This window comes from Cupressus sempervirens, chromosome 1, assembly GCF_028749045.1.
Source record: "Cupressus sempervirens isolate cs-2001-9-10 chromosome 1, ASM2874904v1, whole genome shotgun sequence".
NCBI classification, from domain to species: Eukaryota; Viridiplantae; Streptophyta; class Pinopsida; order Cupressales; family Cupressaceae; genus Cupressus; species Cupressus sempervirens.
In genome coordinates this window covers 90752782-90824870 of record NC_143118.1, presented here as the reverse complement: position 1 = coordinate 90824870, position 72089 = coordinate 90752782, and positions in this window count along the sequence as shown.

The following is a 72089-nucleotide window of genomic DNA, read 5'->3' as shown; positions in this document are numbered from 1 at the left end:
TGATAATTTAAAGGAATTGAAGAACACTAATGATTTTTATGTTTACTATGAGTTTTCATCAGCTTTTTATACTTTTACAAATTGAAATTAATGTTGAAGAAATTTTGTAAGACTTTAAAGGAAAATTTGGATTCATTCTTCACCATTCAAGCTAATAGATCAAACAAAGATCTTGGACTAAGATTTCAAGGTTTTATGGATTTGCTAGAGAGATTGATAAAGAGGTATTTATCTATTTCAAAGAGTAATTAACCTTTCATTTGAATTCATTTGAGAAGTATTTCAATCATGAATTATTTATATCTATGTGATTTTAAAGATAGGCTAAGGTATCGATTTTAGAAATACCTCTTTATATCTATTGGAGATGACCCATCATGTGTGTTCTCACAAACCCCTATGAGAGTGTTACATGTGGAGGATATTATAACCTACATTCACGATAAGTTAGAATATATTAGAGATGGAGATATAGGTTTAGACCTAGATAAGTTTTACAATGATGATAAGACATTTAAATTATTTTTTGAACACTTAGCAAACATGAACATAATACAATACATTGACTATGAGGAATTTGATGAGAAAAAGTGGATAATAACTATTTTGAGAAAAATTCATGATGATATGTTTGGTTAGGATACCAAATCACCTTGAAATTTAAGGAATCGATACATATTTTTATTGAACTGAAATTATAAATAAGAAAGTTGAGAAAAAATAGGGACTAAATGGGATAGAAGAGAGATGGAATTGTCTTATATTAGGAAAATTAATGTAAGATGTTTAGCAAAGATTTTGGGATATAAAATATATTGTAGTTCAAGACACATATCAATGATAGTAGGAGTCATATAAAATACATATAAGATAGTTATAGACAAAGGAAAATTTTGATGTGTGTAAGATCATAAGGTAACAACTACTTGAAAATGTGAGGATAATCAAAGATGAAAAGATCCAACCATTTAGATTTGGATAACTAATTATATATATATATATATATATATATATATATATATATATATATATATATATATATATATATATATATATATATATATATATATATATATATATATATATATATATATATATATATATATATATATATACTTTCATATCTTACATAAATTCCCTAATATGTCAAATTCATCTTGAATGTTTGATAAATGCACTATGGAACTTATCACTGATTAGTACAACATGTAGAATAAGGCTATGATTATAGAAGGTAACTTTGGAATGATTAAAGGTTTTCATATTAATATGAAATAAAGACATAGAATTCCAAGGGAAATTATAGAGAAGTATGTAGAGAACATTTTCTTTATTGTGGAAATAGATTGATTATACCTACATGAAAGTAGCTGACCCATGGAATATCTTCATACATCCTATGGGTTATGAAGTGACACAAAATATGCTAGAAGGGTATTCAAAGGTGATGCTAGAGTCACCTAGGGACACTACTTGTGAGAGATGAGGTACCTACCAAGAGAAGTATAATATGGTGAGAAAACAATTATATAGTTGTACTAGGAAAAGGAAAGTGGAAAACATGGTAGAAAAGATAGCCATAGAAGGAGATGCAAGAAAAGAAGAGTGGAAAGAAGTTAAGAAAATGGCATAGTATAACTATTCCATGGAAGATTGAGTTGCTCCATTTCTGGGTGTGAAAATGGGAACATAGCAATGGAATCTCTAAGCTTATTACCTTAGAGATCCAAAACCACCAATCCTCTAATGCCACTCAAACTTGTAGGCAAGGTCCTATCAATAAATTTGACCTTTGCTAAGGTTTTCTGAGATTTTTAAAATCTTTTTGAGCTATGATTATTCAATTTTATTGTCAACAAAAACATTTTCATTATAATTTTAAAATAAATCTACTCAAATATGTAGGGATTCCTTTATGGTTTCAGATTCTCTCATTTATTTACTTTGAGCTATGATTGTTCAATTCTATTATTAACAAAAACATTTTAATCATAATGCTTGAGGAAATCTACTCAAATCTATAGTTCTTTCTTAGTTTTAGATTCTCTTTTTTTAAAACTTTGAACTATGATTGTTCAACGCTACCATCAACCCAATAAAAACATTTTCATTATAATGTTCAAGCAAATCAACTCAAATCTATAGAGGTTCCTTCCTAGTTTTACATTCTCTATCATATTTACTTTGATCTATGATTGTTCAATGAGCTGTTGTCAACAAAAATAATTTCATCATAATGTTCAAGGAAATCTATTTAGATAGCCTGCTAGAAATAAATCATACAGGTAATCCTTGCTCATGTCCATTTCAGTAAAGTGCTGCATTAGAGTCAAAATATTGGTCACCTCTATAAAACTTGAATAGATTGCACCACATGCATGCTATTTTTTGGTTTCCCTTAACCCTAAGCAAATATCAACAAATAGAAGCATAAATTTAATTCAAAATGAAATCAGAAAAAAGAAGCATAAAATTAGTTCAAAATGAAATCTTGTCTAAGGACATTCAAAACCCAAACTACCCTTTTTTGCTAAAAAGATATTTAAATGTAGTCATTGAGAGTATTAATTTATCCAAGAGAATCAACTTTCTAAGAAGCTAAAATAACTCAAATAGTTAAATAAATACCACTTGAAGCTTAGCAACTTAAAATCATTTATACAGAAGTAGGGAACCAAAAGAGAGCCCGTGCAAGGTTAATCAACAAGATTCTTGAGATAGGTATAAAGCATCAAGCAAAGTCACATTTGTCAACATCAAGAAAAATCGTTCCTTAGTTCCACATTATTTAGAGTTGGTATAATTAATTTTTTTTACTTGTCAGATAATTAATTTTAGCATGAATTCATCTTATTCACCCCTAATCCTTAGATTTGAGAATAGAGAAAAACTTGAGCAGCTCTAGAATATACTCTTATCTCCTTGTTTTGTAATTGATAAAGTATTCCAAGTGTCTTTAATTGGCAGGCATTTTAATGGGTTTAATTCTTCCCCAGTGCATTTAAAAATACCATTCCCAATCCTTGAGATGCACTCCTAAGAAATTGTATGGTAATTCTATGTACTAACATGCATATCAAATAAATATTGGACATGACATTTGGTTGAACTGTAAGGAAATTGGATAGATATTTCATGTGTAGAATAAATAACCGAGTCTACAAGACTATTGGGAGCCCTACCTCTCTTGCTCTCAATTTCAAATTGAAATAGCTATTTAAGTGAGCTCTGTGTATCAAATAATATTTGTATTCCTGCAAGAGATAATTTTAGACAAGGGTTTTGTGGATGATATTATTAGTGAAGTTTTCATCTAAACTCTTGAAAATTGCCACATTTCCATCACCCAAGACATCTAAACCAAAAAAATGCTCAATTTATTTAGTAAACTTTCCATTATCATCTACAGGAGACAGTACTAGAAACTTATATTTCATGCGAGTCAAAAAATCTTCTTGGCTATGGCCTAGAGCAGTATGAACCAACCCTATTCTAGATTTCGTCATTATGTAATCTCCACCCACAACAACATGGCATTCCCTATTTTCTAAGGGATAGATATAACTAAAATTTTCAAGATTTGAACTACAAAATGTTTCCAACACATCAAGTTGAACCCCCCTCTTCAATTGTAGAGTACTGACTAAATCTATTCCAACAACAATATGTTGGCTGCTTTCAAAAAAAGGTTTTTAACATCTTTTGTAGTAGTATCTATAGATGATTTTGTTTTTACCTAGATCACTACATAAAGAAGCTAACCATTGAATAAAATAATAACATTTCTAGGAATTTTCCATGGGGTTATAGTCCAGATAGCCAAACCCAAACTGGGTAGAAGTCCTTTAAGCAAATCAGCAGCTGTGTCTACTACATTAACCACCTTGAAAATAGCATAAAAAATGCTTGATATGTGTCCCTTTGGATACTCCAAATCAACCTTAACCAAATCCATGCCAGATGAGGGACTCCAATGAATCAGTTTCCAGCCTCTATAAATGTGGTTATGAAAAAACATTTGCCCAAACACTTCAATCTGTGCAGCTTCATACTCTGGAGCAAGTGTCAGATATGGATTGTCCCACCCTCCCCATATTCTATATCTCCTAAATGATTTTCTTTTAGCATATAACTTGTTGTGCATAGTTGCCAAATTTTCTTATTGTATCAGGCATATTAATGAAGAATAATATTAGTTATTGTCAATGTTTAAGATAGTTTGATTAGTCATGACCATGTAGGGTCATGACTCTACGTGGCCTTTGGTCATGTAGAGTCATGCTCCTATGGGGCCATATATTTTGGAAGAATACAAATATTTTATGCACATCAGTAGACAAAGAAATATCTATCAGCAGTGATCCTGAAAATAATAACAACTTTTTATTTTTATTTTAACTTCTCTAATGAAAACAATAATAGTTCACATGCCTTGCCTATGATTTGCCATTTTGCATGCATCCTGCACTCTCTCATCTTGATGATGGATTATAGAGAGTGATTTGAGATGATGATGCTAAAAAACACACACAATCAAATCCAAAATGAACTTGCATTAAAAATGGATTGTGGAATTCTGATATTGTTAATTTTGCATGCATGTCTACCAGGACAATCACAACTTAAACATATATATAATCTCATCAAATCTATTTTGATGCATTTTTGGCAATCATGGCATGCCATGACCATACTTTGTTCATGAATTCTATCAAAAAATTCACATGCCTTATCTTCCATTTTTCAAACATGTCCACCATGGCAATTGTGACTACAACATCTGACAAACATTCTTTATTCTTTAATGCATATCCATAGCTTATTCCAAAGCTCTTGTTTTGGCACAGGCATCAATAATGCTGGCAAAGGTCGTGTGATTTTGCTTTATACCTACCAATTGCATTTTCTTGAATATAAACACACATGTTATATATGCGTTTAAACATATATAAATACACAATTTTCTTAGCAAATTGAGTAGCTTTCTTTCTTAGTTTCAATGGTGTGAGCTCTTTCTTTGCCTCTTGGTCTATGGATTGCAGAACTTTGAGCTCAATGGGCAACCCATGGCAATCCCAACTAGGCACATCGTGCACCTTATACCCTTCAAGCAACATATATCTGTTGATAAAATCTTTTAGTATCTTGTTTAAGGCATGCCCAATGTGAAAATCTCCATTTGTATAAGGGGGACCATCATGAAGAGTAAAAATATTCCCCGCATTCTTGTTTGCAACCCTATTTAATATCTGTTTCTTATCCCATAACTTCTATATTTCTAGTTCACGTGCTATTGAATTGGCTCAAAGGATGAAGCTTGTCTGAGGTAAGTCAACCGTATGCTTGTTCCTTCATACTTTTGTATAGCTTCTATGTTGATTTATGCTGACTAGAAATGACTCAGCATATGACCATCCATTAATTTGACAACACTTGATATTGAACTCATTTTTTTACATCTCTACAATGCTAAAGAGAATAATAAATTGTTGTTCCTTCTTTTCTTCCATTTGCTACTGTTAATCACTAGTGCAAGTTAATCTCATATATATATATATATATATATGTATGTATGTATGTATGTATGTATGTATGTATGTATGTATGTATAGAGATTTATATATGTATATATAAATGTGTATATATATATATATATATATATATATTTACAATTGTATTTATGTAGATATATATGTTTAAATGTATATTTCCATAAATGTATATATGTATGTATGTCTATATATATATATATATAAACTATCTCCCATAAGTATATATACTTGTATATGTATACATATGTCGATTTGAATCATTCATACACTCTCCTCTATATATGTATATTTCTATTTGTGACCAAAGCTAGAAGTGTAAGGTGCTAAATAGTTTTACAGATTCCTATTTTGAGAAACTTTTCAGATTTTTTTTTAAGGGGTAAGACCTATTAACCCCTTACCCCACTTCTTTTCATTTCCATGGAATATTGTTTTTTTATTGTAGGTTATTCAAGGATTGCAACATTTACCTCCAGTGTCCACCATTTCTTTAACTAGATCGAAGATCTCCTCAAAATTTTGTTGCTCCAATTTCCTCCAACATTAATATTTGTAACCCTCTCAACAACTATTATTTGTAATCCCCAATATATTGGGAAGGGAATCTGGCTGAGACGGATTTTGATCCAACCTTGCATTTTTTTTTGGAGGTTCTTCTATTAGAAATCCTCCCCTTGTAAAAGGAGGTATGCCTTCTTAAAGACCCTTATAAAGGGCATTGTAATGTATATAGGACTTTGGTCTCAGGCTATACCGGGGGTTTTCTTTGCCCTATTCTTTTTCCCTTGGTGCCTATAGTTGAACAAGGAAATTTTTTTGTAAAATCTTCCAATAATATAATATAAAGTCTTGATTAGTATTGCATATTAATGAATTTTATATCATATTAATGAATGTTATGTGATTGTATTAATTGAATGTTATAGTTCATAAATGGATGAATTTAGATTGATGTTAGGGTGAGGGGGGTGAGGCCAGATGAGCTTCCACCTTCATGTGGTTGGCCTTGTTAAGTAGAGAATATTAAAGTATTCTCGAAATGAAGTGAAGCTCAAACTAACATACCTTATTTCTTTTATTATTAATGGTTTTTTAGTTGTTCTTTTAATTTTCTATGAAATAGAAATTATCATCTTCATCTTCAATTGGCTCTCAGGGTGAAGCTTGTTTGAGGTAAGTCAACCATATGCTAAAATTGACAAATCTTTTTGATCCAATAAGTTATTGTTTCCTACTTGGGTTCTATCTACAATTTGCTAAATCTTTAGGCTCTCATGCCTATGTATAGAGGACATTGTGAAAAAGGATGGTTTGGATAAGTACTAATTTTATATTCATAATGGATGATTGAAAGGTTTATGAAAGTGGAATGATGCTTTTCTCTTTGGTTTGGAGCATGATAAATAATTGATGTCATTCAATTCACATTGTAGGGAATATGGTAGTGGAAAGGAAGATAGTCCTTTGTGTGATGTCCCTGGATTTGAAAATGCATGCATGAAGCTTTTATGATATGTCATTATTTTTAGGTGATTATAGTTTTTCAACTTAGATAATAAATGATGCTTTTTCAATAATGAATTGATTTACATCTTTTGAATTACTTTATTGTAGGGTCATGATATTCTTATGGCTACCATGCTAAATGGTGTTGCTATAATGGATGGTGCATTGCTTTTGATTGCAAGTAATGCGAGCTATCCTCAGCCTCAAACTTTAGAGCACCTTGCCGTTGTAGAAATAATGCGTCTTCAACATATTATTATTCTATAGAACAAAATTGACCTGATCTAGGAGAGTGTAGAAAAAAACTAGCATGAGGAAATTCAAAAATTTATTTAGGTAAGTTGAAATTCATTCTATGCATTTTAAATATATTTAATCTCAATGCTAAATGCATTGATGATTGTTATCAATTCTCATATTGACATTTGTTTTTCCTTGTGACTCTAAGGTGTTGTAAATGTTTTGGTTCTATTAGGGTACCATTATTTTTTGCAGAAAATAGATGCATTGCTATAGTTCAAGAGATTGGCTAACTACCATGGATGTTATCTAGTTCTCAACCTATGGAGCAACCCATTTCACATTCTTGATAGCATCCAAAATAACTTGCCTAAATCCCTCAATAGAGGCAAACCACTACTTTGTTACCCTAAATATTGTAGGCTTTTTTGTCCTCCAATCATAAGGATATTTATGTTTGTACGCTTCTTCCATGATAAGACATGAGTGTTCATCTAAGCTCTTGAAGATTGCCACATTTTCATCACCCAAGACATCCAAACCAGAAAAATCCCCATTTTCTTCAGTGAACTTGCCATTATCATCTACAGGAAATGATACTGGAAGCTTATATTTCATGCCAGTCAAAAAATCTTCTTGGCAATGGCCTAGGGCAGTATGAACCAGCCCTATTCTAGATTCTGTCATTATGTAATCTCCACCCATAACAATAGGACATTCCCTATTTTCTAAGGGATGGATATAACTACAATTTTCAAGATCCGAACCAAAAAATGTTCCCAAAACATCAAGCTCAAGTACCCCCTACTTTAATTGTAGAGTACTAACTAAATCTGCTACAACAACAATATGTTGGCTACTTTTAAAAATAGGCTTTTTAACACCTTCTGTAGTAGTATCTACATATGATTTGTTCTTACCTAGACCATTGCCTAAAGAAGTTGACCATTGACTGCAATAGTAGTATTTGTGTAATATACCCAACCAAATAGAGTTTAATAATCTATTGATTATTACACCATCCAAAATTGATAATGATCCAAGTCTATTTCCAATTTAGGAATGATCTCATTAATATTTTTGGTTAGTGATACCAATATCTCATATTTACAAAGAGTTAATCATTATCCAAAGAGCTCATCTCTATCGACTAAAAACTTAGTGGCAAGATAATAGCTCTAAACCTTTGACAACAACATTTGATAAGACTATGGAAAGATACAAAGTCTCAAAAATGACAACATTGACATTACAAGAACATTCAAATAATGATAATAAACACCTTAGAACCAATGTCATTATACATTACATGATAATATCATTACCAAACACTTGCTATGGATGTATATAGGTATCTTTGAGATTAAGGTTGTCCAAATCAATAATAATCATAAGAATTATGTTATTGTATTACTCCCTCAGCCAATTCTCATTATCAGTTTGTCTTAAAACATAATAAATGACAAGCCACTGATAACTAAGGGTGATGACTTTTCATTGTGTCCCTTTATCATTTACAAATATCCAAGTCAATTAGTTATGAGAATTGATTTTATAAAAAAAATTCTCTTGTGGATTCCACTAGCTAAGCATTTATGTTGCTATTGCAACCTTATTTATTAAAGTGCAAGCATTAATACAACAGATCAGAGATGGCACCATATTCAGAGCATATTCATTTTTGCATATTTGAGATGACTCCAATTCAGCAGATTACATAATTCATATTAAAGAATATCAGAGATGACTTTGTCATTCAATTATCCTAACACAACAACATATATTACATTTCCTATTAAAGATGGTTTGTAGGGTACCTGCATATTCCATAATTTCTAAGTCAAAGATAGTCACATATAATTATTCAAACTGCTAGGGTCTATTGTAGTCACAGCCTTGTTAGATTCATTATATTCCATTGTGGCATTGAAATTATAGCTATAAATATATATATGCTATTCCCATCTCCATTACATAATTCATTGTCATTGCATTGCTCATTATACACTTTTTGCATTAATTGTATATTACACCCACACTTGCATATTAATTCATTAGTTCATTTTATCCGTATTAGCATTTGGAATTACCAGTCATATGTACCTTCATTGTTCAACATTCATAAATCAATAGAATTAGCTATAATATTGCAATAGCTCATGTAGTGTCCAAGAAGCATAAAAAGGGGACATTACAACTTGTAGGAATTGTCCATAGGGTTGTAGTCTAGATAGCCAAACCAAATTGGGTAGAAGTCCTTTGAGAATATTAGGAGCTATGTCTGCTATGTTAACCACTTTGAAAATAACATAAACACTTCTTGATATTTGTCCCTCTGGATACTCCAACTCAGCCTTAACCAAAGCCATGCTAGATGAGGGACTCCAATGAACCAATTTTTGGCCTCTATAAATGTGGCCCTCAATTTTTTTTTTCCCAAATACTTCAATTTATGCAGCTTCATATACACTTTGGAACAAGCATCAAATAGGGGGACCAAACACATGGTGCACCTTATACCCTTCAAGCAACTTATATTTGTTGATAAAATCTTTTAGTATCTTGTTTAGCACATGCCCAATATGAAAATTTCCATTGGAATAATGGGGACCATCATGAAGAGTAAAATATCCCCCATGTTCTTGTTTGCAACCCTATTTAATATCTATTTTTCATCCCACAACTTCTATATTTCTAGTTCATGTGCTATTGAATTGGCTCTGAGGGTGAAGCTTGTCTAAGGTAAGTCAAATGTATGCTTGTACTCATTTTCATCTTCAATTTTGCCTTGAGATTTTTTATGTGCTGCTACCATGATGAAAACCTTCTCTCCAAATGAAAGAGTTGAGAAAAACCTATCAGAAACTAAAACAAAAAATGGGTATTATTTTTTGCAGCAAATAGATGCATTGCTAAATCACTTGAAATTGGGGATGGATGTAGAGCTGTGTTTAAGAAAAACCCACAAAGAAGAAAGTGCAAGGCCAGAAGAAGCAACCAACAACCTATTTCCTCCTAGGGCTATACATGTAATAGTTAAAGAGGATGCAATGGTACTCCTAATTGGACATTGAAGAATTGCCTAGTCCATAGCCCTTAAATAAACAATGTTGACCAAGTTGAGATTAGAAACCTTATTCAACACACTTTCACTTATTTTTTTCGCTTCAACTTCTACATCAACACTCACATAGGGGATATGAGCCCACAAAAAAGATGAGAAGTGTTGGTCTATGGTGCAAGTTAATCAGTGATGAAGCAGACAATGAAGAAGTGCCATCTCCACAACCCTTACAACCACAATGTTGACCTTGTGGAGATTAGAAACCTTATATCAATTGGTGGCTTTGACCCCAAAAATTTTGGTTGCATCTGCATCAATCACATAGTTGATGGTGCCCTATGCATAAATGTCCATTTGTTCCATGCTGTATCAAGCAATTGTTTCTTATCTAAGCCATTTAATTTGCAACCTTTTAAATGTTTGCAAAGGTAAAGTTGGAGTATGAGAATTCTTCTTCTCAAAGGTGTCCTTCGATTGTAAAGCATCCATTCTATTATCTATTGAACGAGATATGTCTTATTTATTGAACAGATAATGGAATGGATGCTTTACAATCATAGGACACCTTTGAAAAGAATTTTTTTCTGTTCCAACTTTATCTTTGTAGAGATTTAAAAGGTTGCAAATTAAATGGCTTGGATAAGAAGCAATTGATTGATACAACATAAATTTTTTTTTTGAACAAACATTGGTGGAAATTTTGACCAATGCTTGTTAGTTTTCTACCAAGCATTGGACGAAATTTCCACCAACTAATTTTTTTTTTGACCAACCATTGGTGGAAATTTCCACCAATGCCAAAAATTTTCAACAAAACATTCGTGAAAATTTTGACCAATGCCGATTAGTTTTCTACCAAGCATTGGTCAAAATTTCAACCAATCAATTTTTTTTTGATGAATGGATTGGTCAAAATTTTGACCAATTCTACCAAGCATTGGTCGAAATTTCCACCAATCAAAATTTTTTTGACGAATGGATTGGTCAAAATTTCAACCAACATTGACAAATTAGGACCACCAAATTTTATTTTTTTTGAAGAATGTATTGGTCAAAATTTTGACCAACCTATAGTTTGGTCAAAATTTTGACGAGAAAAACTTTGACAAACATCTTGGTCAAAATTTTGACCAACTTGGGTAGAAATTTTGACCAAAATTGGTCAAAAATTGCGTTCAAATTTACTAGTGTGTGATAACTGGGATGCAACCCTCAAGATAATACTAGATATCCATAAATCTTTTGTTGACAAACACATAATAAGTGTCAAAATAGGGAGAAATAAGAAAGGGTGGGCATAGTAGCATGGGGAGAAATATTTTTGAGGAGAATAAGAAAAAAGGAGGAGATATATCATTGGGGAGATATATTTTTGGGGGAGAAATAAAGAAAAGAGAGAATAAAAAGGTGAGATATCAGCTAAGGAAGAGCAAGTATACCAGAGAGTATCAATAAAATAGGGCATTGAAGTCAAAGTATATCAGTAGAGACACATTTACTTAGAAGGAGCACAAAATATTGGTTACAAAATAGACATATCAACTCAGGGGGAGCTATCAACTTTTGAGGTATACAAGTTATTGTAATTTTTTTTGAAATTTTGAAGTTTTGTGTATAAGCCAAGTCATGGATATGTTATGCTCGAGAGATCAAGGAAATTAATGTATATTCAAGCGTTTTTGACACTCATGTCAAAGGGGGATATTTTTGATATCAAATTGGTTTTGACAAGTGAGTGTCAACACATTTAAGTAATTTACTTAGTTCATGTTGAACTAGTAATACATGATGAGCACAACATGTAAATATTAGACCATGCCAAGCTATATTGAGTGCTAAGCCACTCATGTGCTGAGTCACTCAAGTGCCAAGAAAATAGACCATGCTAAGTGATTCAAGAGCTAAGTAAATAGTGGATGCCAAGTAATGCAGGTATTGAGTCATAGTAGAGAGATTAGTGCATTTCGAGTGTCAGAGACTTCAAATGTCAAGTGACACAGTTTTGACATATTTGTTTGTAATGACACAAACACCTTTGTAAACCATTTTTGAGTCGATTTAAAGGTAAATTATGATATTTTGGATATAAGGACAAATCTCTAATTAGATTCCCTATGAAATTACATGTAGCCAATAAGAAAAAGGGAAGGATTGAGTGGCAAAATGGATATATCTAAGCCATAGATTCATACCTAACCCTAAGCCACCAAAGTCTTCTTAAGGAGGACAAAAACCCTAAACTATCTATTGATGTATGAGAGTTGAAGGAGTGAAGAGGATAGTTTGCATGTGCAGATAGAGAATTCAAGGTGACTTAGAAGTTATGAAGAAAGTGAATTGCAGAATCAGTTAGAGTAGAATAAATGATAGAGAAAAGGATACAACATTGAGACATCTAATCAATAAAGGATCAAGAAGACATTGTAAAGAGGTGATCTATTATCACAAAAGCTAGTGGCAACTATAGGATCTATGCTGAGACATTTTAATAGGTGATTTCAGCCTAATCTCTTAACAGAGTAGTCTTAACAGGCTATATGAAATCCTTTAATAGGGTGCTTACTTAGTTGCAAGTTGAAGTCCTCTATCAAGGCACACTTCTAACAGGCTGTTGAAATACTCTAACAAGGTGAGACTAATAGTATTTGTAAGCCTTTAATAGGGAATACCTTTCATAGGGTAGATCATGTTTCATGGTTAAAACATTGTACCCTTCATTGGATACACTTTTATTGCTGTAGTAGTGAAGATTTATGGGTGTCATCCCCACCCCAATTTTACCTTCTCACTTGGAGGGTTTCTGGGTAATCATATCTAGTGTAATGTGTTTGAATGCTTACATGTTTATGTAATTTAGATGTATATGCTTTATATGTTATTTCAATTTAGTCATTGAATGCATGAGATGGATTTTTGGTGAAAGTTTTATGGGTCCAAGTTTAAACTACTGATTCATCCCCCCTCTCAAAAGTTTACCTTTCCTATTGTAATTCCAACACAAAGAACATTCTGATCAAGGAGGATCAAGTATTCAAGCTAGAAAAAAGATCTAAAATTAGAAAATATAGTTGCATCAACAATCAGGTCATATCATTGTTACTCTTTAATAATTGTAGCAGTGAATCAAATCTCCTAATAGAGTTAGCTTAACAACTATTTTCTAGATCCTCTAACAAGGTGGCATTTCTAGATTGAAGTGTCTAAAGATATCTAACAAGGCCACTCCTAATAGGGTGAACTAAATCCTTTAACAGGGTCACACCTTACAGTATGTTTTGTAACTTTTAACAAGGTTGGCTCCTAACAAGGCTCACTTTTGAAGAGTGAAAAACAATAACTAGTTGTAATTGGTGATTTTTCCCAAATTAGGTTTCCATGTTAAATCTTGGTGTCACTTATGTTTATGCTATTTTTAAAATAATTTTTCAACTAAGTTAATTAAGGTTAATCACAATAAACATCTTAAGAAGTAATAATTTTAGTGTTTTTCAAGTAACAATAATTCTTAGTGTTAACCACATGTTCATGCGTTAACTGAGTTACAACAACATTTCAGTTTCAGTAGAGTTTGGTTTTGAATTGTATTAACATCATAAGGGATCTTGGATTTATTTTTGCTATAACTGATTCACCTCTCCCCTCTTAGTTAATCCTCTTATATTTCCAACAATATGCATAGGAGGAAAAATAAATACTGAAAAGGGGGAAATAGAACCTATCCTCTATTACCCTTAAGATTTGTAACAAGGGCTTAACCGCCTCTTATGTACTATAATTTGAGTGGTTGTATTGAGCATTAATAGATCAGTCTTTTGGTGCTATGACAACCCTACTCTAAGAAGTGGTATCATAGCTTGGTCATAGGTTTGAATCCTCTGACCCTCGGGTAACGCTAAGGGGGAGGTTGTTGAAATTTTTTTCAGTGCTCCCCTTGGGATTTGTGAAAAGGGCTTAACTGCCTCCTGTATACTATAAGTTGAGTGGTTGTATCAAGCATTGAAAGATCAATCTTTTGGTACAATGAAAACCCCACTCTAACATTCTCAACCCAAATTCCCAAAATAAATGATCCAAATTGATTAACCACAAGGAAGTGATCAATGCACAAATGGATCAAGCAATGGAGAATAGGAAGAAAGGAGGAAATCCTATAATCTTGGTTATGGAAAAGGTAGTACTTGAAATGTGAAATGAATAAAAGAAAAATACTAACCTTAAAGTAGGGTGAATTTGGAAAATGTTGTTTTTTGATGTCTATGTATAGTTTCTCAGAATTCTACAACCTATTCCAGACAACAAATTTTGAGATGGAAAAAAGTTAATTCTTTTTTTTTTTTTTTTGTTGTTGTTGTTGTTGAAGGTAGGTCAACCTTGATCCAGATAGAGGGGCACAATCTTACCTAAGGGCACAATTGTGCCCCAAAAAATTGACCTTGACTTGCACAACTCTGACAAAAATCCTATTTATTGATCTCATAAGTACGACAAAAAGGGTATCCAAATCTACACTTTAATTTATCATTCCACACATGAATTTGCAAGAAAAAGGGTTTTGTTGTTTGGATGAGGGGTTTTCCTTGGTCAAACCCTAGTTTGGAATCAACGTTGAATATAATTGAAATTGCAATATAAATAAATAAAGTAAATGAAACAATTCATCTTACTTCTTTTGAAATCCTTGTGGAGGATTTAAATCCTTGAATCCACAAATATAGATACTCCAAATGAATATAGAAATGTATGTAGGATGTCTCAAATCAATGACATTAGATCTTCAACACCAATCTTGAATGGATATTTTCATAGAAAAAGGCTTGGATGAATGTGGATGGAGAAATCTTCAACAAGAGGGCTCCATAGAGATTGAATCCTTCAATAACTAACAATGGACCTCCTTAATGAATTGGATGCCTAAACACTTGAATTATTGAATGCTTGATAGATAGTAGATCTCCACTTCATAGTAGGTGGATAAATCATAGATCATCTAGTTCATAGTAAGTAGATCATATATAGTGGATGATCAAAATGAGGGAAGAAGGCTTCCTTATACAGAGATCTAGGGCACAAACTTCTAGAGAAGGACAACATGGGAACATAAAATCCCAATTAACCTTAACCCCTAGAAATGGACCTAGATTAAATGTAATTTAAGAGTGTAGTGTACCATTACAAAACCCAAAATAGTTGACCTAGAAGCAGGAAAATGAAACTTTCTGAAGCCAATATCTTGAAGCTTCCAAAAATTGAAAAATGGACCTGGGGTCAAGGATGAGGTTGACCTTTCCCTAGGTTAGGGTCAAGGTCATCCTTGAACTAGGTTAGGGTCGAGGTTGACCTTGACCTAAATGGTCATCCTTGCCCTAGAAAGTCAAAGTCCTTAGTTTCATAGATAAAGTTGTCAAAAATAGGCTGGAAATAGAGAAAGAAGAAGAATAAGGGAAAACAACCAGATCCATGTGAAGACCTATGATCCTAGACCATTTACTCAGAGGGCTAAACACTCTTAACATGGAAGTGCTTTCACTTTAAGACAATACAAATACAAAGTCAAAAATTTCTTCAACAAATTTGGTTATTAACTTTTTCCATACCTTGATCTTGTGAGTGGTCATGTGGCTCTTTAGATGTATAATTTTGTATTGATTCCTTTAAAAGTGGTGTGAACAAGAGAGTTATAGGAGACCGAAGAATGCACTGATATTTTCAATTGTCTTGACTAATCTTTGATTCCTCCTCTTCAAGTTCTTTTTCTTGTAGAAATACCATTCTATCAATTTCATCTTTTTCATACACTTGCTCTACTTTTTTTGGCTCTTATATAAGAGATTTCTTTTGGATGTGGATAGTACAATAGAAAGATTTCTAAAATCTCACTTGTTTTTCCCAATCCCCTGTGACCTCTCTAATTGGATTCTCTCTAAATGGAGGTATACAGATAAAGATATCTACATTCTTGTAGGAGTCTAATCCCTCAAAATATCTAGATATTTATGATATAAATTGTAGTATTTATCTTCAATAAATCTGCCAACCTCTATCCTAGGGGTAGTACCTCTAAATTTTACAAATCAACTACATAAGGCACTCTTATTTCTCCAGTAGAGTCACCAAAAATTAGTTAGTAAATAATGTTGTCTACTTTGAAAATCCTTCACAATAACTCTTACATGTCCAACTTGGAAGACAAAATCTGAAACCAATAGTTGAATCACTTGCAATTATTTTGTCAAGTGCTCTCTAAATTTTGAAATAAAGATACAACTCCCTTCTTTTGATTTATAGTAAATGTTTTTCTGATTTTTCCTTTAACCAAATTGAAAAGAAGGAACACTAACATCCATTCATCAACATGAAATGAATAAGAACTTTGATTTAAAAAAACTTTAGAAGAAAATAAAATATATGACACAAGCTATCTAATCAATCTTCCCATTTATAGAGAAACAAAGAGGAAATTTTAATATTTGTTCTTTGCATGTATGAATGCATAAAAGCAACTGATTTTATAACACACAAAAACCCTTGATAAATGAAACCAAGACAACATTTGAAATTGGATTAGAATAACCAATAGATCACTCCCAACAAGAGAACTATAAATTCAAACCAACTGATCTAAAAATGCATTTCCCTTCATTTCAAATATACATACAAAATGACCAACTGATTATTTTCTCTATGTACCATAAACAAGTTTACAAAAATGAAATAAGATAATCTCGCTCTACTTCTCTATTACAACTTGAACCCTATAAATGTCTTCCCTTCCTCAAAAAATGCACAAACATGTGAAAAAGGAGAAGAAGAACCCTTTTACAATAGCATTTTCCCCTTTTCAAGAATTCCTGCCCAAGCCTTTCACAACTAATCATAACTTCCTTTCACCTCATTTTCCAATAATTTCTCTCCCTTAAATTACCCCACTAATGTAAATTACAATAATAATAATTAATTCTTTAAAATAATTAATTATTTTAACATTCTTTTTCAAATTTAATTCACTCCATCAATTTACTCAATTTAATGTTTTTCTTTCACCCTCATATTACAATAATAATAATTAATTCTTTCTAGAATTGATTATGTGAAAAATTAATTTTATCTTAAATTGATTTGATATTTAATTATTTTGCATTTTAATGTGGCAATATTTAATTCTTTAAAGAATTAAATATTATACAATGTAAAGTAATTTATAAATAATTTTTGAAAGTTTCATTTTAATTTTTTTTATATGGTTTGAGTGAGAGAGGAATGCTTAGGGTTTCAAAACCCTAGGTAACATTAGTTATGATTACTAATTTTTTATATGTTAAATTAACAACTCCTTTATACACTTGTCTAGATTATGTAATCGATGTAAAGAATAACATTCATCTTTTGGTATCTTGATGTGAATGCACCATAATAGTCTATTTTTTTCATATGTTAGGGTCTACTATCTATTCTTTGTGATCATTTAATTTTGTGTTCAAAGATCCCTTTCAGATTGCTATCTCTTAGGAATTCCATTTGATGTTCGTATGTATATCTCTCAGGCTTCTGTCATTGATCTTAGTCAATTTCATGTTCTGTCCTTTCATACTATTAGGTGAAAAGTACACCAAAATAAAAAATACCTACATTATACAAGGGAGCTTCCCCTCTTAAACACAGAGGAAGATTACAATATGATAGTGATCAGTTGCAATCTCTCCAATGGTTGGAACATTTTTCATTGCCCTCAGAGCAAGCAATGTTAGTTTTATTGAAGCACTTGCAGTGAAAATTTTATTTATCAACAAGGTTACATAGTTAGATATTGTTATAGGATTCTATTAGAATGATATATTTAAACTAAAGTTAGACTTAATATAAAAATTAACTTACAATTAGAGTTAATGTTTTATTTATATGGTCAATATGCATTATATTAGTAGTAGAATATGATTTATAATTATATATAGTCAATTTGCAATCCTAACTATTGGTGTAAATAAGTATTTACTATTTTCACTTTAATTAAGTTAACTTAGGATAATGCATATTCATATTAGTTGTCATGTAGACACCTAGGAATTTTCATATTCATATGAGTTGTCATGTTTACAACATAGTAGCTTTCAATCCAATTAACCACATGTTGTCTACTATATCTCTTTACAAGATATACACCTTTGTATTCTTATGCTCTCATTGTTTCACGTACATTCATGCACAATGGAGGATAATCCACTCTTGGTGGACATGTTCTTAGTTTTTGCTTATCTCTTTGTATGACTCCTAGACATAGAAGTTTCATTTATAGACAAGACACTTCTATGATGTATTTATTTGAATCCATTATCATTTGATCATTATTGAGATTCTCATTTGACCATCTCTTGTCGCTCTTGTGCTATCTCTTGTGCTTCTAGATCTTGGCGATGCATTATTTCCTTAGGCATATTCTTACATGGTATCAGAGCCACTGGAGTGTACAATTTCTAGCCATTGTAGAGCTTCATTGTCTCATATCTTAGAGGGCCAAAATTTAGATCTAAGATATCCACAATTATTGGGAGCATTTTGAGCAAAATATGACCTCACCATTGCATCTAGGTGGCCATTCTAGTGAATTTTGAATATAAATTTTCCTATGTTGGGAAAAAGTCAAATCTAAGGATTTTTTTTTTGTAAATTAGACTTAGAAGCTTGATTTTCTAATTTGGGGGAACACAATATCATTTTTAGCAATTAGCTTGTAAGCCACACATTTTGCGGCAAAGTTATTGGCAAACATTCATCTATCATCTATGGGGCTCTCTCCATGCAGGCATAACCACTACTCATAGTGACTTAAGCTTGGTCAACACACATTGGGAACCCAAAAAACACCCAACCACAATGATAATAGGGACTCACATCTCCTTCATGGGTGGCGAGTTCTTTTTTTTTGGTCACTCACTAAACCAGACTTGGCCATACTGTCAATCCTAGTTGAAGTCCATGTAGGGTGACATTGAGCCAAGTATAGCTCATTCATTACAAACTCAAACATGGGGGCCATTCAACCAAAATTATTTGATCCACAAGATCCAGGCTATGCCCACTCTATAAGGTATTTGGATTCATTATGAATGTTGCCAAGCTGCACATCTGATCTAGTAACACTAAAAGAGAGGAGAGAGTGTCATTGTTTGATTTGCATCAAGACCCAGTCCGAGCACATTGCATTTGAACTCCTCAAACATATCTGGCATAACCTCAACAAAATAGATCATACTCAATAACCTCAAGAAATTGATCTTGATCATAGTTTGGTAATTTCTACATGTTTGAGTGATTGCATTTGTGAATATCCCACACAACTCTCTGAATTTTTGATCACCACCATTTATCCAACATTTTCAATTGGATTAAACCAAACACACACCTCTATTGTAGAGACACAAGCCTGAGCTCTCAATCATGCTCATCATGGTAGCATTGGTTTAGATTGACATCAGATTGGGACAACAAATGATCTGGCCATTGATCTAAAAACCTAGATATAGACATTTATAGCACTTTGACCTATCATTGACATCATAGTGCTCAAACAAAAATCCCTAATCCAAGGAGACAAACCATTAATTCATGACAAATGGCTAATAATCCTCAATCCTTATCCATCTCATTTTGAAAAATCTCCCACAACATAGACACAGAACACATTACTCATTGATTGGTTATTCAAACATTGAGGTGATAGGTTTTGCATCTAGCAAACACCACACATTTGGTAAAATTAATAAGATTTTTTTACATTTTTGGAGTCAACCATGTTAATTTGTTTCTTGTATAGGTGTTATCAAGCTTCTATTTAATTTTTTCTCTAATGCAACCCAAACTATCCAATTTAGGCTCAAGTTGTGTTGACATCATTGGCTCTTTGAAATTATGAACCCCTCTCCATATTAAGTTTCAGTTTGACACCTTGACTTTGTAGGAGCACAAATCTCTCCTCTAGATTCCAAATAGAGCTTTAAAAAAAAAAGTCTGGCCTACATTTTCTAAATGTTCCATTGTTGCAATTAGTTTTTGGTTTTGGTGGACAAATTTTGTACAATTGATAGATCTTGGTGATTGTACATGTCCAATCTCGCATTTTGCAACTTCTAAAGCTTTGTTTTAGTTCATACAAAGACATTTTCAAGTGCCATTTTTTTTGAAAGTGCATGATGTTTAGTCTATTTTGTTGATCTGATATTAGTTTGGAGCCATTGTAAGTGGATATTGTACTTTCAGCTTTTTGTTATTTTTGGCCTATTTTAGCACTTGTAATTGTTTAGATCCTTGATAGATCTAGTGTCTTATTTAGTTATAGCATCTCATTTTCTATTGTAACCATCAAAATCATAAGTCCACTTTGATCCATTTTGGTAAGTGGCTATTGTACACACACTAAATATAAAGTGCCAAATCATCATTTTTTGGGGGGATTCTTTGATTGAGTGAACATAGGGGGTGTGTCTTGTGTTCTTTTATCTCTTTTGATATTGTGTGCTTTCTTTTGCATTATGGGTTTTGCAAATTTAACATCTCATAATTGTGTTACTTGGAAAGGCAAAATGATAGAAAAATTGATGGAATTAGGTTTACTTATTTGTGTTAATGACACTACAATAAAACTTGCTAATGATGCTAATAGTAAAACATAAAATGATTGTCTTGAAAAGTGAGATAGGGCTCTGGGAACCTTGTTTCAACATGTCTTAGATCCTGTCAAATATCACATCAAAAACAATAAGAATGCAAAAGAAGCTTGGGATAAATTAGAACCCAAGATGGGCAAGTAGAAAAATAAAAGGGCCTACATCATTGAGAATAGCCTTGTCCAATTAGATCCTAGAAACTTTGACACCATACAAGGGTATATTTCTCAAGTAGAAGTCTATAGGGAACAAATTAATGTTTGTGGTGAACCCAGTAAGGATGTGAAGTTAACCACATACATCATGACTCATCTTCCTCCTAAGTATGTTGCCTTCATTTCAAGTTATAATACACATAAGTTGACAATGGGTGATGCCTTCACTAAGCCTTCATTTGATTCATTTACAAGAATGTCAGTCTTAGAACAAGAAAAGCTGGTGTGTATGGGATTTCTCCAGTCTTCTAAGTCCAAGGCCTTGGTATCTAATAAATGAAATCAAGGAAATCAAGTATACCAAAGGGGTAAGAATTCCAACAAGAACCAAAAGCAATTGAAGGCTAAGCCACAAGATGAAACACACCAATATTCTTCCACACAACAAGCTTCCTCACAAAAAGGCAAGTCTTCTTCCAAAAATGATAAGAAGGAGAACAACTTCAACACAAAGAAAAATAAAAATTGTGCATATTGCAAGAAGAATAGACATGAAGGACATTATTTCTATAAGAAAGAAATTGATGAACTCAAGAATATTTTCAATAAGAATAAAATAAATCTACCTTTAAGAATGACTACTATATCCTATATCCTCTTCTTCATTTTTAGATTTAGATAATGAAAAGGATCACAAGGGAAAAAGGTCAAGCATTAGTTTCTACTACAACTCATAATTCAGGGAGATGGCTTCTAGATTCAGGGGCTTCTCATCATATGGCATCTTCCTAGTCTATGTTTTCATCATTTGATCCTTGTCATACTCCACCTATTTTGATGGGAAATCATACTTACATGAGTGTGATTGGGGAAGGAACTATTGATAAGGGGGAGGGGGATACTTCAAAGATGTGTTGTGTATACCTTACCTAAGTCACAACCTTCTTTCCATCTATCAACTCACTCATGGGGATACAAGGACTATAGAATACACACCCGATTTAGTATTTATCAGAGACTTGAAGACTAGAGAGGTCATTGCGATAGGGGTGGTTGATCATGGATCTCTTCTATACTACTTCTAAGATTTTTCTCATGATAGCAATATTGATTCTTCAACAAATTTTGATCACATTTCCAATGATGATTCAAACATTGAGGAGGACTTTGGCTACATGAACTTGGGTATTCTCACATGTGATCAAGTTCTTGAGCAATCCATTGCTTCTACTCCTACTAATATTGCATCTATTATAGTTCTTGATGATATTTTAATTCACACAACCATAGATTCAGATGATTTAGTGCAAGAAAATATTCCTTGTCTTGTAGAATTAGTTCCATGAGATGATTGCTTGATAGACATTTCCAGTTTCTTTGTAGAGCCCTATATTTCAGATTTGGGAGACACCATTGATGACATTTATCTTCTCTTTGGTGAAGATGATCCTTCTTCAATTATTGCAAGGGAGCATGCTGACCCTCATCTTCATTCTCTACTTGATCAATCTTTCAAGGTTGACATGATTGTAGATCCTTTGATACAATAGTTGGAGGAGGTCACTTTATCTTCATAAGAGACATTTGAGTCTTTGACACATGCTCTGCATTCATCCTTAGTTGATCCTGGTTTGTCTTTTTTAGAAGGTTGACATAGTACACATGGTTTGGAGGCACCTTTTAGTATTGACACGGGGACACTTGAGTAGGTTTCAAAAATTCCATACACTTTGAGGTTCATTCCTACAAATGGGGGAGGCTTAATTAATGCACCTTTGGTTTTGTTTCTTCCTAAGGGGAGGAATGTTTTTCTACAATCATGGTGCAGTTTCTATATTGAGCTAAGAGCATCTACTATAGGTGTACATTATACATTGGGGGGGGGGGGTGTTCTTTTCCTCACATGAGGTCTTGTTCTCTCTCATTTTATCTTATTGTACTTATCTCTCTTTTTGGAGGGGGGTTTTTCCCATGTGGTTTTCCCTCTTTCTCCACTTTAAGACAGATTGCACTGGATATCTTTTTTGTACTTGTAGTTTGTACATGGGTACCTAACATGCCCTAGTAGTTGGGACCCATCTTGTATTATTATCTAGATTTTGTGAGCATAAGTGCATTCGACTAAGTTGCACTTAAGGGTGGGGGGGGGGGGGGGGGGGGGGGGTGGTGGTGGTGTTGGTGTAAATAAGTATTTACTATTTACACTTTACTTAATTTTACTTAGGATAATGTATATTCATATTAGTTGTCATGTTGAAAATAAATTAGTTTACAATCTAATTGAGCACATGTTGTGTACTATATCTCTTTATGAGATATACCTTTGTATTCTTATCCTCTCATTGTTGCACATATATTCATGCACAATGGAGGATAATCTACTCTTGGTGGACATGTACTTAGTTGTTTCTTATCTCTTTGTAGGACTCCTAGACATATCATTTTCCTTTATATACAAGGCACTTATATGACGTATTTATTTAAAATCCATTATCATTTGATCATTATTGAGATTCTCATTTGATCATCTCTTGTCTCTCTTGTGCTATGTCTTGTGCTTCTAGATCTTAGTGTTGCATTATTTCCTTAGGAAAATTCTTAGACTAAAAAAGATCATAATCATCACATTAAAGTATTGAACTTATTTGTAATTACTATCATTGAGTTGACAGTTTTTGTGGAAGTAATGATGAAGTTTATGATTTTTAGTCTTTTGCAAGTGGGAGCCACATTTCTTGGCCTAAATCCTAAATTGCTTTAGGGGTTTTTTTAAAATTAAAATTAATTTACATCTAATTGTATATTCTTTTATTAATTTTTAGTAAAGCATGTAGGATGAACATTAAAAGACATACTTTTGATGGAAATGATGATGCTTTAATTATTTGTTAGTATAGCATGCATGAATGAACATTAATTTTTTTTAATTCTAACTAATATTTACCATTCCTTAATTTTGAAACACTAATAGGATGGGGATTCAATCTGAGTGTCTAGGTTTATTTTTTATTTTTTACTTCATGCTAAAAGAGAATAATAAAATAGGTGCTAAGTGGTTTCAAGGTGAAACATTTTTGGCACACATCAAGAAGTGGTGGTTAGAAGCAGACTTTGAAGGATCCAAAATGTTTTGTTTCGTTAGTAAATTAGATACTAAAAGAAAATATTCTCAAATGGAATGAAATTCATTTTAATAATATATTTAAACAAAAAATAGAAATAGAAGAAGAACTAAAAAACTTAATGAAAATAATTAAAGAAGACACGGATAATGATAGATATACTAAAGAAAAAAATACTATCAAAGAAATAATTTATATTAGCAAAAGAGGAAGTATTTTGGAAACAAAAGTCTAGGGAACATGGTTAATTGAAAAAGATTGTAATACAAAATTATTTCATAATATTACTATTAATAATAGGAATGTTAATAGAATTTCTAAAACCAAAGATGGGCAAGGAAATGTTATAGAGAACCCTAAACTGATAAAAGAATTTTTTGTTGATTATTTTAATAATACTATAAAAAATTATGAATATTCAAACTTACGAGCTCAAAGCCCAATGATAAATTTAATTCCTAAACTAATAACCAAATAAGACAATAAATTCTTAAATAGAGCTTTCTCCAAAGAAGAAAAAAAGAAAAACTCTTTTTAGTCTTATTCTAGACAAATCTCCAAGTTTGAATGGGTTCCAAGCTTTTTTCTTTCAAAAATATTGGGAAATTCTAGGAGAAGATATATGGAATGAAATTGAAGCTACTAGAAACTTAGGGTCACTTTTAACAGAAATCAACAATACATTCCTAGCTCTAATTCCTAAAAAATCTAATCGTGAAGAACTTGGTGATTACCATTTGATAGCATTATGCAACACCATTTATAAGATCCTAATTAAAACTATGGCAAATAGACTCAAAAAATTAATGCCCAAGTTAATCTCAGAAGAGGGTAACTATGCAAACGATTGTCATAGATTTGGACAACTGTCGTAAAATGCTCGACTTAGTAACCCTCGACTGAGGGGTACTTGGACGAGTCTACGTGGGTTCTAGTTGGCACCTACATGGTAGGGTTTTCTCATATGATTCTTCTCACATCCTAAGGATTTGAGGGTGACCAATGGATGCTCTGCCGAGTACCTTGATGTGGCTTCCCATGTGGCAACCACATCAACCAAATATATGTTTTATTGAAATTTCAGACTTTAAGGCCCAATTTTCCCATTACAAATCGACAAACATATAAAAACCAAAAAGAGTTTTGTAGATCTCTAAATCATGAATTTGACCATATAAATTTTATACAATTTGGAGTATAAAAATATTATTTAATTTATTAAATAATGAAAGTAGGTATGTTAAGTTTTCAAAAGAGGTAGATTCAAAATAAAAGAAAAATGGTAAATTGTATAAACAAAATATAAAATTTATATGCTGCACTAGAGGAGAGAGTCATCTTCAAGAATACATAATTTGTTTTGTGTTTGGTATATATTTTATAGGAGAACAATGGTGGGAGATGAAAACTATCAATTTCTAAAAAGTTTAACTTTGAAAAGATATAAATCACAAAATATAGCTAGAAAATGAACTTTTATTTTTTCCTGTACTAGCTATACATTTCTTCTAACATATATCTTAAATTTAGAACATAAAATTATTTTTGGCATATAATTTTGTGGCAGGAAGTAAAACCTCTGATTTTCAAGAGTTTTCTGCAATAAAAATATCAACTTAATTTTTTTTAAGAACATGTCAATTCTTGTTCAATTAAAAAAAAAACTAAAATTATATTCATAATCTTCATATTGTTTAACATATTTCATCAGTTCACATCATCTTGAAATTCTTAACACAAATATGACACTTTACTCATTGAAGTTTATCATTGTTACTGTTGTTAACCTTTTTCCTATATAAAAGTGTGACAATTGATTGTGCTTTTACCCAAGAACAAACTGACTTTATGCCAACTAGATCAATTTTAGACAATATTATTGTTATTGAGGAAGTTATACACTCTTCACAAATAAATAAAAACCATGCATGCTCATGAAATTAGACATTCAAAAAGCATATGATAAAGTAGACTAGAGATTCCTGTGCAAGACCCTTGAAGCTTTTGGCTTCTTTCACCAATAGGTAAATCTTATTTTCAATTGTATTGCTACACTATAAATCTCACTGCTTATCAATGGAACTCGAAAAGATTTCTTTAATATATCAAGAGGAATTAGACAAAGGGACCCAATATCACCTTTTCTATTTATGATAATGACAGAAGCATTTAGAAGAAGCATAAAGAAGGCCCAAGAAGAGTTCCTTATCAAAGGAGCCATAGAAGCCGAAGACATATCCAGATTTATACACCAACAATTTGTGGATGGCACGATTCTTCCAAGAGAAAGCACTATGGAAGAAGCTCGAAGACACAAATACATCATTAATACATATATGAAAGCTTCTAGTTAAAAAGTCAATAAAGACAAATCATAATTTTTTTCTTAAAAACCACACCAATTTTAAAAATTAGAATTTGTCAATATATGAGATTTATGGAAGTTTATTTTCCCTGGCTCTCACTTTTGGGTAAAAAGTGGAAGTGTTTTTCCTATTTTTGAAATTTCTTGTCAATTGATGTCAAAATTTGAGGCATTCAGAAATTGAATATAAAAAAACTTTAGAAATAACGATTGTAGTGCTCATAATCTACATTTTGAATAGTTTTTTTTTTTGTTGTATGGATCTTTAAAAACCATTTTTTCAAAATGCCTATTTTAAGACCATACCACACTCATGTACAAACACTATAATTTGACACCAAATAAATACATTTTTGTAAATCCTTTTAAAGGATGTTACCTAACACACCAAATATTGATGAAAATATTTTCTTAATTGTTAAATGAATTATTTTTTTATTATTAACTTTTAATTGGCTATAAAGGTAAATTTTAAAACTTCTTTTGCATGGACATCGTAATTTGATAAATTTTTTACTTTTTTCAATTTTTTTTAGAACTTCAAAATAATTGTATGTAGATTGATGACATAAATTTATTTAAGGAAAACCATAAAATAAAAAAGTTATTAAAGTTTTATTTAACATTGTTATTTTACATTTAGGTACCACCTTTGATTAAAAAATAATGCAAAAATAGTAAATACAATTATAACACTATAAAATTTATATTTACAAAATTAGGACAATGAGAACTCTAATGGTTTTTTTATTTTTTAAATTTTTTTTAATGTAAAAAATTTGATCGAGAAGACCCTCTAAAATTATGGCAAGGCCTGAATTTGTCAGTTCAATGCCTTAGCCAAATCTTGAGAGGTCAAGGCATAGGCTTGGATTCACCAAGTGACCTATCCCAAACCAAAGTCTGAGGTAGGAGAAAAAGATCCTGCCCCATGTTGTAAGAAATGGGCACTTGTTTTGAAAAAGTATTTTCAATATTTAAAGCGCATTTTAAAGCCCAAAACATAAATAAATAAATTATTTTTTAAATAATAGGCACCTATTTTAAAAAAATAGAAAATGGGTACCTGATTTTTCAAAAATGGCTTACTTATTTTTTTTAATAAAAAATGGACATCGAATTTTTGAAAATGAAAAACGGGTGCCTGATTTAAAAAAAATGGGTGCCTGTTTCTAGAAGAGCATGATCTCAATCCATGTACTTCCAAGGAATTAAGACTCAACCTTGTGCACTTACCCACTTATAAATACTTAGGTGTACAACTTGCAAAAGGTAAGAAGGGTACCAAACCATGGCAACCAATTCTAGAAAAATAGAAAAAAAGGAAAATTGGAAAGGTAGATGGCTAACTGAGATAGGCATAGCTACCAAATTTAAATCCATGTTATCAACTATCCCGACTTATCAAATGTCTTGTCTTCCTCTTCTTAAAGGCATTTAAAATAAACTTGACAAAAAATGAGAAACATTTTTTGGAATGGCCTAGAGGATAAGAAAAAACAAGCTCTAATCAAGTGGGACAATATTTGTAGACCAAAAAGAGGTTTAGGTATAAAAATATTAACTAAGAAAAATGAAGCTTTGGGGGAAAAATTAGTCTAGAGGATGTACCATGAAAAAGATAGTAAAGGGGAAAATTTTTTTATCACAAATACCTAACTTCATCTAATCCAACTTCCTTTTCAAACTTTCAACCCTCCTAAGGGCTCCAAAACTTGGAATTTTATGATTTAGTGTCGAGGCCTCATTAGTAATAATCTCACATAGGATATAAGTGATGGACATAATGCTCTATTCTAGGAAGATTCTTGGGATGGTTTCCCAGCTCTTGACAATCAAAATTTATCCATTAATATAAAAAATATGTTGACTGATCTTTGGGCACTTTGGTTTATGACTAACAAATAATTCCAACTCTAGAACAACCAAAAAAATGTAAATGGAAATCATTTTTTGAAACAAATTGAATAGAACAAGAAAATCTACAATATGAATTATTTATCAATCAAAGAAAAGCCCTAACAATACATATAGAGTCAGCCAAATACATCTTTGACAAATGTTTTAGATATTTTGGGTAGCCCAACTTTGAAAGGCCATAACTCAGGAATGATTGCTTTGATTAACTATTATAATCACTTTTTAGAAATTTCAGCTCCTAATCTATAGGCTTGGAATAGTGTCAATGCTTTTCCCTTGAGTTTTTAGATCTCATCCAGGTACTCTAAGGCCTCCAACGGTGAGCCTAAAGATTTTTCTACAAAATTTTCCATCAAAAATCCACAATAGACTTCTTTGATACTAATGCTTGAGCAATGAGATTTTTATGGTAGGCTTACAACTCTAAAATGAACCTCATTGTAGAAAATGAGAACATTCTGAGCTTCCATGAAAAACTTACTAAAAATAGAGAGCTCCTAGAAATAACAAACCCCTTGTCTACTAGTCCTTATTAAAATAGCAAAGACTGAAATAAGTTTTTTTTTTTTGGGATGATGCAAGATTGATCTTACACCCAGGATTCTCTTGCATCAAACACCCAAGGTAATTTGAGAAGTGACTCCATCACATCTTGGTTGTTCAGAGGAAAACCAAGATAGTTAACCTCCTCCCTTACTAGCCACGATGAATCCTCTACTGGCCTTCCTTTCCATTTGACTAGGTATTCCTCATAAGTTCTATTCGTTGTACTTTTTCCAACACAATTGTCTAGTATCTCCTCAATCTTCTTTTTAGCTAAACTAGCTGTTGGAATACTCCACTACACTTTTGCAACTTCATCTCCATCACCTCTTTCATAATACTCTATCAAATTTGAAAAATTAAATACTGGTAAAATATTCAATTTAGCAGGCAACTCCACTTCATAAGCATTTCTAGAATCATGCCTTTCCATGATCTTGCATGGTACAAACTTCTTCATCTTTAGCTTATTATATGTACCCACTGGAAAATGCTCCTTTCCCAAATGAATGATGATTTCATCTCCAATATGAAATTCCTTGTAGCTCCTATTTACATATGCCTTGGCCTTATACTGTGTATTCATCTTTATGATGTGTTTCCTCACCTCCACATGGATGTTCTTCAAATGCTCAGTAAATTCATTGGCTTCATCACTTCTTATCTCTCCTTTTTCTAGCAGCCTCAATTCATAAGCATTTATGAGAATACTCCCGTATACAATTTGGAATGGTGATTTACTAGTTCTTCTATTAATAGAATTATTATATGCAAATTATGCCTATGGTAAAATCATATCCCATCCTTTTGGTTTATCTACAACCAAACATCTCAGCAAGTTTCCCAAACTCCTATTCACCACTTCCGTTTGTCCATTAGTATATGGATGATGTAATGAACTAAAATTCAAATCATTCTTTAATTTTTTCCACAATGTACGCTAAAAATACCCAATAAATTTGGTATCTCAATCTAACACTATACTTTTTGGTAGACCATGTAGTCTTACCACTTCTCTAAAAAATAACTCTGCCACATGAGCAACATCACTAGTCTTCTTGCAAGAAATAAAATGTGTCATCTTTGAAAACCTATCAACCACCACAAAAATAGAATCATGATCTCATCATGTCCTTAGTAATCCAAGAACAAAGTCCATGGTGACATCCTCCCATGGCTTTTCTAGTATAGGTAATGGCTAATACAACTATGTATTATGCTTCACTCCTTTTGCCATCTGACATACTAAACAACTCTATACAAACTTTTTCACATCTTTCTACATTTATGGCTAGTAATAATTCTCAACAACCAACGCTATGGTTTTATCTCTACCAAAATGTCTAGCCAATCCTCCACTATGCTTCTCCTTGATGAGATTCTCTCTCATTGAACTTCTAGGAATGCACAATTGGCTTTATTTAAACAACATACTATCCTGGATCATGAAATCTAATCACTTTGTCCTATCAAGTGTAACAAGTTCTATACAAGCCTTCCATGCTTCACCAAAATTAGGATCATTTTGATACAAGATACTAAATTCCTTGAACCCAACCACCTCTATCTACATTTTTGTTAGCAAAATTTGTCTTCTACTAAGAACATCTACAACTTTGTTAGACTTCCCACTCGTGTTTCAAAACTCATATATAACTCTGCAAAAACTCAACCCATTTCAAATTTCTTTGGTTTAATTTTCCTTGACTATTCAAATATTACAAAGCTTGATGATCAATATACAAAAAAAAACTCCTTAGGAAGATGATAATGTCTCCACTTCTTCAATGCTTGAACTATAGCATAAAATTCTTGATCATAAACATAATATTTTATTTTTGCATCATTCAACTTCTTACTAAAATAAGCAACAGATCTACCTTCTTGGCTCAAAATAGCTCCTATTGCAATACCACTAGCATCACAGTCTACTTCAAACACCTTGTTAAAATTAGGAAGTGCTAAAACAAGTTGCTCAGTAACCTTCTATTTCAACAAATCAAAACTCTTATCTGCTCGTATAGTCCACTCATATTGCTAAAACCTCTTATGAACTTTCTATAAAAACTAGCCAGTCCATGAAAATATCTTACCTCTATCGCACTCCTTGGAGTAGGCCATTCAAGGATAGCCTTCACTTTCTTTGGATCCATTTTTAAGACCTTCTACCGAGACTACAAATCCCAGGTACACCAACTCCTTTACAAAACAACACTTCTTCAGGTTTATCAACAACTTTTCTTCCCTTAACTAATCAAACATCTTGTGAATATGGATCAAATGCTCCTCTAATGTCTTACTAAAGATCAAAATAGCATCTAGGTAAATAATGACAAACTTACCCAAAAAATCCTTTATTACCTCATTCATGAGCCTCATGAAAGTGCTTGGTGCATTGGTTAGCCCAAAAGGCATGACTAACCACTCATACAATCCTTCCCTTGTCTTGCAAGTAGTCTTCCACTCATTACCTTCTCTGATATGAATCTAATGGTACCCACTCTTTAGATCTATCTTTGTGAAATACTTAGGTCCACTCAAACAATTCATAATATCATCCATCATTGGCAATGGAAATCTATACGTGATTGTGATCTTGTTGATAGCATGATAATTTGTGCACATCCTCCATCCTCCATTCTTCTTTGGTGCTAATTCTGGTGGTACAACACATGGACTTAAACTCTCTTGAATTAACCCCTTCTCTAATAACTCATGAACTTGTCTGTTCAACTCTTCACTTTCTACTAGTGCCATTCTATGTTACCTTGTTTGGAAAATTGGCTCTAGGAACCAAATCCATCTGGTGACTGATTTTCCTCATTAGGGACAATCCATCAAGTACACTATGTGATACAATATTAGAAAACTCTCCCAACATAACTGCAACTTTTTCAGGCACCTCCTCTACTTCTTCTTTACTATCTTTTGGAATTATAGCAAAACATATATGCTCACACTTCATACCTTTGAGAAACTCTTTTTGATTAATAAAACATATTCTGGCAACACTACATACCTTATCTTCTTTATCCTTCAATGACTTCAACTTATGTTTTACTCCATCCTTGGTTGAAGTGTAGGTATTTGCTCGCCCATCATGTACAACATGCCTATCAAACTGCCATAGCCTGCCCAAAAATATGACATATGTCCATAGGTATGATATCACATAATACCTCATCCTAGTAGCTTCCAATCTTGAACTTCACTAAGCATTGCTCATTGATAATGACCTTGTGGTCATCTTGCACCCAAGCAATACGATATGGATGCGGGTGTTTCTATCTCTTCAGGTTTAATTTTGTGACCATCATTTGTGATACTAGATTGTCAATACTTTCACCATCAATGATCACATCACAACACTTATCTTCACATCTGCACCTTGTGTGAAACAAGCTGCTTCTTTCATTATGTTCATTCTCACCAGTCAGTAGGACTCTTCTGTTAACTAGGACTTCTCCTCTTTCAAAATATTCAGAATGTGAGGATCTGACATCTTTATCAACATGTGCAACTCTGGCCTAGCCTTTTGTTCTTTGATCTGTCCTTCCCTAGCACTGGGTACATTCAAATGCTCTATGACCTTCTTCTCCACAGTGAAAACATTTCCCACAGAAGCTTCCTCTTGCAAATCCTTTTTCTCTGCCTCTTCCTCTCTAATCTCTATTGTTCTAATCATGGAAATGATTGGAATTGTTTCCCCTCTAGTTTTGACTGCTACTTCTAGCCTCATCTTTTTTGTTTTGATCATCATTACGACCACCATAAGATCATCCACCAAATTTTCCATCATAATCTCTTCCACTATTCTTGTTGTCAAATTTCTTCATCAATTTCTCCTCAACTCTTAGGGTGAACTGGTATGCTTCCTCAATATTGTTCATCCAAATCAGACTCAACTCTTTCCTGAATGCTTGGCCTTAACTCATTAAGATAGCGGGCCAGTTCTAATGAGAACTTAGTAGAACTCTTTGATATACTCTTGAACAGATTTTCCTACTTGCTTTGACCCTTGCATCTTCTTTAATAGATCAAGCTCATAATCCATGGGAATGAATTGCCACTTTAGTTTAGCTATCATTTGCTCCCATCTGGTGATTTTGTCCTTTCCCTTTCTATTTTGTTCCAATTGAACCTCCTACCACTAGATCTTTGTATGTCCCTTCAGTTTTGCCTTTGTAAACTTGACCCTATTAGGATCTTCAATATCTTCATACTCAAAGTACTCCTCCAGTTCATTGATCCAATCGATTAGCTCCTCTAGGTTAAGATTTCCCAAAAATGTGGAAACTTTAAACTTAGGTCTTTTTCCAATCTTGAGATAGCCCTAAAAAGCCTTTCTTCTTTTGGGTTTAGAACTACCTCTTCTTTGACATTTTCTTCTACTTTGTCCTCATCCTTTCTTTCATCTCTTATGGGAAAATTCATTCCTCTACACATTTTTTCTTCCAATGCTTACATCTATCTTTGGAGGGCTCTAAAACCCTTAGGTGTAACACTTGCAACTCTTTAGCTATGCTCTCTTGGTCGGGGCATTTTTTTGCGCTTTTGCTAAAACCCTAGTGCAAACTACCTCACAATCAACAATCTATCTACACACTCAGCCCAAAACATATTCCTAGTGTGAACTACCTCACAATTGGCTATCTATCCACACACTCAAGAACTCTAGCTCTGATACCACTCGATATAGGGTGCTCCCCTTAATACCATAAACACATAACAAAAACAAAGAAACAACAACAAATGTGAGAACAAAATTTGAACTTCTTATTTGCGCTGCAAATGCGAAATTATAGAATTCATAAGTACAATATGCTAACCCACATGGGTGCCTTCATTACAATAATCTACAACACAAGTTGCGAACTATCACCTAGAGCTATTCTAGATAATGTTTAGGCCTTTTCTTAAATAGGCAATATTATGCTGCCCGGGAAGTTTCTAGACATTGAAACTTAATACCTAGGGTTGACAGACCCTAAAAATACATATAGAGTCGGCCAAATACATCTTTGACAATTATTTTAGATATTTTGGGTAGCCCAACTTTGAAAGGCCATAACTCACAAACTATTGCTCCGATAGACTACTATAACCACTTATCAAAAATGCCAGCTCGTGATCTACATGCTTGAAATAGCACCAGTGCACTTCCATTGAGTTTTTGGACCTAATCTAGGCACTCTAAGGTCTCCAATGATGAGCCTAAAGATTTTTCATTTTCCACCGAAAATTCGCAATGAACTTCTCCAATACTTATGCTTGAGCAATGAGATTTTTATGGTAGGCTTACAACTCTAAAATGAAACTCCTTGTAGAAAATGAGAACATTCCAAACTCATATGACAAACTTGCTAAAAATAGAAAGCTACCAGAAATAACAACCCCCTGTCTACTAGTCCTTATTAAAATAGAAAAGACTGTAATAAGAAAATAAATATATTTTTTGGGTGATGCATGATTGCTCTTACACCTAGGATGCTCCTACATTAGAATATTGGGATCCAACATCCCTACCAAAATCAAGAATGTTTTTATGGATGACAATTCAAAATAGGATTCTAATAGTAGACATATTCTTAAAAATGGGTTATGGAGGACCCTCAACATGTTCATTATGCAAAAATAACTCATAAATAGTGGAACATATGTTATTTAATTTCCCCTTCACTAAATCATGTTGGCTATGACTTTGCAACAAACTCAATTGGCCAACAACCCTCCCTAATAATATTTGGAATCCCCTAAAAGGATGAACCAAAAATGGATTCTCAAAAATCTACATAAACTTTTGGAAGATTTCCCTATCAATCCTACTAGGGGAAATTTGAAAGGAAAGAAATTAATGATTCCTTGTTAATGAGGAATTGTAAGTACCTTTTGTTTTGAAAAAAATAGAGGCAAGCATTGTCAAAAATATTAACAATGAACTCATAAAATCAATTAAAGAGGAAGGAATTTTTTTAGAATGGGATGCAGAAATGAGGCAAAACTGGCATAATCTCATTAATTTGCCTATGATATATCCTAAAGCAATCGAGCAAGCAAGATAAAATTGTAAATGTAGTCCACCACCTAATGGATGGGAGAAACTAAACTTTGATAGTGCCTCTAGAGAAAATCCTAGAACTGTAAGATTAGGTTGCATCATTCATACATCTAAAGAAGAATGGATTGTCAAGAGAAAAATCTACAGGGGTGGCCTCAAATAACATAGCTGAGCTAGAAGCTTTATTAGAAGGCTTGAATCTTAGTCTCCAATTAGGGATTAAAAACTTAATTATAGAAGGAGATTCCCAAATAATATTAAATGCTATTAGAAAATGAAAAACTCCAAACTGGTAGCTTGATTCAAAATCAAAAGACGCTTTTTAATACTATTGGACAAATTTGAACAAATCCACATTCAACACATTTATAGAGAAGAAAATAGAGACGTGGACTCTTTAGCAAATTATGGGGCAGATGGTAAGGAAATGTTCATTGAAAAAGACCATATTATTATAATTTAATATAACAAAACCAATTCAAACCTATCTTAGGATGAACCTTAAAACAAAGAGCATAATATTTCAATAACTGAATTGGAGGAAAAACTAAATAAAACAATACAAAAATCTTTGAATCTTAAAGAACAAAGGAAAATATCATAAACAAGCTAACTCAAAAAATTGAGATTAAATCGCAAAGATCAAAGGTAGATGGAACATGGGATATAAATAAGTATATGGAATACTGAAACTCTAAAATAAATTGCTAAAAACTAGAAAAATAACTCTTTTAAATATCAAATTTCATTAAAGAAAATTTAGACAAAACTATAATCCAGTTACGAATTAATACCATTTTTTCAAGTTATCATTTAAGAGAAAGGAATATAGATATTTTATGGATAGGAAAAATTAAACGTGATTTTCCTATAATTTTTTGTTAGAAACAATTAATTACATACTGACCCATATATGGACTAACATTGATCTTGGCTAAGGGACTAAGATTGCAGGTTGTAGACTAGTGAATCAAAGATAGATCGAAGAGGTATAACAAAACCAAATGGAAATATTAGTTCTCACAAGGAAATAAAGGGAAGATATCAAATAGAATACAATCACCTTTAAAGGACTATTAGTCCTAGAAGGGCTGAGGCCTCTCACCAATTAAAAAATAAATAAAAGTAAAATAACTATATATTCTGTTCTATACATCACTATCAGAAATTTGAAATGTGATAAGTAATAAATGTCACTTTGTTAATCAAATTTGAGCTCTATATTTTGAAACTTTAGGCATCAAGTTCACAACCATAGAGTTCACCTTATGCCCATGGAAATGTCTCAAGACATAACGTAGAGTAGATTGAGATAGATAGTAAATTTGTAGAGTAAGTGACATGACAAGTCTAATTAATCTTTGAATCATAAGAATCTATCATGGTGTTTGATCTTGATGTAGATAAATAAATAATAGATATACAAATATAAGCTAGAGGATATATGTGATTAATTTTTCATCTAAGAAAAAAATATTTTAGCATTAAAGAAAGAATAACACATGGAAATGTGTGTAAATGGATGAATTAATAATAAGAAAATTAAATCGTGTTTTATACAACATGATAATATTTGTTAAAAGGATGAAAAGTGACATAAATATACAAATTTGGTCATTAGAATAGTATAACTCTATATTTAATATAAAAAGCTACATCAAAAGTTGTCTTGTAAGTTTTCTCTTTCAACTTTTTAAAAACATCTAAGTTAATTCTCAGCACTGTGAATCACATCCACTAGTAGTAGAAAATCTGAGATTGGAAAGAGTTTAAACATAAATTAAGAATGGGTTGGCTGTTCCATAGTCTGTATTCATTCATAACAGCTAAAACCAGATTTTAATATGGTGAAAGCTTATATAGTTATACAATTGACACTGGCTCACATACTCTTCATAGGCATAGGCATAGGCATACAGCTTTTGGTAAGATAAAATTTCAAAGATATTTGTTACAGTTGATATTTTTTTGTGGTCAAATAAAAACAAAGTAAGACATCAGTTTTATGCTTTAATGACAGGCCCCAATTTAACATATCAAAGTGTACAATTCTCATCAAACTACCAGTCTAAATTTTCTGGTTCAATGAATTGTTTTGGTTCCCATAACCAAAACATTTTATAAGCAAACTATTTTATTTGCTTATCATCTTTACTTTAACGTACGTGAGACTGACATTTGGTGAATTGTGTTCTATAAATCTGAGATGCAACCTTTTCGTTTATGAATGTGATTGAGAAAGATGGGAATCCTATGCTTAATATGTATATGGAGACAAACTGTAATCATTGTGCCAACCATATCATTCTCTCTTTTGAAAAAAATAAATTCTTATCATCCTCTCTTATTTCATTGTCACCAAGCAAGAAAAGACTGGGTGATAAGCTTAAGTGACCGTAAAGAATTTGTTGGTTGGCCAACTCTGAATAGCAAAGCAATAGACTCAAACTACAGGAGGTCACGCTCATTTTTATCAAGAACAGATGGAAAGAGCTTCATGAATTATATTATAAGTAATGTTCTATTAAAAATAAAATTACAATGTTTAAATTAACATTTTGAATCATATTTTGTAAGTTATGGTTGAAAGAGAAGAATGATATAAAATTTAGGTAACATTTATGATCCTACTTTTTATGGGAATATGTTAATCTCCGGATAAAATGTACTAAGGACAAAATAAAGTTAATTTTAAATTATTAGTTTTTCAAGATTTACGAAAACGTAGTGATTTTTTTCTAATATTTTTTTTGTTTTCCACTACAAACTATGCAGAGCATGAAGATCAAATGCTGAAATTTGGTCTTGTAAGGAGGATAGCCGTGCCCCTTTTTATTTATTATTAGAAAAAAAAGCCCACAAATTAACATGATTACATGTACTATTGATTGTACAAATGTTACATCACTGATATAATTAGTTTACTTAATATTTATTATATGTGCTTCATTTTAATATTTTCTTTTCAGTCAATTATTTTATTATTAAAATCTTCACTCAATATTATGTCTCATGAACTATTTTATTATAAATTTCTTTAGACTTCAATTTGTAATAGGGTGATCTTGTAGAGAAATTGTAGTGTTATGTGGACCATTCATGTTCATTAGACATGAATTTTGTACAATGCTTGTAAAAAGAGATGACTACTAGATTTGACAAGCAAAAATCACAACTAGAAGTAGTATGCTATGAAACACAATTTATTGTTTCTTATTAAAATCAAATTTACTATAGTTGAAAATATACAAGTCACATTTGTGGTTTATGTCTTTCTTTTTTTCAATTGAATGCTTATTTAAAATGCTACAAAAATACCTTCCATGCACATACATGTAGTATTTTTTATTTATTTTTAATAAATAAATATTATATATATATACACACACACATACTATGAAATAGAAAATATTAGATCTGATCAAATTTATAAGTTAAAAATTGAAAAAACATATTTCTATGAATCATAAGGATTTATTAGACATCAACTAATTCAACAACTAAAGGGAAATGTGCCAATAAAAATAACACTATTAAGTTGTACGTTTAGAGATAAAGGTGTAGAAATATTCATCAATCAATAAATTGTTTGATGTATAAGTAAAGTGTGAAGGAAACTATAAGATCTATGAAGATCGCCACTCAATATATTTAAAAGACCTTATGGAAAGCTTAATAACAAGGGAGGAAAAAGATATAGAGACCTAAAGTGAAAAAGTTTGGTTTGTATACCGAAATGGTCAACAAAAATGTGACCAACCACCCCAAAAAATAGAAAATGAGCCAAATGTGTATCTAGCTTTCAAAAATTTAAAATTCAAGTACATGTCATGACTCATAAAATGTAAGCCAAAACTCATATGTGTTGTTTGAATGAAAAATGTATATGTTTACCAAAAATAAAAAATATGTACACGTTTTTATGAGAATAAAACACATACACATTATTGGCCTAGTTTTTCACCTTGTATAATTTTGTTACACTCCATAGTGAAAAGCAATAGTCCTATGTCTAAATTTGTGAGATGTGTTAAAACCCTAGATGAAATTATTAAAAATTTCATGAAACCCTTGTTATGTGCCCTAGTTTTTCAAAAGTTTGAAAAGTACTGATTTATAAAATGCACTGGAAGCTTTTATCCTAAGGTTTTACTCTTACATTTTCCTATATTTATGTTTAAGTTATTTTTCTAAAATAAAAAATCCTTTGCTATAAAACCCTTTCTTTAACCATGGTTCTACCTTTGTTAAATTCCTTAACATTTTACCGAAATACTTTAACCACTATAGTTACCATTGATCTTAAAAGGATCAATGATGATCGCTTGCCTGCAACATGAATTTGCTCAACTTTTAGCAAATGTGGGGAAGTGTCTGATTGCCACGTAGCACCTTGTGACATTGCCCTTTCAATGCGTCACATAAGCTTAAGATGTCAAAATGGCTTCAAAATTGTCAGGTGATCATCAGAGCACATTGGAATTTTGAGCTATCTCATTAGTCGCGTTGAATGAAGGAGTTACCATTTTGTATCATGACATTGCATCGTCGATCTTTGAAAGATATATGGTAGGCGTATTACTACTATCTAAAGATGTGAAAAATTTAACTAATACAGGGAAGCGCCCACTTTTCAGGTGTACTTGGATGAGGTCATGTGCCCCCAGTTTGAAAAAGGTCGTAGTACGATCAGTATAGTTGGTAACTTGAGTCAGACACACTGGAGAAAATACATCATTTTATTGGTTGATCTTATTGATTAGGTCATAAAAGGTATGAGATATATCAGAACCATTGATCTTGGGGAAGATCAATGAACAATGCATTCCTATAACATAAAGGTGACCAAACTTTAACCAAAGCAGGGAAGCACCTGCTTGCCATGTGAACAAGTGGGGCCAATTACTCAAAGGGTTGCCTAGCCACACCAAGTTGGAACATATGCTAACATGGTATACAATAATTGATGAAGCAGTCTACATGTTCAATGAGCTAGAAAATGGTTGTGTCAGTGGGCTCGAATTTTCGAAGTTGGACTTATAAAATTATAAAGATCTTCATGATCGTTGATCTTCGGAAGATCGATGATTGGTGCTTCACCGCTTCATGAAAATACTTGAACATTATGAAATGTGGGAATGTGCCCTATTGGCATATGACAATTTCCAAAAAGGGTTAATGCAGCCATTTTGATTTCAAATCAAGTTGTTCGATTCTTCGTGATCAACGATTGAATTTTAAATTTCACAGTGAGATCCAAAAAGTGATTCTTGAAACATTAAATTTGATCAATGTTGTTTCATGTGAGCTTAATGCTGTAATAAAACTTCCAATTCTCCATTATTGAGCCATAAAATTGTAGAATTCTTGTAGTGTAAAGATTTCCAGAGCTAAGGGCAAGATTTCCCAAGGGTTTTGACATATTGCTGAGCATTTTGCAAGCAAGAAAAAGAAAGAAAAATGGGTAAGTTGTCTAAGCTTCTAGGAAATTAAGAAATTGTAATTGCATTAGGGTAGTTTTCAAAATGCCTCCATGGAAGGATTTCTTGGGAAAAGTAGATTATCTGAAGAGGGCAGTACATGATGGTTTTCTCAAAGAAATACCACAATCTATGAATGAATTAGCTAGGGGAAAAGAGCTTATTCCAAAAAGCCCTAGGTTACTGGTCGGTGAGGGTTTCTATGATAAAGAAAACTGGTTAAGGGATGTAGAAGTGTCTTTTGGAGGACTAGAGCTTTTTTGGAAATGGTTTGCAGAAAGGAAATTAGATACTCTAGTAAACAATGTATGGGAATTCGATATAGAAAAATGATTTTTTATGAGTTTTCTCGGATGATGATTTACTAGTAGTAATGGCAAAAAAGTATGACACAATTAACAGAATTGTGAACAACCATGTGGGTGATAATCTCTACAGGGTTTCACATAAATTAATCAACAAAGTTTTTAAGTTGAACCCTAACCATACCGTTCATGGAAAAATAGACATAGAAGACCTCCAAGATAGGTATTATGCACATAGAATATATCTAAGGGGAGGACCACTGCAGGAGCACTTTATAAAATTGGATCATTGCCCTTGGTTACACAGAACACCCCCAAGCCTCTATTAAAAAAATTCTTCAACTTTTTAGGGCACATGCCTTATATTTTTCTCTTTGCAAGATCTTTGGCATGCATGAGCAAGATCACATCCCAGGTTCTATTGTTTTCATTATTTCTCTAATTTTTAAATATGGAATGAGTTCAATTTTTGATTTTTCTATTCACTTAGCAAAAGAGATCCATATTGGCTTAATAGGGATTACAAAGGCTAAGATTGGTAATCTCTTTTGTTGGTACTCCATGCTAATGTATATATGTTTATACAAGGGAGTTACCCTTTTCTCTAAGGAGATGAAACTAGAATTGGAGAGAGAGGGAGAGAAACTCTCGATTCAATTATGGAGCACAAATATGACATGGGAGGTAACTAATGCTAGTTTTGTCTGGTTTAACAAATATTTTGCTTCAAGGCTTAGAATGTTGTTAATATGGGATAGCCCTAGGATACCACAATCTCTATTAGAACTGATTAGACCTAAGGACCATGCTAAAGGTCTGTTGGTGAGCCATAATTGGGGAGATATCATCCCATATGTAGTGTCCACTATTTTAAGAGTTTGTGATTTTTTGGGAAAACCACATATGTTACCATATCAAGTGCATTTAAAAATAGGGATTGCTAAATTATCATGGCAAATTGGATCAGTTGAGGAAAGTGGTTTGCTGGGTAAATCTAAAGGTACATTTTTTTCCCTAGCTTACTATTATTCATAATTTTTTTTTTGTTAAGAGGGGATGGGGGAACTTGGGGAAACTCTTAGATAGATATCAAATGGCTTAATCTCATGCCCATTTTGTAGACTTAGAGGGATTTTATCAACTCCTAAGAGAAATAAGGATAAAATTCAAAAGAAAATTGCATACTTTCCTAAGGACATAATTAGAAATAGGTTCTCATTACAGTCTTGAAAAAGAGCTTAGAAAGGAGAAATGGATAGTTTATAGTAAAGTCTTAGACTTTATAAATGCTTTTGAGCCGAATTATGATCCCCTAGCAGATAGAAAATAGCGGGGCATGAAAATAGATATGCTAATGAACAATTTTGCTGGGATTATGTAAACATTGAAGGAGAAGAAAGAAATCATGACACAAGCATACCCAGACAAGGCCATTAAGGTGGAAAGGAGGTTTGCAAGCAGAATGATTTTGACTCTAGGGCAATATAAATTGTAGAAAAGAGTTGAGTATGTAGTGGCCAAGGGTGTACAACACATTCCTCCATACAAAATACCTAGGTCTGAGAGCCCACCTAACACACATGCTCCCAAAATTTTTTATTTGGAGCTAGGATCTTCTTCTAATGTTGAAGAAAACTCACCCACCTAGACTCCACTTAGAATAGATGATGAAGCATCCTTGAGAGAACAACTGAGACTAATTAGAGGGGAGAGGGATATTGTGGTCCCAACTACTGATATTGAAGGAGTGTTTGGAGAACCTCCTATGCCATCATTTGAGCTTATTGTTTGAGATTATAAAGGTAAGGAAATATATCCTATAATAGCATAGGCTGCCAACAAGTTTATTGATGATGAAATTTTTGTGAAATCTAGAGCTTTTTCCTGATTCTTACAAAGAAGAAAAATTGATAATTTGGAAAATAAGTGTAAGCTAAAAAAAGAAGAGCAACCTAGTAAAATGGACTTTGAAATTGAAGAAGAAGTTAAAGATAACTTCATGGATGAATTTGCACAAATAAACCCTGAAGGGGGACAATTATTAAAGGACTTAAGAATTTTGATCTTGCTTGAATGGGACATAACCAATGCTATGATTTTTGATTTTGTTAGAAAAGCAAAAGACACTTAGTTTAAAATTGAGGAAGAGGTCTTGCAGACACACATGGGATTGAAATACAGTAATGATCACTAGACATTGGTGATATTGTCCATTGAAAAAAGGGACAAGACCAAAATACATGAAGTTTCAAGTACTAAGCATATAGGTAGCCTCATAGTGTATACAGTAGAGGAGGTATACAGTGAAAAGGTATCCAAAATGACTAGGGAAATGATGGACTTTGGGGTTGTGGTTGCTAAAAAGGATAATTTTTTTCTTCTTGGAGCTCAATGCCAAATTTGAAGAAATGCTAAAAGCATATGAGGAGAGAGGAAACATGATACATCAATTGGAGGCTTAGGTAGCCCAAATGGACAAGCAATTGGGAAAGAGAAAAGTGGGAGAATCTAGCCGACTCTGGATTAGTTACCCTCATTCCCCAATTGAGAAATTCAAGTAAAATCCCTTAGTAGAATTACTAGATACCTCGCAGAGGCCAAAATTTTATATTGCTAAGGAATTTGAAGTAGAAAAGAATAAACTCTAGGCCTTGCATGTAGAATTAAATGACTTATATGAAGACAAAATCAGGAAGACAATCTTATAACTGGTAGATAAGATTGAGTGGCCAACATTTTATGAATAATTGGTAAAAATAATGGATATGTGAATGAAATAAAGAGTGGTGAAGATGCTTTAAAGCCCATTATGAGTAAATAAGGTAGCAGGGATAAGGAGATCACCCTTCTGATGATTTTGGTTATTAGTCTATCTTGTCATTATATAGAAAAAAACCTTTGAAGTGACTAATGATTTATATGATTTTGATGAAAAAAGAGTTGTAGTATAGAAGAAGATAATAATTTGTTTTTAAAAATATATTGCTAAGAATTTTGAGCTCTTTCCCCACGCACTTAAAAAAATAGATAAACTAAAAGAAAGGGATGAATGAGGCAAATAATTAGATGATTTATTATGCCTCAGAATTAGTGGGGTTATAAGTGAAAAAGGGCATGTGCTATGGGCAATGACCACTGAAGAGATTGTTAAAGTGCAATTATTCTATAATTCTATTAGAGAAGATTTTGTTGAAACTAATAAGTTAGGAGATTTTGTGATCAAGAAGCAATGAGAGGTTTTGAGTTTTGGTTGGCCAAATGATACAATTTCTAATAAATGGATGGAAGATTTTGTGCATTCAAAGAAGTTAGTAACTGGAGAGACTGATGGTGAGGAAATGGACCAAGATAAGATGCAAGCAACTGATACATCAGTTCAAGTAGAATAAGACAAATAATAACAATTAGTTGTAGTAATAAGAATAGTGGTCTAAATTGATGACATGGCAATAGGAAAATCAGATGTAACTATTGTTTTAACAGTTCATGATGACATGGATGGAGACTCTCGAGTTGAAGTGACTCTACAAACATCTGAACTAGATCCATCACTCGCAAGTTCATTGGTTAACCCTTCAGGGAATACCAACAATCTTGAAGCCAATCATGAAATTCTTAGCAACGAAAAGTGTAGCAAAAAATGGTCCCCACAAAAGAATATATATGATTTAAAGTTTTTTTGTTGCACTAATTTTTGTCTTTTATGACAGTAACATTGTAAATATCTTTTTGTCTTAAGGACAACTATTAGTACTTTCTAAGCCTGAAGCTTGTTGCATCTCACAATATATAGGTGAGATTCCAAGGCTAGAGAGAGGGTCCAACTTATTGTATAACTGTTCGATCTGCTAGATTATTTTGGTCCAGTTTTTCTTGATGTCAACTCTTTGATGTATTTTCTGTGCAATTTTGAGAATACATTAATTTTCTAGGATCACGATGTCTTATTTTGATTTTTTTTTCTGTATTATCCAATGTTACATAATTTTCAAAGAGAATTAATACAAAGATGAACTATACCCATATCTTTTCTCTCTGAATTTTGTCTCCATTTTTATTGGTTGGTTATTTTGAGATTATATGAGCAAAGATTAAACATCATTTTAATGCAACTAGGATAAGTTGTATCTCAATTTGTTATTGCTTTTGATTTAATGAATTAAGTAAATGATTCAATTAATGTGACAAGATCTCCAGGAAATAGGAAGGATTTATGTAAGAATGAGTTATAGGGAGAATTACTGATGTTATTAATTGTAATGCAATCAATTAGGTCAATAAATTGGATAGACTTTGAATTCCAATGGATGAGGCACTAATTAATTATTCTAGTTAGCATATGAAAAGATCATAGATAGATGTCAAAAAAACATCTAAAAAATCAATATCAATTTTATTTTAAATGTATGAAAAATGTCATAGCTGGTCAGTACTTGTTTACATTTAACCTCTGAATCCTATTAACAGTAACAGATTTCCACAATCCATATGTAAAGTACTAGGTTTTCTGGATTCGATTGTGTTTGTTTATTTCATCAACGTTTTGGATCACACTACATGATCCATCATCAGGATAAGAAAGTGCAGGAAAGTAAGATTTAACCTCTGAGTCCTAGTTAGCTACTATTTCCTAGAATTATTTGTAGATCTGAGAAGAATTATGACCAATCTATTGTAAGGGATGAATATTGTTATAAAATGTCATGGAATGAATGAAATGTGAATTTAGTATCAAGTTGTGAATCTTTTATCCCTCAAGTGCACCCACCTTGGTTCTGTAGAGCCAAAAGAGAAGAAAATATTTTATGATTTTGTTGAAGTTGGGTCCAAATCTAAAGAGCATCTAGCTGTTTATGGGAAGTAGCTAATCCTTAGCCTATTTTGATCTTCATTATCTTGGTATTAGGTATCCTTATCACTTGGTAGTGTAAAACACCAAAACACATTTTGTAGAATAAACATAATCCATTCTTCTATGTTAAAATGGAAACACACAATAAAAGCTATATGAAATCAATATTGCAACTTGGGTTTTAGTTCTTGTAAGTACATACTATATATATATATATATATATATATATATATATATATATATATATATATATATATATATATATATATATACATATATATATATATATATACATATACATATACATATATATATATATATACATATACATATATATATATATACATATACATATATATATATATATACATATACATATATATACATATACATATACATATATATACATATACATATACATATATATACATATACATATACATATATATATATATATACATATATATATATATACATATACATATATATATATACATATACATATATATATATATACATATACATATATATATATATATATACATATACATATATATATATACATATACATATATATATATATATACATATACATATATATATATATATACATATACATATACATATATATATATATACATATACATATATATATCTGTACATATACATATATATATGTATATATACATGTATATATGTATATATATACATATATATATATATGTATATATATATGTATATGTACATATATGTACATATATGTACATATATATATATATATATGTACATATATATATATATATATATGTACATATATATATATATATCTATATATATATATATATATATATATATATACATACATATATATATATATACATATATATATATATATATATGTACATATATATATATATATGTACATATATATATATATATGTACATATATATATATATATATATATATATATATATATAGTGTTCATGTTAAGCAATAAAAAAAGGGCTCACTTACTCCACATTTTAGAGTTGGGGTTAACCTTATACTTAAAAGAGAAGTTAAGGAAAATGATCCTTTCAATTACAACTCTAAAGTAATTAGATCTAAGCATATGAATGCAATCCAAATAATGAAGGAGCACTAATGCAAACAAAGAAATCATTATTATAGAATTAGAGAAAGAATGTAAGATCATTAAAATCCTAATGTAGTAGGAGCTATGAAATGTAATTAAGATTATACATATGGAAAGTGAATATGTTGAAATGAAAAAATAAATAAATGACTAACCTTGAAAAGTGAGTGGAATATTAGATCAATTTTTTTATCTTTTGTATTTCTTCGAACAATGAACATAGTTGGTTCTAGGCTTGAACATAATTGTTTGGCTCTAGGTCCAAGTTGACCTACATGGGCAGTGTCAATCTAGATCAGGGTCAAATTACAAGGTTAGGGATGAAATACAACTTTGATCTTATGTGTCCAATTCCAAAACTAATTTAAGATATCTGAAGTTCTACAAAAAGGATATCTAAATACTTTCTTTTTTATGCTTTTTGAGATCAATAACCCTTAAAAACATGGTTTTCTTTTGTTGATAGGGGGTTTACCTTTGTCAAACCATAACTTAAGAATCAACCTTGAAGTTGTAATAATTGCAATGCCGGAAATAGAAGTAAATGAACAAATTCAACTTAGAATAGTATGATTTCTCAATAAAATGTAACAAGATCAATATATTAAGTTAATTTGAACAAATAAGGCATGAATGTAGAAGAAGGAAGAATGGTTAAAGCCCTTTCTTGATAACAAGATTCACTATAACCAATGGAGGAATCTAGCTCTTGAAAGGTTGTGGAATGAGTATGAAAAATATATGATGAGCCCCCTAATGAACTCCTTTGAGGCTCCTTAGAAGCACCTTGAATGTAAGGGATCTCATCTCTAATGGATTTGATGTAACCCAATCCCATCAAAGAATAAATAAAAATTGAAACAAAAAAGATGCATTAGAATGCCATAATTCATAATTAAAACTTTTGCAACTATAATTTCCCTCTAATATGAAATAAAACAACTACTTATTACAATTCTAAAAAATACCATATTTGGTAGATTTTTGGGCAAAATAGATTTTTCCATTTTTGGTAATTTTTAAAACTCATCCTATGAATCCCAATTTTTCCCAAGAAAAGCCCCAACTAAGGAAAGATGAATCGCCAAATAATCAATGAAATAGAAAATATGATTTCAGATTTATTACAAAAACAACTTTCTAAAAAAGTCAGAGAAAACACAAAAATGACAATTTTAGAGGTCAAGATGATATTTCAGGCCCCCATAAAAATGTCAAAATGGCTAGCTATTGAACTGGCCTCATCAAAAATCCAAATAACTCCTCATGCTACTCCTTGTAAAATTTTAGCCAAAACTCACATTTGAGTCAAAAGTTATGACCCCCAAAAGTAAATCTCAACCAAAACTCACATTTGAGTCAATAGTCTTGACCCTCAGATGCCCCTGCATCATTCTCAACTACTTGAAAAGAACATAGCATTTTCAAGTTTTAGTCCTCAAAATTCTTCCATTTAGGCTTATCTAGCTTCTTCAAATCCCATTCCATAATCTAGGTGCTATGTGTCAGTGCCAACCCTTCCCACTACACAAGATATCTATTGCAGTCCCCCTGGTGAGTCTGAACAGTCTTCTTGTCTAGAATCTATGAAACCTTTTCTCTTTATTCAATGGGGATGGTGTGTGTCTAGTCTACCACATCCTCCTTTTCAAAAGAGGTATCATCACCATGGAAAGTATAAAAATTAGAAATATTAAACACATGAGATATATCAAGACCACTGGGGAGCTCTACCTCATTAGCATTATCATTAATCTTCTTCGTAATCTTGCAGCGACCAATTTTCTTATATTTCAATTTATTATAAGTTCTAGTAGTAAACCTCTCCTTTCTAATATAAACCATCACTAGATCCCTTGCACTAAAAACTTGATAACTTTGAGTAGCATCTATAGAAGTTTTGTACTGCTCATTGATGTCCTCCAACTTCTATCTTACATCTTCCTAAAATTGGTAGAGTTTCTCTACAAAGGCTTCTCCATTATCACTAACTCTATCACCCAAGGGAAGTTGCACCAAATTGAGAACACCCTGAGGGTTAGAACCATAAACAACTTGAAATGGTGACTTACTAGTTCACCTGTTCATTGAGATGTTATAAGAAAATTTTGCCTAGGGAAATGCCAAATCCCATTTTTTGGCCTTCTCTCCAATAATACATCACAATAGATACTACAAACTATGATTGACAACTTCCATTTGTCCATCAGTTTGTGGATGGTAAGCACTACTAAACTATAACTTTATTCCCATTTTCTTCCATAAGGTCCTCCAAAACTAACTCAAGAACTTAGTATCTCGATCAAAGGTGTTCATTTTTGGAACCCCATGCAATTTGACTATTTTATACTAGAATAACTTAGTCACCCTAGTAGCATCACAAGTTTTCTTACAAGCAATGGAATGAACCATTTTTGAGAATCTATCCACAACTAAAAAGATAGAGTCATTACCTTGCTGTGTATGTGGTAGTCCCAATACAAAATCCATAATCAAGTTTGTCCATAGTCCTACTAGTAATGGCAAGTACAATATGATTTTCTGGGAGATCCCTTTGGCTACTTGAAAAATTTGACACCTCTTTGTAAACCTAGTGATATCTTGCTTTATCTTTCACCAATAATACTTATCTTCCACCAAAGCTATTGTTTTATCCTTTCCAAAATGCCTAGCCATAACATTGTTATGAAATTATTGAATAATATTTTCCCGAATTGAGCCTATAGAAACACACAATTGCTTCCCCTTGAATAAGTAACCATATTGCATTAGATACTCACCTTGAATAGTGTTTGCATGCCCAGGTACTAGATTCTTCAATCAATCAACAACTTCCCAACAGTCACTATCAGATTCATACAAACCTTTGATTGCATCAAAGCCAACCACCTCTATTTCCATGATGGTTAGAAGAATAACTTGCCTCCTCAAGGCATTTGTAACTTGATTATGTTTCCCTGATTTATGCTTCAAAACAAAGGTAAACCCTTGTAGGAAAGAGACCCACTTTGTATGTCTAGTGTTCAATTTCTTTTCCATGTTCAAGTGTTTTAGATAAATATGGTTTGTAAACAACACAAATTCTTTGGCTACTAGATAATGCTTCCACTTCCTCAAGGCCTACACAATTGCATGGAATTCTATATCATATGTAGAATATTTATTTTGCACATCATTCAATTTTTCACTAAAAAAGGCAATGGGCTTACCTTCTTGGCTAAGTATAGCACCAATGCCTACATGTGAGGCATCATAGTCCACTTCAAACACTTTATCAAAATTTGGTACAACTAGTATTAGAGCTTTAATGAGCTTCTTCTTTAAGTATTGCAAACTCTCTTTAGCCTCTTTGGTCCATGAAAACTCTTGACCTTTAGTGCAATCTATCATAAGTGCTACAATGCTACTGAAATTACAAATGAACATTGTATAGAAAGTAGCAAAGCCATGAAAATTTCTCACCTCAGTGATACTACATGGACTACACCATTCAAGCATGACTCAAACTTTCTTAGGATCCATCTTGACACCATCTACAGAAATGACAAATCCTAGAAAAACCAAGCTTGCTTGCATGAACCTACACCTCTTCAAATTTGCATAGAGCTTTTTTCTTCTTAGTACCCCCAATATGATCCTCAGGTGTTGTAAATGTTCTTCCCTTCCCTTACTAAAAATTAGTATATCATCAAAATAAACTACCACAAACTTACCAATATAGGGACACAACACAATGTTCATGAGTCTCAGTTTTGAATGTTGTTTTCTACTCAACCCCCTCTTGGATGCGAATTTGATGATACCCACTTCGTAGATCAATCTTAGAGAAATACGTCACTCCAACAAGAACATACATCATGTCATCCAAATTTGGGATAGGAAAATGATACCTGATGGTTATCTTGTTGATGGCTTGACTATCTATGCACATCCTCCATGTTCCATCTTTCTTTGGAATTAATAATTCTGGGACAACACAAGGGCTCATGCTTTCCTATACTATGCCCTTTTCTATGAGCTCAGTCACCTATTTGTCTAGTTTTGTATATTATGTTAGGCTCATTCTGTATACTACTTGATTGGGAAGACTTAGTCTTGGAATAAGATCAATATGATGTTGGATATCTCATTTTGGAGGAAGTCCATCAGGTAGCTCCTGTGGAATAACATCTGAATATTCTTCCAACATTGTAGTTGTTTTTGGTTGTATAGTCAAGTCTACCTCTTTCCCCTTTTGTACTACCAATGCATAACAACACCTTGTTACTTTCATGTCCTTGACAAGTTCCTTTCTAGATAGTATAATTTTAGTTTTTCCATCACCCTTGAGAGGTAATAAGACAACCTTAGATCCATCCTTCCAAAAGGTGCAAGTAGTCTTTTCCCAATTATGAATAACATTTCTATCATACTATCAGGGATGACCTAAAAGGACATGGCATGCATCCATTAGAATCACATCACACCATAGCTCATCCTTGTAGACCTTTCCTATGGAAAATTTAACAAGGCACCTCTTATCTACTGAGACTTCACTTCCCTTTTTAGACCATGCAATCCGATAAGGATGAGGGTACTTTTCACATTGGAGATTTAGTTTCTCCATCATTTCTTTAGAAAAAATAATCTCATAACTACCTCCATCAAAAATTACTTGACATACCTTTCCTCTTGAGGTATACATTGTCTAAAATATGTTGGTTTTAAGCCATGAATCATCAATGCCTTTCTCCTCTACATATGTAACCAAATGATGTAATCCAATCCCGTCAAAGAATAAATAAAAAATTGACACAACACAGATGTTTTGGAATACCATAATCTTTATTAAAACTTTTGCAACTCTACTCTCCCCTATAATTAAAGAAAACAACTACTTATTACAATTCCAAAAATTACCATATTTGGTAGATTTTTCAAGAAAATTAGATTTTTCCATGTTTGGTAATTTTTAAAACTCATCCTACAAATCCCAATTTTTCCCAAGAAAAGACCCCAACTAAGGCAAGACAAATTTCCAACTAATCAAGGAAATAAGAAATATGATTTAGGATTTCTTACAAAAACAACTTTCTAAAAAAACTTGAAAAAAAAAAGAAAAAACCAATTTTAGAGGTTAAGATGATATTTCAGGCCCCCCAAAAAATGTCAAAATGGCCACCTATCAAGCCAAGCTCATCATAAATCCAAATATATCCTCCTCACACAACTTCTTATAAAGTTTCAGCCAAAGCCCACATCTGAGTCAAAAGTTATGACCCCAGAAGTAAATCTTGACCAAAACCCACATATGAGTTAATAGCCTTGACCCTCAGATGCCCCTGCATCAGGATTACAAAAGGATCTTCTTGAATGCACTTGAAGATTTATTGAATGCTCATATGATTAAATTCTTGAATGCATGTGGGTTGATTCTTTCTTATGTGTGATGGATGCAAAATGAGGCAAATGAGGTTCTTATAAAGGATTCATAGTAAACTTTCTCTTAATAGCCTATAAGGAAAGGAAATTAATGCCTTGGATTGAACTCAAAAAAAGGGATGAGAATGAGACCTAAAATAGGTTCTGGGTTAGGGATGTACTATGCCCCTAACTTGCTGTATCCATAACCTTATGGCCCATGAAGCATCAAGATATCCCAGGGTCCCAGAATGAAAAGAGATTTTGATGATTGGAAGATGAAAAATGACAGCTAAGGGATCAGTATTACCTTAGAATTTGTGACAAGAATATGAATACCTAGGAAGGTCCATTAGATCCTACCCTAATTCCATCTAGGAGGAATAAAAAGAGACAAGAAGGAAGAAGAGAAATACATATTACATGAAAGTTATGATGAAATCACATTAAATGGGTGCTAAGTTCTCATTAAATTAAAGTGCTTCCAACTTAAGATGATTCATTTAGCCACTAATTTAGTGATAATATGGGCTCAACCCAAACTCTTGGTAAAGTAGAGCATACAACAAGAGATGATCTTATCACAATCAAGGAGACACAAAATCCATCAAGTCTCCAAGTGATTGAGTCTTTTCTAACTCCAAGATCTTAATGAAAGATAAATCACTAATAGAGGGAAGCAAAGAAAAAATGAGTGTGATTAGCTCACCCAATGAGAAATGTACATCTTACTATGAATCACACAAAACAAATAAAAATGTGTTACTCATATATGGAACTTAACATGTTTAATTTGAATGTATTACCCATGTATTGGACTTAGCATATTTGAGTTTGACATGTGTATGGGGTTAGCATACTAAAAGTGCAAAAGAAAAAGAAACCCAATCCTAAGGATACTCACTTTCTCAAGGAATCAAAGGTGTATAAGGGGATCCATTATTTAGGATTGTGCATAATGCATAAAGGGATTCACAAGTGTATGTCTAGGCTATCAAGTAAGTGTGTGTGTAAAAATTGAGCAGATCTTATGCCCCCATATTAAAGTCATTACTACCACTTCAACAAGAGCAATGAAATTAATATAGTACATTTACATCCACTTAGAGATGTTTCCATTGTAAAATTCCCCTAAAAGAATAAATTAAAGGAAATAAACACATAATATGTAGAGAGCACAAAATGAATCTACTAACTTTGGGGTTAGTATGATCATGAGATAATGTATGTAAATATCATTTCTTGCAAATGAAATTTCATCATTCCACAAAGTAAGTATAATTAAAACAAAATGGAAGAAAGACATGCAAGAGTTACAAAGAATGGTCTTTTTGGACTAGTACTAGGGAGACCAAAAAGAATTGGTGCTACCATGTCACAAATCCAATTAGACAAATACAAGGACATGTGTATAAAAACTAACACATGTACAATACATAACAACATTTAGAAGAAATGAGATACAAATAAAACAATTATATGACATTTCAATTCCTTTATCACCTTGCACCAATAGAGAAACAAGGGTTGATAAAATAAATATAAACAAAAACATAGAAAGCACATTATGTGGGGATGTACAATACAATAGGAAAACATAAGAAATTTACCATGATAAAGTAACTACTCAAGTGTATCTCCCACCTCCCCAATATTGATCTATATAATTTAGGGAAGGTGGACAACTTGCGAGAGGAACAACACCCAACACAACATGAACAATAGCTAAGTCTAATAAAGGACTGTATTGAGGGTCACTATGTACAAGACTAGATGTAATGCAACCTTATTTTGAAAACATGTTAGTTAAATCATTGTCAAGATCAATAGTAGCATATTCATGATTATTATTATCAACAAGATCATCTAATGCATCTTTGTAATCAAGAATAATAACAATATAACCAAAAATGAGAATATCATATTTATTTATATATTATCATTATGATTAAATTGTTGAATTTCTCCATAGACACATGTTAGTCAAATAAAGGAGAATAAGATCGAGAAGAATGCACACATACCTTATCTCAAGTTTGATGCTTCTTTTAATGATCACATGCATGTTGGTTTCATTTGGTCTTGCTATCAATTAGTTGAGATGAAAAAGGATCAATAGACATAGGTTTCTTATAATATATCTTGTAATGGGAGAACAAAATGATCAACGATAGGTTGAGATGCAAAAGGAGAAAGTATACTAGATAAAGTATTTGATGTGGGAGGTGGTTGTTGGAAATGAAGAGGGTAACTAAGAGGGGAGCAATGAATCTATTACCATAGAACAATTCCTTGTCCCTAGATGTCAATCCAAATTTTTTACTAATCATGCAATATTGTTCAATTCAATTAACACTAGAATATTATTGTCACTTGGTTAACAAAGAAATCTTATGATAATTAAACTATTTTAGCTTTTATTAACTTAGTTTTAGAAACATAAAACATTAATCAAACAAAATAAACACATATGACACCAAGATTTAACGCGGAAACACAATTTGGAAAACTCGCCATGCAACTAGTTATAATATTTTTCACTCTTCTAAAGTGAACCATGCAACTAGTTACAATATTTTTCACTCTTCTAAAGTGAGTCCTCTTAGGAGCCAACCTTGTTAAAGGTTACAAAACATACTGTTAAGTGTGACCCTATTAGAGGATTTAGACCACCCTATTAGGAGTGTTTTGGTTAGAGGTCTTCAAATACTTAAATCTTGAAATGTCACCTTGTTAGAGGATTTAGAAAATGATTGTTAAGTCAACTCTATTAAGAGCTTTCTTTACTGCTATAATGGTTATAAGGTAACAACAATTTGACTTGATTTATGAGGAAAATATCTTTGCAAATTTAGATATCTATCCTAGATTGATCTCTAGATCCTAACTGATCAGATGCTTTTTGCAACTTATCCTCCACACTTTCTTGCTCTTCGTTTACCTTCACTCACAATCCATATTTTTCATATTTGACTTATTCATTTTATCCTCACAACATTACCTTTCTTATATATAATAAGATTAGACAAGTCAACTTGAATAGCCTTCCAAATAATCAATAAACATCCAAATAGTCAGCCTTGATCAATTGATTATTAGACAATTGCATTCTACTATCACTTGATCAATACTAGGATTAAATGCTTGATTAATACTATGAGTCTTTTGATGCACAACCACTCAGTTAATACTGCAAGTACAATACCCTTCTTTAACCAACTACTCAATTAATACTAAAAGTTCTTCTTTACTCGATTGCTTAGTCAATACCAAGATATACAAGGTTAATACTACAAAATATTTATTGCTCAATTAATACACACATTTGTGTAACATCAATGACACCATACAATTGAATAATTGTTTCAAAAAAATCCCCTCTTTGGCATTGATGATAACACATGTCAACATAGTGTTAAAGGAAAAGGAATCATAGCATTAACTGAAGGTATGAAATGCGAAAATGGTTACTAGGTCAAAGGATTAAGACATAATCTACTTAGTGTAGCACAACTAAACAACATAGGATAAAAGGTAGAATTCATGCATGACAAAGCTAAATTATTGAACGGAAAAGGAAACTTGGTTTAGATTGACAACCAGACAAAAGGTAATTTTTTAACATAGATGTCACTAAAAATACATGTATGGTGGATTAGATGGAGGAAATTTGGCTATGGTATAAAAGGACATGTCATGTTAACTTTGATAAGTTGATTATCATAAGCAAGAACAAAAGAGTTAGAAGCATACATTATCTAAAGAAACCTAAGATGGGCATGTGCAAAAAATGTCAAATTGGAAATATGAGTAAAGAGAGTTTCAGAAGAATGTCCTACAATTCTAAAGAAGTTCTGGAACTAGTTCATATAGATATTTGTGGGCCAATAGATATAGAAACCTACTATGGAGACATATGCTTCATTCTATTTGTTGATGATTATACTAGAATGACGATTGTAATATTTTTGAAAGATAAATCTAATGCTTTTTAAAAGTTCAAATGGTATTTGGCTAGGGTTGATGTTAGGATTAACCACAAATAGAAATAATACTTACATGCAAATATAACCAATATCATAAAATAATAGATCACACAGAAGAAAATACAAGACATAGATATTTAATATGGTTCACCCAATCCCTGGGCTACATCCACCAATAGAAAGTCCAATATTATTATTATCGAGTGATTACAATCTACAATCCCTTACAACTCAATACCGCCTCAAGAAGATACAATGTTACCATACATTATGAAATCAATAAACCTAATCCATTTTATACAAGCTTTTTCCACTTATAAAATTAGGGCTAGTATAAGTTATTCAAATAGTTGAGAAAGAAATAGGGAATAATCTAAAATTTCTAAGATCAGATAGAGGAGGTGAATTCATCTCAAATGGATTAAAAGATAGGTATCAACACCTACAACTCTAGAGACAAATGGAATAGCAAAAAGAAAAAATAGATCCATCATGGAGTGTGCAAGAACACTAGTGATTGAGAAGAATGTTACACCAAAATACTAGAGAGAAGTAATCAACACAACTATTCATACACTCAACCAAATTAAACTGAAGAGAGGTAAAAAAAAACACCATATGAACTATGGTATGGTTACAAGCCTAATGTTTGTTATCTCAAAGTATTTGGAAGAAATTGTTATATCTTGAAAGATGTAAGGAAAGGAAAGTTAAATGCAAAAAGTGATGAAGGTATATTCCTAGATTACTCTAATAAAACCAAGGCATAAAAATGTTTAAACCTTACTACTCATGAAGTCATAGAAAGTGCACATGTGAAGATTGATGACTTTGCAAAAAGATGTAAAGAACATCTGATCAGTAAGAATCCAGAGATCAAGCTAGAACATAGATCTAAATATGAAAAGATAGTTGCCTCATAAATTAGGTCAAATTTTTGTTACCTTCTAACCATTGTAGTAGTAAAGAAATCTCTTAATAGAGTTGACTTAAAAATCATTTTGTAAATACTCTAACAAGGTGACATTTTAGGATTGAAGTGTTTGAAGACCTCTAACCAAGTCACTCCTAACAGGGTGATCTAAATCGTCTAATAGGGTCATACTTAACAATATGTTTTTTAACCTTTAATAAGGTTGGCTCCCAAAAGGTCTCACTTAAGAAGAATAAAAAATATTGTAACTAGTTGCATGATGGTTTTTCCAAATTGGGTTTCCATGTTAAATCTTGGTTTCATCTATGTTCATGTTATTTTCTTAATGCTTTATTTTTCTATAACTAAGTTAATTGAACCTAAAATAGTTTAATATTCATAAGATTTCTTTGTTAATCGAGTGATAGTAATATTCTAGTGTTAACCAAAGTGGACAATAATGCATGATCAGTAAAAAGTTTGGATTGACATCTAGGGATAGGAAATTGTGTTTGTGGCAACTTGCTCACCCCTCCTCTCTTAGTTACACTCTTCATTTACAACAAAGGTGTCTCATAATAAATCGAATAATTTGAATAAATAGGTGAGTAAGGTGTAGGAAAAAGACCACAAGTAAGATCCTTAGGCATAATTAATTGAACAATATATCTATTCTTATAAGATTGATATGTTTGGAAAAAGACATTAGGATGAGTAGGAGGTGCAAAAAGTATAGAAGACCAAAAAAAGTTAAGGATGACACAATGCCTAGGCCTATAAGGATGGTAATGACTATGATTGATTGTCTTACTCTTGTCATCGTGAGAAAATTTTTACACTTATGGATAGAAGAAGAAAATGATTTCATGTAATTAAACCAAGGTAAAGAAAAATGCACTTGGAATTTATTAGAAGTAGGGGTGATTACAAAAGTGGTATCCACCACTTTACCACAGAGATCAACAAAAAAAGAAAAGGAACCATAAGGTCTATAAAGGAAATCATTACAAGTATGACTCCAAGTATCAATTGAATCATAAAATTAACATTGCAATTATTTGTGAACATTTTGTTCTTTAGTGATGAAATTTATCATAGAAGTAGGATTTAGACGACAACCATATGAAGGCAACTTAGCAACACTAGCAACAATGTAAAGAGGACCATCATGAGCATTAATATTTTCATAATTATTATATATAATAGTGAGTTATCTACAATATTTAAGGTAGTCTTTAGGCTTAGGTTGAAGCTTAGGTTTATTATGAGGTGGAGGTTGAGGTACATACTCCATAGTGTTGATAATATGAGTATCTTCTTCTATTTTATAATAATAAATAATGTAGATAGTAGAAGAATAATAAGAGGGTTGAGAAATTTGTTGATTTATGGAGTAAAATAGTTATCACAAAGGGTGGGAGGGTGAATTAGAATCTATAACAATTTATACTTTTCATAGATTCATATACATCTATCCATAGCTTGTGTATGCAAAACTATAAATGTAAACTTGTTGTAGCATGTAAATTAGTTCAATCTCATGCATGACAGTAATAACACATAACACAATATTTTTTACTCAGAAACCCTCCAAGGTGAAGGTAAAACTAGGGTGGGGATGGCACCCACAAATTGTCACTACTAGAATAAGGTGAAAAAGTGTGTATGTGTTCACCTTATTGAATAGAGGAAAATAATGATGATAGAAAAAAATGTGTTCAAAGGGGAATATAAGAGCTATCCTTAACCCAAATTCCCAAAAGGAATGATCCAAATTGATCAATCACAAAGAAGTGATCAATGTGCAAATGAATCAAAAGATGGAGAATATAAAGAAAGAAGGAAATCCTATAAACTACTAGAGAAAGAATGTACTTGAAACCTTGAATGAATAAAAGGAAAATACTAACCTCAATGTAGGATGAATATGGGAAATGCAAATTTTTGATGTCTATGTATAGTTTTGGGAAATTCTATAACCTACTTTGTACTAAAAATATTAAGATAGAGAAAACCCTAAAAAAAAATTGCCCTTTTGAAGGTAAGTCGACCTTGACCTAGATAGTGGGGCACAATCTTACCCCAAGGCATAATTATGCCCCAAAAATTTGACCTTGACCTAAACTGCTTTGACAAAAATTTTATTCGTGGATCTCACAAGGTCAATGAAAAGGGTTTCCAAATTTGTACTTTAATTCACTGTTCCACACTTGTATCTACAAGAAAAAGGGTTTTATTGTTTGGATGGGGGTTTTTCCTTGGTCAAACCCTAGTTTGGAATCAACCTTGAAATTTAATTGAAATTGCAATATAAATAAACAAAGTAACAAAACTATTCACCTTGATTATGTTGAAATCCTTGTGGAGGATTCAAATCATTGAATCCACAAGTATAGATGCTCCAAATGAATGTAGGAATGTATGAAGGATGTCTCAAATCAATTGAAATAGATCTTTAACACCAATCTTGAATGGAGCTTTGCATAGAAAAAGGCTTGGATGAATGTGGATGGAGAAATTTTCAATAAGAGGGCTCTATAGAGATTGAATCCTTCAATGGCTAACATTGGACCTTCTTGAATTGGATCTTGAATAGTTGATATGCTTGAATGCTTTATAGATAGTAGATCTTTACATCATATAATAATCCTTCATCCAATATCTTTATTGTGTGCATCAACTTCATAGTAGGTGGACACTCTCATGAAAAGTAGATAATCACTTTTGCTCATAGATAATAGATGTCAAAATGAGGGAAGAAGGGTTCCTTATATAGATATCTAGGGCACAAACTTCTAGTGAAGGCCAACATTAGACAATTAAAATCCAAATTAGCCTTAATCCCTAGAAATGGACCTAGATTAAATGTAATTTAAGAGTTTACCATTCCAAAACCTGAAATAGTTGACCTTGAAGCAAGAAAATGAAACTTTCCAAATCCCAATATCTTGAAACCTTAAAAAATTGAAAATTGAACCTAGGGTTAGAATGAGCTCAACCCTGCCCTAAGTCAGAGTCAAGTTCTTCCTTAACCTAGTTCAGGGTTGAGTTTGACCTTGACCCTTAGGTCTTCCTTGACCCAGAAAGTCAAAGTCCTTAGTTTTATAGAGAAAATTATTCAAAATAGGCTGTAAATAGACAGAGAGAAGCAAAATAGGGGGAAAATAGCCATATCCATGCAAATACCTATTTAAAGTGCTTGACATGACCCCATAGAACTTCCTTGGATGGATAAACTCTCTTAACATGGAAGTCCTTCCATTTTAAGATGATGCACTATCATAGTAATAAAGTTAACTAGTTAAGATTGCAATATTTGACCATAGTATATGATCTACTTTGTGAGGGATTTGCCTTGTTAAAGACTTAAGAAACTATTAGGTTTCACCTTATTAGAGGATTTGACAATTAGAATAAAGCAAGGACTCTATTAGGAGATTTACAAAGATCTATTAAGATCACTATGTTAAGAGGTTACCCTGATTCAAGTTTGTTAAAACTAATTTAGTACCTGACTCTATGTTTTCTTGACAAGATAATTTTGAGTCTTCTCTTTACTAAATGATCCTCTCCTCTGATCTAATAAAACTTATCTTTCCCTTTCAGATTCACTTCTTATGAATAGGTCACTTTCTTTTTTAGATCATAACACAACCCTTGGATGACTTTTGATCTTTTCAATCCTTTATAGTAAAATGCTTCATGTTTGAAAATATACTCTTCTCCTTCTCCTTCATCATACATATTATCTAGGTTAAGGCCATCACAATTTAAAGATTTCCATAAAGAGTTTTCTAGATGGTTCTAGGTTTTTCCTCTTCATCCTAATCATCAAACATATACATAGGGATATGTGATCTATGTCATGTAAATGTTCTATGACAAACTCTTCAAAACTTAAACAAACTTTCCAAGTCAACCTAATATTTTTTTAATCTAAAACTCTGCTGCATTCCTAACTTTATGTAGACTTTGCATTGCTCAGTCTTGAATGGTTCTAATGCTGGTTGTTGGTGCTGCTAAGCCTTTTTTTAACTTTTGATTCTCACAATATATTGTGCTTTAAACATACTATATCACTTGATGCTTGTATACTTGGAATTTACTTGGTCACTGATAACTTGCTCGGTCACTGATGAGCTCAGTACATATAGAAAATTTCTTTGTAACCATATACTTACTTGACTTCTATAAAAATTTCTTGGTACATACTATTTTATGTACATGCCTCAGCTTATGTATAGTAGCTCGGTCATAGTGATGACCATCTTACACTACCTTGTAAATGACTAAGTGGATGATACTAATAGATAACAATTGCTAGGCATACCAACAATCTCCCCCTTTGACATTAGTGAAAAAAAACACTTTTTCATATTTACATCACTTTGCCATATCAATACTATTTGATAAAATGAGCTCTCCCCATAAGTCTTATGACTTATAAATAATAAATAAGTAAATTTATTACAACCTTTATCCTATACCTGTATATCTGCATCTTCAATACATTCCCTCTTCCATATACATTTCTCCCTTATATACATTTCCCCCTTATTTTTGAAAAATTTATGTCACTACTGTTGGGGTTGAAATAATTGAAGTAATCCATATGTTTTAGTGAACTCCTTGTAAAATATGATAATCATGTTCAGTGTATGATTCCATGTGGTTCTTACTACCTCCAAAATTTGATTTTGTAGTTGGATTTTTGTAGCTAAATCAATTAAGCTCTTAGCCACTAATAAGTTATGATCTTTGATGAGAAGATCCTGGGTTGTCTTTAGTTCTCTTTGCATGACCTCTAGATGAGGTATCATCATTTCCTAAATTGAGATCAATTTGGATTCCATGGTGCTATTAGCTACATGAAGCTTGGCCAATGTATCTTGGGCATTTAGTAGAATACTATAGTGATCAATGCTAGATCTTGCCGACTCTGAAATAATACTGCTAGATCCCTTCAACTCAGCCTAAGTCTTATCTATGTTTTCCTAAATATTGTCTATAAATGTTGGCACATCTGACAAAATTATGTACACACATTGTACCCTTTATATAATATCCATCATTATCTATGTTTTATCTTGTAATAACACTTTCTTCTCATCTATGGTTATGAAAACTTTGTCCACAACCTTGGTTTGAACTCTTCTTGCTGACCAATCCATTAGCTTCTCATTTGATTCAAAATTTTTAGAACTTACTTGATCAATTATATTCATAAGTTGGTCAATGACTGGTGTATCTGTTGGAATTTACAATAGGAAAGGTAAACTTCTAAGAAGGGGGTGGGGGGGTGAATCAGTAGTTTAAACTTCTACCCATAAAAACTTTCACCACACATGCATCTCATATATTCACTAAGTAAATTGAAATACCATGTAAAGCATGTACATTTAAAACATGACAACAAGTAAACACATATGACACCAGATATAATTACTTAGAAACCCTCCAATGAGAAGCTAAAACTAGGTTGGGGATGACACCCAAAAATCTTCACTATTGCAATAGTAAAGTGTATCCAATGAAGGTTACAATGTTCTGATCATGAGACATAATCTACCTTGTGAAAGGTATACCCTATTAAAGGCTTACAAAGACTATTAGGTCTTATCCTGTTAAAGAATTTCAATACCCTATTAGAAGTGTGCCTGGTTAAAGGAGTTCAACTCACAATTAAGCAAGTACCCTATTAAAGGATTTTAGTACAACCTACTAGGACTACTCTGTTAAGAGATTTAACTAATTAACCTGCTAGGATAATTCAGTAATGATCATGTGGTTAGCACTTGATTGCTTGATGAAAAATCACCTCTATACAGATGTATTCTTGATCCTTCTGATCAAATTTCTTGCTGATATACCATTTTCCTTTCCTTTATTCTCCTTTAACTAATTCTACAATTTAGTCATTGTTCATAACTCAGCCACCATGAATGCTCTGTTTTGCACATGCAAATTTCTCTCTTCTCTACATAGATAATTTAGGGTTTTTCCTCCTTAAGAAGACTTTGGTGACTTATGGTTGGGTATGAGTCAACGACTATGATTCATCCATTTTTCCACTTAAACCTTCCCTTTTCCTGATTGGTTGAATGCAATGCATTGGTATTTCAAATTTAAGATTCATCCTTATCTCCAAATATCATAATTCAATCCTTCAGTTGACTAAAAGATGATTTACATAGTTTTTTGTGCTATTAAAAACCACTATAACAAAATTGTCTTACTCATCATCTAATGCTCAACATATACTATTCTTTATACTCTAGCTCAACATCTATATCACTCAACATCCACTATCTATTCGGCACCTAAATCACTCAGCATACACTGTCTACTTGGCATTTGAGTGACTCAACACATAAGTGGCTCAATACTCACTATGAATTCAACATTCTCTATTATATACATATTGTGATTAGTATGTACTACTTATTCAACATAAACTAAGTAAATGACTAAAGTGTGTGGACACTCACTTGTCAAAACCAATCTAAGACCAACAATCTCTCCCTTTGACATGAGTGTCAAAAAGACTTGGTCATGCATTAATATCCTTATCCTTACAAGCATAAAACATATTTTATTTGGCTTATATACAAGACTTCAAAATTTCAAAAATTGGTAACAACTTGAACCTTAAAATTGGATAACTCCCCTTGAGCTGCTAGGTCTATTCTGTATTCAAAATTCTGTACTCCTATCGAGTAAATGTGTCTCTACTGGTGCTCCTTGACTTCATGTTGTTTGTTTTTTCTCCCCCTTAAGTTATTCTATCTTTTCTATATCCCTTTTCTTACTCTCTTCTTTGTATCTTCTTTTTTTATTTCTCCCCATTGCTCATTTTCCCCATTGGTCTCTATCTCCTTTTATTTCCTCAAAATTTATATCTCCCTTGTTTTAATTCTCCCCCTTTTTTGACACTTATGTCAAATGGTCTATACACTTATAGTGTGTTTTTCCAAAAAGGATTTATGAACCTCAAGTATAATCTTGAGAGCTGCATCCCAATTTTTACATGCTACATCCAAAGATTTGATTTGGATAGCTAGGTTGGCAACAAGGTGGACTAGACCATCTATTGTTGAAAGATTTGGATTTTTCTTCATGAGGGCTTTGGCATAGACCAATTCCTTGTGCAAAATATTCATGTGTGTGGTCAATTTTTCTTGGATGCTAGTCATTTTAGCCCTTATATTGGCTTCTTCTACTAAAAATGTAGCTAACTAACTCTGGGTTTGTAGCAATGTTCTAAAGTGCTTTACACTTTGAGCTGGTGTCATAGACAATTTTTCACGTGATGTACTAATCTGACTTTCCAAAATCAAATTGTGACTTCTAGTCTCTTGTGTGAAGAGTTTTTGATTCCACAATTTTGTGTGCATTGAGAAAATGTTCTCAAGTACATTCTTCACACTTTCTACTTTAGTTGCCAATGCAACTTGTGTGAGTTCTATGTCACCTGATATTTTCTCATTAACTTTGCTTAGGAATTTCTTTTCTGACCATTCTAATAGTTTTACATTTGTGTCTAGGTCGATATCATTAACCTTCTCCACTACATGTGTCATTTTTTCAATGAGTGGCTTGGTCTCATCTGGAGTTGGTAGATTAAATGCATCTAAAAAGTTGTCTTTGATATCTTGTAATGTTGCTTCTACCTATGTTCCTTTCTGAGTAGTTCTTGATGCTTCTTTTTGGCTAGGGATTCTTATAATATGCCCATCTACTCAATTATTATGGTATCATAATCATGTTTTGGAAAAATAAATTATTCACCAAGACTCACATCTCCATATTATATGAATTCTTCAGCCTTTGATGAGCTTAGGCTCAACACTAAATTTTTCAATGGTGTTGCATCTATGCTTGGCTTTTGAAGAGTGTGACTTGAAGGAGTGTTAGATTTTGGTAAGGTTACCAAAGCTTGAATTGCTAGTTGCTCCTTACCTTAGTTGTTAGCTTAGTCTCTTTAGGCTTGTCCTATTCTACCACAATGTTTTGACTTGCACCTAGTGCTTGTGCTATAGTTGTAGATAAGGTTATCTGACCTATTTCGCATTGTGTTTTTGTAGTTTCTTGAGTTTCCACTCTGTCCTTTGTAGTTGTATCAACCTTTCTAGATGTCTCTTCAAGTACCTTATCCAAAGGTTGTACATTAGTGACTTGCGGGTAATAGTAGGTGGTTCTTGTGTATTCACCTCTTCCTTTGTAGTTTTAGTCACTATTTTTTGTATCTCATCCACACTCACCAATACTAGATTATCACATAATTTTGCCTACAATGTAGACTGATCAAGTATCTTCTTGAGATCTTCCTCTATAAGGGGATTGATGTTCTAAGCTATGACATTAAATACATCCTTAAGTGTTACTATTTTAGAATTTATACTTATTTCATGTTGGGGGCTGACATTAGGCAATTGTGTATCCTATTGACTTTGTTCCTCTTGCTGCTTTGCCTCAACTGTTGCCTTGTCATCTTCTTTGATTTCTGTTTCAACCTCAACAATTTCTTCATTATCATCATCTTCATCATCATCCATCACCTCAATAGGCTCTTGTTCACCTTTCTTTACTGTAGCAAGTCGATAAGTTACCTTCCACATATGTGTGGACTTCTTAACTACATCTTCAATATTGTTTTGTAGAATGCTAAAGTGTCATGCCCAAAATATAAGGGCAAAACACACAATTTTTTTATTTAAAAAAATAAATAATAGTAAGGTTCTCAAAGGTTTAAGAGTTTGATTTGCAAGTGAAGGAATAAGCTTACAACATCATCTAATATTTATAGTCATGCAGGGGAATACATCGTTGAAGCTAAATTCTCGTTATTCAATTGGTATCAACATTTGGTTTGTTATTACATTAATATTACAACATTGTATTAGAATTATTTTAATATCGATCGGTGGGGGTATAAGTCCAACTATTGCATAGCATAGACATCAAAGAACTAATTACTAAGATAACATGAAATAATTGCCTAACTACAATCAAACTCAATTCTAAAACTAAATATAATTGAATTTATGATCTATAAAAAAAAAAAAAAATTTATAGCTGAAAGTTGAATTAGCTAGAATCTAAACTAAAATTTACAATGATAATTTATATTCACAACGAAATTATTAACTTCCTTTATCAATGAAAACTAGAGTTGCACTAAATAAACTTTTACTAACCATTTAATTTTAAATCTAAATTTATTAGAACTGACATCTAATAATATTTAAATGGAGGAGACGTTATAGCTATACTTACCACAATTTACAATATTAACAAGTGCTATCAAAATTCACATACTAAATTTCATTATACTAACTCAAGATTTAACTAACTTATTACAAACTAACATAAGTTAAAACAAACATTTACCCAAGGGCAACTAACTTAGATTGATAACTAGCTAAAACTAACATTCATATATATATATATATATAAATTTTAAAAAAACTTAATACTAACATAATAGCTTACCTAAACACTAACCCAACTAACTTTAATATAACTGGCTATCATTGATTAAAACTAATTTATAAAAAAAACTATAACAACAAGGAAAGCTTAGAACATATATTAACTAACTTAACAAGACCATACATACACCAAAAAAACCATTAAAATCTAACACGAGCTAAAATCTTAAATGACATATTAACTTAGCTACAAGGGAAATTCAAAATTTACTAATAACTAAGTTTAATCTATACCATCAAAACTTTAAATTAAAAAAAGAACATTAATAAAACACTCTATAACTACCTACAACTTCCTATACCTAACTACCCACCTACTTGGCCACTTGGCCACTTGTTCTACTACCACCCTACCCCTATTGTACTTGGGTGGATCCCAAGAACCCTGACGTTGCCAAGTCTATGTTGGCATAGACTCTGTCACCCATAGCGTGCATGTTAAGCCTCCAAGTTATGAGCACTTGGGATGAAGGCATTGGGAAGTGTGTTACAAGGGTGGAGTAAAGTGTTTTAATATTTTTGTTTCCTTTCAAACATAAGCGCTTGCATGGACTTGCCTGTCCATCTCAACTACCTCCCTTGCTCATCCACGTGGACAACTCTCCCATGTTAGGTGCTCAAGGTAAATGGTGGGATGTTTTTAATTTTTTTTTTTTGTGTAAGTTTGCTTGTTGACTTTTAAACCCTTTTAACCCCACTTTCTGCTATTGCCATGTCAGTCCAGTACATGGGGATACGTAGGAAATTAGCCCCATTCCCATTCAATGCAACTTATGATTTATAGGTAGAGTCTAGGATATTTAGGATAGAGGGGAGTAGTAAATGCATAAAGTTAATTTGGTGGGATAGATAGAATATATATATATATATATGTATGTATGTATGTATGTGTATATATATATACATACATACATACATATATATATGTATGTATATATATATATGTATATATGTATGTATACATATATATATGTATGTATATATATATATATATGTATATATATATATATGTATGTATATATATATGTATATATATATGTGTATATATATATATATACATATATATATACATACATATATATATATATACATATATATATATGTATACATACATATATATATACATATACATACATATACACACACACACACACACACACACACACACACACACACACACACACACACACATATATATATATATATATATATATATTTGCATTGTTTGCTTGTTCCTAACACCAAAACTATTTATTATTATATTTAAAGGATTTGATAATTTTTTTTTTTTTTAAAAAAAAGGGAATCAATATAGAATATGCTCTGTTGCTTACTGAATTAAATTTTTGTCTCTCATACAAATTTTAGAGAGCAAAATGCTCCTGGGTATGTTTTTTTTTTGAGTGTACAATATATTTCTAACATGCATAATTTCTCCAAGGCATATTTTGTGTCTTGAGGATTTTTATACAAGGAGGTTTATATCTTCTTCCTCTTCAAATTGAATCACTAATTATTTTGTTAACAAGAGGGTTACATAGATTTTGTTTATAACCTATGTGAGGATTATTTTATCTCCAAATAAGCATGAGTCAAATTAAAATTTTCAACATAACAAAATTTCTTCCTTAACATAATTGAAACTTGAGAATTGCATAGTTCAAAAAAAAAACATCAACATTTAAACTATTCTTCCACACACTTAGACGTGAATTAAAATAACACATGATACAGTGCAAGGAGGTTTTCTCAATCCTTTCTCTCTATTAATTAACCTAGTTCAAGGCTCCATCGAGAAAGAACTAGTAAGAAAACCCGACGTCTTTGCCAAATACATCAAAATTTAAAATACATTTTTACAAAATGTTACAATTGAATTGAATTCTCTTCTAAGGCTTTCACAAGAGATGTTTTCCAATGTCTTCAATGCATCAAGGGAACCATGGGAAAGATAAGAATTGACCCAGAGGTAAAAACAACATATATAATGAACAATTCAAGCATGTCTTCCCAACCCAGTTTTGTACAATAGGTTCAACATTGAACCAAAATAGGGCAGAGGTGGATTTTATCAATAGGAGACGTCAATCACCATACCATAACATAGCCCTTTTGGGGCTAAAATTCAAGAACTTCCTTTCTTCTACAAATGCCCTTTTGAGGCCAATGCAACAAGGATTTTCATTTCCTTCCTTTCTTCAAGAATTCAAGTTTTCATACAAGGTATGTGATGACAAGTAGGGGCCCATACACCCTACCCTCTTTTCCTCTTCTCACCATGAGAGGAGACTCTACACTATTGAGGTTCAACTAAAGCCCTTCCTCCATACTTGGCCACTTCTTCCCTATCCAAGGGTGAGTAATGCAAAAACAAACCCCATGAAATCCCTTCAAAAATTCAAAGCAAAACATAAGAATGACATCCAAGAACAAGTTAAGATTCCTCCCAAAACACCCTCAACACACATACAAGCAATACAAAGATCATCACAATACCTTATGCATAAATCAAGCATGAAAAATAAGAAGAAACATGATCAAAAGAGTGAAGAACCCTACCTTCACAAAAGTTATGGTAAAATGACAAGTTGAGAAGAGCTCATCCTTCCTTTCTTTCAATCTTCAACTTTTTTCTAAAAATTGAGATTGGGTAACAACCCCAAAACTTCTCCAAAATGTCTCTAAATAATACCCTAACTCAACTAGACTTTAGGTAACCCCAAGGTGGAGTTTGAGTCACCAAATCATGGAGGAGACAAATAAATTTTTGCAATCAACCAAAAGTAAAGTTTTAGAGTGACCCTAAAAGTCAACCAAGGAAGCTAAGGGTGTGGAAAGTACTCCCAGCTCATACCTTTACCCCTAGGGTACTTAAATTTAATGTTTTTAGGCCTTATAGACTTAATAGAACCCAAAGAAAATCTAGGAGAATTTTACATCTATATAAAAACCTTCAAGGGAAGATAATGCAAGGTAGCACAATTAACAAGGGGTTTAGTTCCATCTTTCCATTAGGTTTCCTGGTTAAATATCGTACACACTAATTGCACACATCAGTAGTTCAAGAATCACATGCATATATGTAAATTACATATCAAGAAAATCATGTAAATTTAAAACATCCATCTTTCTAATAATCAATTATTTATCTCATTCCACTAATATTTTGACCATTAAAATTACATAATCAAAGTGTTAGTTTTGCATTCATTTACTTCGTCATTATACATGTTCATAAAGCATTAAATGACTAAATCAAATATCTAAAAGTAAAGCATCACTTATCATAAAATAGAATAATAATGTTCAGAGCATCAAATAATGTCCTGACATATCGAGTCATGAGTATCAAAATAGTAATGTATCAACTATGCTACGATGGGTTGGGGCGAGGCCTCACATCCTCCCCCACTAGGCATGAACTTCCTCCTAGAGTTCATCAAAAAGATATGGGTACTAAGATCAAATTTGTGCCACATCCTTCCATGAAGCCATAACCTCATCATAGTAATCCCACTGGACTCTAACCTAGTCCAACTCTCGGCCTCAAAGTGCTAGGGTCTGTCGAGCAGTAATATGGATAGGCTATAGTGCTAACTAGCCATCCGACTCCACCTACAAAGCATCCCAATCTATAATATTAGACTCATCATAAATGTATCCTCTAAGTACTAAAATATGAAACACATTGTGGATGCGTGATAGGCTAGGTGGCAAGGCTAAATGGTAGGCAACTGGTCCTATCCTCTCTAAGATCTCAAACGGTCCAACGAACTGAGGTGCAAACTTAGAGCCCTTTTCAAATTGAATCAGACTCTTGTGCATTCACACCCTCAAGAAAACTCTATCTCCAACTTGATACTCTTGATCTATCCTCTTCGCATCGACATACTTCTTTTGCCTATCTTGTGCTTGTCTCAAGTGCTACCTAATTAGAGTCACCTACTACTCCATTTCCTTAACTAACTGAGGACCAATAGATACTTGTTCCTTGATCTTGTCCCAAATCAAGGGCGTCCTGCAAGGTCTTCCATACAAGGCCTCATAAGGTGGCATACCTATGGAGGAATGGTGCCCATTGTTATAGGCAAAATCGACAAGCTGTAGGCATTCCTTCCACTTGACCTGATGGTCTATCACATACATACGTAACATATCCTCCAAAATTTGATTCTCTTGCTTAGTCTGACAGTTAGTTTGAGGATGGTATGCTGTATTGAAATTGAGCCTAGTGCCTAATGCTTCCTGTAACTCTCTCTAGAAGGTTGAAGTGAATAATGAGTCCCTATCAGAGATGATCTTATAGGGAATGCCATGAAGCTTGACAATGTCCTGCAAAAACACTTGAGCTATGTTCTGTGCTCTGAATGTAGTACGTATAGGTGAGAAATGGGAAACATTGGTCAATGTGTCAACTATCACCAAAATGGCATCATGGCGGTGAGATGACATGGGAAGAACAACAATAAAATCCATAGATATAACATCCCACTTCCACTCTAAAATCTCATGAGGCTAAAGGAGCCCACTGGGATGACGATGCTCTACCTTCACCCTCTGACACTCAAGACATCTCACAACTATGTTAGCAATCTGCACTCTCATACCTGGCCAATGATACAACTACCTCAAATTTGCATGTAACTTCTTAACACTGAGGTGCACTGCATAAGGTGCTCTGTGAGCCTCAAGTATAATGAGCTTGCGCAAACCCCCAATGGAAGGTACATACATATGTCCTCTATGATGCAAGAGTTCATTGGACTCCAAAGAATACTCTGAATACTTCCCTTCCAAGGGACTCTTAGCATGCACCACCTGACTAACCTCTACATAAAGCTCATCTGTTGGCGAGTGTTGAAGAATTCACTCTCTCAAATTGGTACTAGTAGTCATAGATAAAGGCTCATGGCACCTTCTACTTAAGGTATCAACAACCAAATTATCCTTTCCCTTGATGTAATGAACATCAAAATCATACTCACAAAGAAACTCCATCTACCTTCTCTGCCTAGCATTAAGGTTCAGCTATGTGAATATGTAATGCAAACTCTGGTGATCGGAATGAAGCTCAAATCTATGACCTTGTAGGAAGTGTCACCACCTCACTAAAGTATGAACCACTACTACAAGCTCTAGGTTGTGACTAGGGTAATTGAGTTCATGAGTCTTCAACTTCCTAGATTCAAAGGGAATAGGTCGGCCATCTTGCATAAGAACTACCCCTATACCATCCAAAGATGCATTAGTGCACACCACAAAATTTGTGGATGGATCTGGTATTGCAAGAATTGGTGCACTCATGAGGGCTCTCTTGAGCTCTTGGAAAGCTCTATCATACTT